At 36.3% G+C, this 72,089-nt stretch overlaps 1 protein-coding gene across 4 annotated transcripts; it reads left to right on the forward strand.

Annotated features, from left to right (window-relative positions):
* The first annotated feature begins 21,931 nt into the window (after positions 1-21,931).
* On the forward strand, positions 21,932-51,438 carry LOC131145191 (uncharacterized). Of its 4 annotated transcripts, XR_009134013.1 has the most exons (8): positions 21,970-22,130; positions 39,403-39,468; positions 39,594-39,643; positions 39,774-39,838; positions 50,267-50,358; positions 50,478-50,549; positions 50,669-50,965; positions 51,127-51,438. XR_009134013.1 is itself a non-coding variant. In XM_058094325.1 (7 exons), the coding sequence occupies exons 1-7, from the start codon at positions 22,128-22,130 to the stop codon at positions 50,705-50,707; spliced, it is 387 nt and encodes a 128-aa protein (XP_057950308.1). In that variant the 5' UTR covers positions 21,932-22,127; the 3' UTR covers positions 50,708-51,050. The 4 variants fall into 4 exon arrangements, 2 of the variants coding, with proteins under 2 accessions (XP_057950308.1, XP_057950307.1); XM_058094325.1 differs by lacking the exon at positions 51,127-51,438 and having other exon boundaries at positions 21,932-22,130; positions 50,669-51,050; XR_009134012.1 differs by lacking the exon at positions 21,970-22,130 and having other exon boundaries at positions 39,382-39,468.
* The last annotated feature ends 20,651 nt before the right edge of the window (positions 51,439-72,089 follow it).

Consider the following 72,089-nt stretch of genomic DNA (forward strand, 5'->3'; position numbering starts at 1 on the left):
TTTGATGAAACATATGCTCCTATTGCTAGGTTAAAAGCCATTCGTATGTTACTTGTCTATGCCGCTTTTAAAAATTTTAAATTATTTCAAATGGATGTTAAAAGCGCTTTTCTAAATGGCTATATTAATGAAGAAGTATATGTAGAACAACCACCCGATTTTGAAAATCATAAATATCCAGATCATGTTTACCGGTTGTCTAAGGCCTTGTATGGATTGAAACAAGCTCCTAAAGCTTGGTATGAGAGGTTTAGTGGTTTTCTACTAGAAAATGGGTTTACCCATGGCAAGATTGACACTAGACTCTTCATCAAATCCAAAAATGATGATATGCTCCTTGTTCGAATTTATGTGGACAATATCATTTTTGGAGCAACTAATGATGAGTTGTGTAATGAGTTTGTCAAATGCATGCAAAGTGAATTTGAAATGAGCATGATGGGTGAACTTAGTTTCTTCTTAGGGCTACAAATCAAACAAGCTAAACATGGAACTTTCATATGCCAATCTAAATATATAAGGGACTTGCTAAAGAATTTAATATGGAAGATTGTAAAATTCTTGGCACACCTATGAATTCTTCCATTAAGCTTGATAAAGATGAGCAAGGAATTCCTGTTGACGTAAAATTGTATCATGGCGTGATTGGAAGTCTCCTATATCTCACTACTAGTAGGCCCGACATAATGTTTAGTGTGTGTATGTGTGCTAGGTTTCAGGCTACCCCTAAGGAATCTCATCTAAAATCTGTTAAACGAATCCTTAGGTATCTAGTTGGGACTATAGAGTTAAGCTTAAGGTATCCTAAGCATACTACTTTTGAGATTATGAGTTATACTGATGCTGACTTTGCCGGTAGTAAGGTTAATAGAAAAAGTACCAGCGGCACTTGTCACTATTTAGGACAATCTCTTGTTTCTTGGTTCTTCAAGAAACAAAACTCAGTTACCTTATCCACAGCCGAAGCAGAATATATTACGGCTAGAAGTTGTTGTGCCCAAACTCTTTATATGAAACAACAACTTGTGAACTTTGGATTGCATTATGATACAATACCGATTAAATATAATAATACTGATGCAATTAACATCTCTAAAAATCTTATCTCACATTCACGAACTAAACACATTGAGATTAGACACCACTTTCTTTGTGATCATGTGCAAAAAGGAGATATGACTCTTGAGTTTGTATACACTAATGAACAGTAGGCGGATATATTCACTAAACCACTTCCCAAAGATAGGTTCATACAAATTAGACGTGAGTTAGGTCTAATGCACAGTAGAAAGGCTTCTTAGATATTTAATAGTTTGCATAAATTTAGGGAGAGCTCGCAAGTTAAATTTAAATTTGAAAGTCTTCAAAACTTATATCGCTGATAATATGTCTTAGTGGATTAGACTTGATGAATTTTGACTATTGCTTGTGTATATGACTCTTATATCTACAGTATGATCATATTGGACTTTATGCATATTGATTATTGCTTATGATACACAACTCTTTTGTCCACCTCATGATGATATCGGAATTTATGCTTGATTGTTCGATCATACTGAATTGTTTGAGTAGTTGTGGATAAACTGCTAGGATATATAAATTCAAACAGGTTACATTTTATACACGATTTGTTTTGGAAAGTTCAATTTACAAATGACACTCTGTCATTTTTCAAAATCTTTCCAAAACTCATAATGTATAAATGTAACACTTACCAAGTGCCTAAAGTATTTAACTCTTATAACCCTTTTTGTTGTTGCCAAAAGGGGGAGATGGAGAGGGGCAAAAATAATTGGGTAAATGTAATTGGTTAAACAAAATTGAATGCATATTGATAGGGGGAGCGTTCTTAGGCTTAAACCCATATTTTTGCTAATTGTATTTGTCATCATCAAAAAGGGAGAGAATGTTGACCTTATAGGTCACACCCGATTTTGATTATGACAAATACTCATTATATCTAATGGGTGTTTGAGATTATGTGTAGGAACCGAGATTGTCAAGATCAAGATGCACATAGAGAAAGTGAAGATTGAAGACCTAAATACTTTACATTGTAATATATTTCATTTATGTAATTGGTCTGTAATAGAAATTAGGGCTTTTACTTGTAATAATCATATACATCACATGCATGGTCTAATAGGTAAGCTTAGACTGAATAATAACTAAAACTAGACCTAGAAAAGACCCTAGGACACTCACCATTGCACTTGTATGTGTTAGGCACCTGAATAGGGTGATTGTGGAATGAAATAGGACCGAAATGCACAAATTGTGCACCTTCGATCGATCGACCTGTGCAGTTCATTCTGCCCCCAGTTGACCAAACACAGTCTGGGTTAATCAATTGACCACTATCCGGTCGACCGAGTTTCTAAAGCTCATTTGACCCCAGTCAACCGAACCTCTCTCAAGTCAATAGTTTGACTTCCTAGTTGACCGAGAGAATTTTGTATTGCACCAACCTGGTCGACCGAGTTCCCCGGAATCTGAAGTTCATTTTTGGCCTAGTCGACCGAGCCTCAAGAACTTCGGTCGACCGAACCCGTACTGGTCAACCAGTACTCTCGGGTTGCCTTGCATTTTTACCGCAGTTAACTATTTTTTTAATAGGGTTAAAATAACTAAATGTCATTAAAACTTTTCTAATAATCTTCATCTTGTCCCTAACGATCATAATTTTAGGGGAATCTATATATACCCCTTCATTTGGGATAATTAGTAACAAGATTTGAAAAACAGATTAAGAAATTCTCTCTCATTCTGAAAAATTTTACTACTCATTTTTATACTCCAATCACTCATACTTACCTTCTACCATTGCTTAAATCCTCTGTAAGTTGATTGAGTGTTTGATTTAATAGGTTTGCTCTCCCATCCTTGTTTGATTGATTCGTTTTTCTTGAGAGCTAAGCCTAAGTGTTCTTGGGGGGACTTTGCTAATAAGTCTATCTTAAGAAGACTTGTATTAAGTTTCTGAGTATTGCATTTGTGTTGCAATATGTTAGGGAGCTTGTATTTTTTTTTAGGTTACAAAAACTTTTTCAAAAACATTCTCAAATATCTTGGGTGAATTATTTTGACATATTCTTGAAAAGATATTTGTTTATGCGATATTAATCTTTGTTGCAATATTTATTTACATATCATTTGCTGAATCCAAAGATTATATATCTTTTGCAAACCAAGCATATATATTATCTAATATTCACGTGACTAAGATATCCTGCTAATTGATATTCATGAGACTTGCTTGATATCTTTGTGTGTACACGTTGATTGAATATCTTGAGATACAAAGATTGCTTGTTGACACTCTCACGCACTCATTACACTAATAGCAAATATATTTGAGAGTTGCAATATTAGACCACACTGAGCTTACATATTAAATCATTTTGTAGTGTATGTGACTAAGCGCATCTGGGTACATATCTTCTTTACACGAAATCACAATCACTGTACCGATATTCTTTTATTGTAAAATCTGAGTGTTTCCAGGCGTGGCCTGAGAGGGCGGTAATCCAGCCGGTAAGGATTGGTTGTAAAGGTTGAGGTGAGCCCTGTGCTAATTGACCTGGTTTGTTTAGGTGCCGCTCCACCCGTTTAAGTGAGCAAGTTATAGTGGTAATCCTTGTTCTCCTTAGCCAAGGCAGGGACGTAGGCAATTGGATAAACCTCGATAACATTTCTGTGTGTCACCCTTACTTACTTTTTTCTGGTGCATGTGTGTTTGATTAAATTGCTTTATTTACTTTCTGGTATACATTTACATTACATGCACTAGATTGACCATAGGGTTGTGAATATACTGGTATTAGAATATTTACCTAGGGATTAAATTTTAAAAATACCAATTCACCCCCTCCCCCCTCTTGGGAACACGGTAAAGCTAACAATTCACAACTCCATTCAACGGAACAATAGAAGAGAGACTATTTTCCATGGAATCATGTTAAGGAAGAAGGCATATGAAGGGAAGAAATAGTTGGGGTGGGTGATAGATTGGTGCTTGTTAGTGTAGTTGCACTTGTGATACTTCTCGATCTTGTGACGATACTAGACATGTAAGAATCCAAATAACAATAATAATAATAATAATAATAATAATAATAATAATAATAATAATAATAAATAAAATAATGTATTATAATATAATATATAATAATATTATATTTATATATATATATATATATATAATGGATATGGATGGATGCGGGAAGAAGGAATTCAATATAATTCAATTTTACTCTGACACGCACACACACCCCTGCATGTCCCTCTTTCCCGCACATCTCTCTTAATCTCTCTCTTATCCTCTTATCCCTTAATTAAATTATGGAGGTAGATAAATTCAATTTCTCTTCCTTCTCCTACGAAATTACAATATTGCCCCCACTCCAACTGTCTATAAATATGCGAGTTTGCAGTTCATTTTTCCCACAAAAAAATTTCAAAGAGGAAGTGAAGGAAAAGTGACTGAAAGAATTAGTGGTAGAAGGAGAATTTTTATACACTTAAAATTTTCACTCCTCAACTCTTTCCAATCTCATTTTAGAGTTAGAAATTTGTCGTGACCGTTTCATAGGGATAAGTTAAGATAAGTGGATTGGATTATGTCAGTTTTTTTATTTAATATACCTAATTTAAATTAAAGCACGATGATTTGATTATATCAGTTTTTATTTAATATACCTGATTTAAATTAAAGTATGGGATTGGATTATATCAGCTTTTATTAAATATACCTGATTTAAATTAAAATACGAGGATTAGATTATATTAGTTTTTATTAAATATACCTACTTTAAATTAAAGTATGGGGATTGGATTATATTAGTTTTTATTAAATATACCTGATTTAAATTAAAGTATGGGAATTGGATTATATTAGCTTTTATTAAATATACCTGAGTTTAATTAAAATACAGGAATTTAATTATATTATATTAGTTTTTATTAAATATACCTGATTTAAATTAAAGTATGGGAATTGGATTATATTAGTTTTTATTAAATATACCTGAGTTTAATTAAAATACGGGAATTTAATTTTTTATTAAATATACCCAAGTTAAATTAAAGTACGTGAATTTAATTATATCGACTTTATTATTAAATATATCTGAATTTATTGTTTAAAACGAAGTATTTTAATCCACTCAGGAAATTTACAGTATTTTAACATTCTATTAAAAATAAATAATTATTAACACGCAAATCGTGTGGCATCAGCTTATTTTAGTACATATTAAATTAACGAGCAAGGATGAGATTTTTATGATGTCATATTTATTATATGTCTTATAATGATGGAATTTTTATAAATGTTATTTTACTACACGTTTTATAATGAAAAATGATGGTATTTTTGTGATACTATTTTATTGCATAAATTTTAATGATATGTTTTAAGAACCCTGTTGGCTCAGAGATTACAAATGTTTGGTACTGTAACTTATATGTTATAGTTTATAGAGTGCACCCATACTATTTATAGAGTGGTTTTACAGAATATTGGATTTCTCTTGAGCGCACATCTGGTTCCGAACTAGAACTTAATAAAGAAAATCTCACTTAATGATGATGTTTGATTTAGTTTGATCGGCCAGCTAGCTAAGTCCAGTTTTCGGACCACATAATCCAGCCATGGGGGCAAACATGACATAAAGTTAACAGGCCAAAAGGAGTTTTTTTATACATATTTATATATTTATGTGAACATGACCATTTAGTAGGCCTAAATGATGATTTGAAGGAAAAACATAAAGGAAAGTGTGTGTATATATATACAATTATTTGGATGAAAATAATTTATAAATGTGTTGCAGTTGTTCAAATGCAGTTTCTAACAGTTACAATATTAAATTTAATTATTAACAAAATTTGATATTGTAAAGCTCATTTTAGCTGCACACTGATAATAATATTTCTTACTTACTAAGCATCGTCTCACCTCGATTATTATTCCACATTACAGATAGCTATGCAGAATATACTAGGAATCAGGCATAGCAAGCACGTGAGCAGGAATAGAGAATGCAATTTAAAATAAATATTTGTATAAATACTAAATGAATGTGTTTTTATATTTTACAGAATGCAAATATTGTTTTATAGATATGCTTGTAATACAGATGTTTAGTACTCGGATATAAAAGGATTCGAGGTTTTATTTGCTTCCGCTAATTATATTTATTATTTATGGAAAATTGCACCTCAGACCCTATCAAGTTTGGGGCGTGACAAGACAATGATCTTTGGAGATGAAATAAGGATGTAATGGTGGTTAATAGCAATAATGACAACTTCCCAATTAATTGTGTGGAGGTTGTCACCATGGATAGAATACCATCTATTTCAACTCATGGCATATGTCAATAAAGGATTTTAGAATGCATTTGGAATAAAAATACATTGGGCCATAAAGGATTTAAATACATGGATTTGAGATTGTTGACATCAAAAGTTGAACTCGATCTTTGCACTCATAATACATGTTGATCATTTGCAACCAAAAGAAAAGTAGCTTTGGAAACTTTGGTGGTCTCCAAGGCCTACTTTGACACTCAAGTTAGCATAAAAAAAGTTTGAAGAAATGGTGAATAGTATAGAGAGCATGTAATTGTGAGATGTCTTACCTCTCTTCTAGAGCCCCTTTTTTATAGTGGTAAAAACACTCCTGACAATAATACTCGACTCCCTTAATAATAAGGGAGTTAAATCAATTACTTTCTTTTTATTCGCCCTCTATTCAAGGTCGTACGTCATTTAGTGGTCTCCTAATTAACTTAAGTCGAACTTTAAGAAATTCTTTGGTCTTCTAAGATATTTTATGCACCATTAGTTCCCCACCCCCCAACGCCCAAAAAAAATATTGAGGCTAATGATTGTGTTTTAGGCTTCAGAGTAATTTGTGGATTTACCATTTTTTCCTTCCTCTTCCGAAGCATGCATCCATCCTTTTGTCGAGTAGGCCCTCACAAAGCAAAGCCACATTTTTTTCCCTTTTTTACTTTAATTTCCGTTTTAACCAAGCAAACCTGCTTGTGTGTGTTTTCCTTTCAAACTAACTAGACATCCCTTATAGCAACCCGAACCTGTAAAATAAATAACAAAAGGGTAAAAAGGAAATTTCAGTAGGGTTCGTCAACGAAGGTAGTATGTTAGTCGATGAAGTCCCTTCAATTCTTCATTGCCGAAATTTAGAGTGTCGTAGACGAAGATATACCGAGCGGACCAAAGAAAATATCTGGATGAGGTTCGTCGATGAAGGTAGGGCTTCGTCCACGAACTGAGTGGCTAGCTCGTCAACGAAGGTGCTGCCTCTTCGACGAATTTGTCTCGGTCAAAGGCTCTATAAATATCATTTTTGGTTGCTTAAGGGTTAAGAAAACCCAAAAGCTCTCTCTCTCTCTCTCTCTCTCTCTCTCTATAACCATTGAGCTCTCTCTCTCTCTCTCTCTATGACTCTTCACTGTTCGTTGTTCATATCGACGATCGGAGGTTCCTGTATAGATCAAAAGGAGAAACTTTACAATTATAGCGGATCAAATCGTCGTTTTGAGGATTTTTGGGATTTTTCCTAAAATCTAGGTGAGGATCTGAATTCATTTTCATTTCAGTAGATCTGTAGTAGATTGAATAATACTGAACTATTGTTTTTCGATTTTTAGGTTTTAAGTATCCTGTGTCGTTGTTTTGGATCAATAAGCTCGTGTTTCGGTTTTTACATCAGTATTTTTAGAAAAAGAAGCCACAAAATATGTAGTTTAGGTTTATATGTACTTATTGACTACTTATTTGCAAAGTTTTATCAGGTATAAATGCCGATTCTCACGATTTTTCATTATTTTACGATTTTGGAAAAAATGGAGTTTTTGGCATATGATCTCCAAATTTCTTAAACTACTTTATTTGTACTAAAACTAAAGTAGGAGATGCTTGAAACTCTTAATAGTAGCAGAAATGATATTATACGAACTAGTTTATATGAAATATATATGTATGATCAAATAAGTGTGACGTATGATATGAATTGAATCTATACTGATTTGAGATGTAGGTATATGAACTATGGGGACTAAGGTTCCAAGTGTTTATCAGAAAATGCAGAAAACGGGTGTCGGTTAGATACCGTGCCAAGTATGAGAAAAGGGTAAAATCGAGAGGTTACGAGCCAGTTTTTACCACAGTATGAATGAAAGTATGCATGAATGAGATTGTGAAAATACTGGAATTGCACAGGTTATTATGTTTTAATGTAAATTGTATATATGATATTGGGACCGCAGCTTGCCTTAATAGTATATGAAGCCTTAAAAAGCTTATATTATGTAGGCTCGGTACCATTGCCACAACAAAGGTACAGTGCAACCACACGTAGTTATTGTTCAGTGTGGGTACCTAGTAGTAGGCTTGGTAAGAAGGCTCACTAGTCAAAAGGGATCAGGGTGGTGATGGCCAAGTTAGACTGCAGTATGATATGATGCATGGCGTTGCCTATACATACATGGCTCGATCAGTGTTTTTGTAGTGCACAACCCTTGCCATGGGGAGTTACTAGCATAGTTATGATAGTTTTGAGCTGGACGGTGTTCTAAATATGCATATACATGATTTAAGCACTTTACTGGGCAAAGTCACAAGTTTGAGTTTCGGGTGGAGGGGTTATTCAGTGTATAGGCCTGTACCCTGCCCTAACCTCAGAAACTCTCACCTGTAATGAAGCTGGGTTATATATTATCAGGAACTTATATATGTACTATATATATATATATATATATATATATATATATATATTACAGTATTGAGAATGTGCAATTTATGTAACTGTTTTCAAACAAGAATATAACTGTATAGTCACACACTGATGTAATATCTTCCTCCTTACTGAGAAGTGTCTCACCCCAATCTCACAACCTTGTTTTCAAGAGTTACAGGAAATCGGTCCTAGTCGTCTAGAGAGGATTTGGAACATAGGGTCCTGTTAGTTAGCATAAGTTTTTTTTTGTGAGTACTAGGTTTTTAGCCTGGTTAGTTTTGGGAATGTAATATAGTTTATGTTTTATGTACGATTGAATATAAGTAAGGAATATTTAGATACTCTAATATGTCTATTAGAATCCATACAAATGTTTATTTTTTTCGCAATATATGTGAGTACAGATCATTATGAAATACTTGTATGTCCCTATTTAGGGCGGGTAGTTATGTATGACAGTAGGATTTGTATAGGATATGTATGTATAGTAGCACTCTGGGGCCATATTAAGGGTCAGGGTGCTACAGTTTGGTATCAGAACCATAGTCAGTCGGAAGCGTGAGGTGAATTGCATTGCCTGGTTATGGATATGCTCAGAGCTTAGGTTGCCAGGTTTTGTAGACTAGACTATACTAGAGTTTAGGATGTGAGTATGATTTTCCAGTTTAGCTTAGTATACCGGGGGATAGAAATCCATTGGCAGACTTTTTTGGATCATTCGAAGGGTTCAGAAAATCACGACAATCTATTGATGGTGTTGTTTCTAGGTGGAAGGGTAGAACTTGAGTAGGAATGAGAATGTGAGTCATTAGAGTACGTCGGTACTAGGAAGGTTCTTATGAGAAATGAGTTTCGTAGTCTCGTGTTAGTAGCTGATAAGTAGGTTGTTAAGTTTCTAATTGATGTTTCTCAATTGTTTTTCAGAATGTAATCCAGGGATGTTACTGCTAACATTGGAGGCAGTATTAGTGAGGGTGCTGGCCATGAGGTTGGCAGTGACTCTACTAGTGTGCTACGAGACTTCGCTCAGTAGCTTATAGCTGAGGCTGTCCAGACGAATAAGGGTCAAGATCGTCCTCTTGCTGAGTTGGGATGCTCCATTGACCAATTCACACGACTAAAACCTCTTGTCCTCATAAGGAGTGCAGATTCGATTCGGGCTGAGAATTGGATCAGGGAGATTGAGAAGATTCTAGACGTCTTGAACTGCACTAAGAAACAGAATGTAGCCTTTGCGACGTTCAAGCTGACGGGCGAAGCAGAGAGGTGGTGGAATTCAGCTAAGATGCTTGAAGAGCATCCACCTACTCCTATGGTTTTGATGTGGGCTCGATTCAAAGATTTATTCTTTGAATGGTATTTTCCAGCCATGCTCAGAAACGCCAAGATGGAAAAATTCATGAGTCTGAAATAGGGGCAGCTGTCAGTTCAACAGTATGCTGCCAGATTTCAGGAGCTATCTCAATTTGCTTCATTCATGATTTCGGACGAGACAAAGAAGGCTTGGAAGTTTTAGAGGGGCTGAAAGAAGGAGATCAGGAAGCAGACTGCGATTTGGCAGATGTAGGACTTTGTCACTCTAGTTGACTAAGCCACTGTAGTGAAGGAAAGTTTGCAAGAGGACCTTAAGGTTCAGGTTCCGAAGAAGAGACCTGCGCCTTCCAATTCTTATGGAGGGGCAAAGCAGGGAAACTGGAAGAAAAACAGCGGTGGTGCTTCTCAGAGTACTACAACCACTCCAGCTTGTTCCAAGTGTGGGAGACCTCACTCAGGGAAGTGTTTGTCGGGTTCTAGAGCTTGTTTTCGTTATGGTTGGATGGAACATCAGAAGAAAGATTGTCACATGCCAATGAACAGTGGAGATCCACAATAGTTATATGAAGGAGGTGTGCAGGCATAGCGGGGTGGTTAACCGGGGGGTTCAGCCCAGGCTAGGGTGTACTCCCTAACTCTTGGTGACGCTGAGAATGTAGGAGATGTTATCACAGGTACCATTTACATGCTTTCCAATAAAGCTGTTATACTATTTGACTTAGGGGCAATGCATTCCTTTATCTCCCGAGGATTTGTTAAACTATGTGGAATTGAGACTCAACAATTAAATTATAAACTAGTACTAGCTACGCCTTCAGGGTCGGTAGTCGTATGTAGTAGGGTAATCCGTGGCTTTTCAGTAGAAATTCAGGAGAGAGTACTACCAGTTAATCTTATTGTGTTTGATATGCATGGCTTCGATATCATTCTGGTATGGACTGGTTATCTGCCAATTATGCCAGTATCGATTGTCATAGGAGAGAAGTGGTGTTTAAACTTTAGACCTCCAAGGAAGCAGGAATTCAAATTCTTAGGGTCGTGTGTGCGCTCCGCGCCACGAATCCTCTCAGCTTTGTAGGTTAGGAAATTACTTTTGGGGGGATGCCAAGGGTATCTGGCATTTGTGAAAGACACGCCGGCAGGGGAACGTGAACTGGAGAAGATTCCTGTTGTGTGCAAGTTTCTAGATGTGTTCCTAGAGGACTTGCTGGGATTACCTCTAGATCGTGAGGTGAAGTTTGGTATAGAGTTAGCTCTAGGTACATCACTGATATCAAAAGCTCCGTATCGTATGGCTCCAGCTGAAATGAGAGAGTTGAAAGAACAGCTTCAGGAGCTGCTAGATAAGGGGTACATTCGATCGAGTGTTTCTCCCTGGAAAGCACCGGTGCTGTTTGTAAAGAAGAAGGACGGGTTGATGAGGATGTGCATCGACTATAGAGAACTTAATAAGGTAATGATAAAGAACAAATACCCGTTACCCAGGATCGATGATCTACTTGACCAGCTTCAGGGCACGCAGATCTTTTCTAAGATCGACTTGCGATCTGGGTATCACCAGCTGAAGGTGAAAGCGGAGGACGTTCTGAAGATAGCATTTTGAACTCGGTACAGCCATTACGAATTTATGGTTATGCCTTTTGATTTAACTAATGCACCTACAATATTTATAGATCTGATGAACAGGGTCTTTCACGAATACTTAGACCAGTTCGTCGTGGTATTTATAGATGATATCCTGGTGTATTCTAGGAGTGCTGCAAAACATAAAGTTCATCTGAGACTAGTACTACAAATTGAAGAAGTGTGAGTTCTGGTTGGAACAGATTGCATTTCTAGGGCACATAATGTCCAAAGAATGAGTATCAGTGGATCCGAGTAAAATAGAGGTTGTAATGGATTGGTGAGACCAAAGAATGTTTAGGAGGTCAGAAGTTTTCTGGATCTTGCAGGTTACTACCGTCGTTTTGTACAAGGGTTCTCCAGTTTAGTAGGTCCATTGACACGACTCACGAGGAAGAATGTGAGGTATGATTGGACTGATGAGTGTGAGCTGAGTTTCTAGGAGCTGAAACGACGATTGGTTACGGCTCCAGCTCTGACCATCCCATCTGGGGATAGTGGATTTGTTATCTACAGTGACACCTCTAAGAAGGGTCTCGGTTGTGTTCTGATGTAGCAGGGCAAGGTGGTTGTATAGGCTTCTCATCAATTCAAAGAGTACGAGAAGAACTACTTGACACATGATATAGAATTGGTAGTTATAGTGTTTGCATTGAAAATCTGGAAGCACTACCTATTTGGTGAAAGGTAAGATATTTTTACTGATCACAAAAGTCTTAAGTACATTTTCACCTAGAAAGAACTAAACGTGGGGCAATGTAGATGGCTTGAGTTGATAAAGGACTACGACTGTACCATTAGATATCACCCAGGAAAAGCAAATGTGGTAGCTGATGATCTGAGTCGGAAGTTAGTTGATGCGTCAGTCTCACTAGTGGGAGTTCAGCATTGGATCTATATAGACTTGGAAAGGTTGGGCTTGGAGGTAGTGAAAGGAAATCATCAGGCTGTTTTTGCTAGCTTGGTGGTACAGCCGACCTTATAGGAGAGAATTTGAATAGCTCAGAAGGAAGATCCAGAGCTAGTTGAGGTTATGGAAGGAGTTCAGAGTGGATCAAAGCCGAATTTCAGTATTTTCGATGATGGGATTTTGAGATTCCATAACAGGGTATGTGTACCAGATGACGCCGGGATTAAACGAGTCATTCTGGAATAGGCACACCATTCGATCTACACCGTACATCCTAGAAGTACGAAGATGTACAGGAATCTGAGGGAATCTTTATGGTGATCGAACAGGAAAAGAAAGTTCACCCAATTCGTAGAGCAATGTCTGACATGTCAGCTGGTCAAGGTAGAGCACTAGAGGCCAACAGAACCACTTCAGCCACTTGACATACCCAAGTGGAAGTGGGAGCACATCTTGATGGATTTCGTGATGGGGTTACCTGCGGCAGTGCATAGGCAGAATGCTATATGGGTTGTAGTTGATTGACTGACTAAGACTGCACATTTCATTCCAATCAGAGTCAGCTATTCTCTGAATCAGATGGCTAAGGTACATGTGTAGAAGATTGTATGTCTCCATTGTGTCCCTATTTCAATTGTTTCATATCGAGATCCACGATTTACGTCTCATTTCTAGAAGAGTCTACATGACTCCTTGGGATCACAACGAACGTTTAGTACGTCTTTTCACTCGTAGACGGATGGGCAGTCTGAAAGGACTATTCAGACGTTAGAGGATATGTTGCGGCCTTGTGTATTGGACTTTGGTGATAGTTGGATACGATATCTACCGCTTTTTGAGTTTACTTATAACAACAGTTACCAGTCTAGCATCAAGATGGCACCTTATGAGGCATTATGTGGTCGCCAGTGTCAATCTTTACTGTACTGGGATCACGTAGGTGAGCAGAAGATACTGGGTCCGGAACTAATTCAACAAGCTTCTGTAGAGGTCGAGTTGATCAGGGAGAGAATTAAGGCAGCTCAGAGTTGGCAGAGGAGTTATGTTGATACTCGTTGACGAGAGCTAGAGTTCGAGGTAGGCAGTATGATATTTTTGAGGATCACTCTGATGAAAAGGGTGATGAGGTTCAAGAAGAAGGGGAAGTTAAGTCCTCGGTATATTGGACCTTTCGAGATCCTGGAAAGGGTAGGTTCGATTGCTTATCGAGTGGCTTTACCCCCAGCACTATCCAGAGTCCATGACGTGTTCCATGTGTCAATGCTAAGGAGGTACGTGTCAGATCTATCACACATGTTGAATTACGAACTTCTAGAGATCAGTGATGTTTTATCATATGAGGAGGTACCGATACAGGTATTAGATCAGAAAGTTCAGTAGTTACAGACTAAAGAGATACCGCTAGTGAAGGTATTATGGCGTAACCATGCAGTGGAGGAAACTTCATGTGAACTAGAGTCAGAGATATGCCAGAAGTACCCGCAGTTATTTTTTGATTGTACGTAAGTATGTATAGTAGTATAGGTGGTCTAAATTAAATATTATGGTCTTCAGGAGAGTTTTGTATCTGTATGTAATTTCCCAAAACATCATGTTGTAACAACAGTATTCCTCTACCATATGTGAGGGTATGTAATAAACTTAGGTCGGAGCTACTATGTGGGTGGCTAACGACTCTTCGATAGAACTGAGCCGTAAGTATAGAATATGCATAGTATCAATTAGCAAATTTCGAGGATGAAATTTTTATAAGGAGATGAGATTGTAGAGACCTGAACCCGTAAAATAAATAAGAAAATGGTAAAAAGGAAATTTTAGCAGGGTTCATCGACGAAAGCAGTATGTTCGTCGATGAAGTCCCTTCAGTTCTTTGTCGTTGAAATTCAGAGCATCATTGACGAAGAAATACCGAGTGGACCAAAAAAATATCCAAATGGGGTTTGTCGACGAAGGTAAGGCTTCGTCCACGAACTGAGTGGCTGGCTTGTCGATGAATTTGACTCGATCAAAGGCTCTATAAATATCATTTTTGGTTGCTTAAGGGTTAAGAAAACCCAAAAACTCTCTCTCTCTTTCTCTCTCTAGAACCAGCGAGCTCTCTCTCTCTCTCTCTCTCTCTCTCTATGATTCTTCATCGTTCATCGTCTATTTCAACGATCGGAGGTTTCTGCGTAGATCAAAAGGAAAAACTCTACAGTTATAGTGGATCAGATCATTGTTTTAAGGATTTTCGAGATTTTCTCTAAAATCGAGGTAAGGATCTGAATTCGTTATCATTTCGGTAGATCTGCAGTAGTTTAAATTATACTGAAGTATTGTTCTTCAATTTTTAGATTTTAAGGATCCCGTGTCGTAGTTTTAGATCAATAAGCTTATGTTTCGATTTTCACGTTAAAAGGTAAGGGGATTTGTTTATATCAGTATTTTTAGAAAAAGAAACCACAAAATATGTAGCTTATGTTTATATGTACTTACTGACTGCTTATTTGCAAAGTTTTACTGGGTATAAATGCCGATTCTTACGGTTTTCCATGATTTTATGATTTTGGCAAAAAATGGGGTTTTTGGCATATGGTCTCCAAATTTCTTAAATTACTTTATTTGCACTAAAACTAAAGTAGGAGGTCCTTGAAACTCTTAATAGCAGTAGAAATGATATTATACGAACTAGTTTATATGAAATGTATATGTATGATCAAATAAGTGTGACGTATGATATGAATTGAATCTATACTGATTTGAGATGTAGGTATATGAACTATAGGGACTAAGGTTCCAAGTGTTTATTAGAAAATGTAGAAAATAGGTGCCGGTTAGATACAATGCCAAGTATGAGAAAAGGGTAAAACCGAAAGGTTACGAGCCGGTTTTTACCAAAGTATGAATGAAAGTATGCATGAATGAGATTGTGAAAATACTGGAATTGCACAGGTTATTATGTTTTAATGTAAATTGTATATATGATATTGGGACCACAACTTGTCTCAATAGTATATGAAGCCTTAAAAAGTTTATATTATGTAGGCGCGGTACCATTTCCAAAACAGAGGTACAGTGCAGCCACACATAGTTATTCTTCAGTGTGGGTACCTATTAGTAGGTTTGGTAAGAAGGGCCACTAGTCAAAAGGGATCAAGGTGGTGATGGCCAAGTTGAACTGCAGTATGATATGATGCATGACGATGCATGTACGTACAGGGCTCGATTAGTGTTTTCTTAGCGCACAACCCTTGCCACGGGGAGTTACTAGCATAGTTATGATAGTTTCGAGCTGGATGGTATTCTAAATATGCATATACATGATTAAACGCTTTATTGGGCAAAGTCATAGGTCTAAGTACCGAGCGGAGGGATCGTACAGTGTATGGGCCTATACCCTACCCTAACCTTGGGAACTCTCACCTGTAATGATGCTAGGTTATACATTATCAGGAACTTATATATGTACTATATATATTACAATATTGAGAATGTACAATTTATGTACCTGTTTTCAAACAAGAATATAATTGTACAGTCACACACTGATGTAATATCTTCCTCCTTACTGAGAAGTGTGTCACCCCAATCTTACAACCTTGTTTTCAAGAGTTATAGGAAATCGGTCCTAGTCATCTAGAAAGGCTGTGGAACGTAAGGTCCTATTAGTTAGCATAAGTTTTTTTTTATGAGTACTGGGTTGTTAGCCTGGTTGGTTTTGGGAATGTAATATAGTTTATGTTTTACGTACGGTTGAATATATGTAAGGAACATTTAGATACTTTGGTATGTCTATTAGAATCCATATGAATGTTTATGTTTTCTACAATATATGTGAGTACAGATCATTATGAAATACCCGTATGTCCCTATTTAGGGCGGGTAGTTATGTATGACAGCAGGATTTGTACATGACATATATGTATAGTAGCACTCTGGGCCGTATTAACGGTCGAGGAGCTAGATCCCCCACCTTTCTACCAAGAAGGTTTACACCAAGCTAAGCACAATTTTTTTATTGTCCTTTTTTTTTAAACTGAGTTGACCAAAAATTGACCAAGCCAACCAAAAATTAATCCAGTTGACTAGGAATCAACACAAACTAACCTTACAGTCGACTCAACAAGAAAATATCAACTTATTATTATTATTATTATTATTATTATTATTATTATTATTATTATTATTATTATTATTATTATTATTATTATTATTATTATTATTATTATTATTTATTTTGCAAAACAATGCAAAGCAATTTATGTGTGTGTGTGTGTGTGTATTCCAAACCCCAACCATCTCTTACTTTTGTACGTCCCAAAATATATTTATATATACTATTCATTATAACCTTGGACAACACATTTGTCATGAATCATGAAGGAAACTCCTACAAAACAATATGAACGTAACTCATCCAAGTGTATGAGCATATTAGTCAATGAATATCAGTAGAGTTCATATGTCAAAGTGTATGCGTAGAGCTCATCTATCAAGGATGTGAGTAGAGCTCATCTATGAGAATATATGAGTTGAGCTCATTTTGTCAAGTACATGAACATAGTTCATTTGTTAAAGTAGCAAAGGCTGTTGAGTTCACCTATCCTTGGCCTTTACAGTAAGTAGGCCTATCTGTCAAAGCCTCTTTAGGCTTTGACTTTAAGTTCCCCCACTTTTCTGACTATTTTTTTTCCCTTATTGCACAAATTGTCACAAGTGAAGATAACTTTTTTTTAATAGATGGTGGCAAACTGTTGATCTTGAAAATTGAATTCAATCTCCGCACCCATAGTACGAGTCAACTACTTGCAACCAAGAAGAAAAAGGAAGTTTAAGAGATCCTCAATGATCTCGGGAAGCCTTTTTGACACTAAAGTTAAGATCGAGGAAATTGAAGAAATGGGGAATAGTGTAGAAAGTGTGTACTTGTGAAATACCTTATCTTTAGGGAATGTAAGTGAGTTAAGCTTATTTGTAAGCTACTCAAGCTCAAATCAATCCAAAAATCAATTCGGATCGACTAGGGTCAAGTTCGACTTGAGCTTGAGCTTGAGTTTTTAGGAACTCAACTTGCAAGCTTAATTGAACTTTTATATATAATATAAAATAATAATATTATATTAGTATATTTTATAATATATTTTTAAATTATAGGTTAAAAGTAAAATTTAAGGGAGGCAAAGGCCCTGTAGAGCTTATGAAACACCCAAATCAAAAAATTAGGGTTCTCTTTCCTTCCAAGTTCTAGCAATCCAATCCATAGGCCCGCCACCTTCCCCACACCCACAATGACCCGCAATAGGATCTAGTATTAGTTTCCTTTGTGGCTCTGCTATTCACCGAAAAAGCACCAACAAACTATGATCATCTTCAACCTTTAAAATCAGACTTTACTTCAAGTGCTTCTACATTCTCCAAAACGTTCAAGTACTTCTTTTAAGTTGAAGGCTTGTTGTTTTGGTTTTGAGTTGCACGAGTTTATAGATGTTGTCATTTGACGATCTTTTATGATATTTTTATGGAGTTTCATGCCAAAGTAGAAGGAAGTTGAACTTCTCATTGGTGTTTTCCTTGCAGATCTAGTGCAGTGGTGCTCTTTCTAGCAAATATAGTGTAGCGGTACTCTCCTCACAAGTCTAATATGTTTGGACTCACCTTTCCCCCTTTGTGCAAGTTCTTGTTGCAGATATGTGCTCTCCTCGTAAATATAGATCCAATCATAATATAATAAGCACCATTTCATTCTTTTTTTCTTTAGTAATGTTTAACGATTTTCTTGGCAATTTAAATTGAATTCTCATGTTGTTGTAGGTGCTAGAGTAATATGCTTTTTTTTTCTTTGTTTTTCCTTATGTCTACCATTATTGTTGTAATAGTAGTTTTTAATGTAATTTAAATTTCACTTTTAATGTTTGAGTGCTCCACTAGTAAGTTTGTTTGGCTTGATACTTGAGTTGTGACAACAATAGGTTGTACTACCAATTAAATAATGTTTGTTGATAATAGGAAATCACATTCTATTTTGTTAGATAAATTGTTAGGCGACAACATATTTGTTGAGACTTTATATGTTTTTGCTATTCCTTGCTAGTATATTAGTATCATATATATATATATATATATATATATATATATATGTATGTATATATGTATATATGTATATATATACACGTGTGTGTGTGTGTGCGCGCGTGCATAGGAATCTAGTATGGCCAAGAAGGAAATTTGTTTGGAGCAACTTGGCATTGCAAGCACCAAAAATGACCTACTCTCGTATTCAATAAAAGGTCATACAAAAAAAATACAATAATTTATTTCTATGCTACATCCAAAGTAACCTCTAAAAACATGACATTTCGTAGCTAACTATGGCTACTACATATTGATTAGCATATGATTTTAATTGAGGGAAACACTTTTATTCTTGCTTATTTATTCCTGTTTGGCTCAAATTACACATGGTATATGTGATTGCATTGTTGCACAATAGAGCCTAGAGGTTCAAATTGTCTAAATGAGTTTGTTTTCAATCTATATGTTTGGAACATATGTTACAATTAATATTTTATATATTAGTTTTATTTCATTTCAAGTAATTGTTATGGTGAAAGGGAAAAATAGGCCAGACTATAGGAGAAAACGATGAAGATCAGAAGGACTTAAAGAAACATATTTCACAATTTTTTTATGTTTAATTAATTATATTAGACTATTTGAACGTAAAACTGGAACTAAACTTTAATTACCTTGTTGCATTGTTGGTACTTGGAAAATTAGCATGCTTATGTTATTGTTATAGATTTTCATTATCATGTTTTGACATTTTAATCATCCATAAATAGTATTTTGTTAAATTATTATAAATTTTAAGTTTGAGAAAAAAAATAGTCGCCTACTATGTAATAATTTAAGAAATGTTTTATATCAAAAACATCGGTTTGAGCTTGAGCACAATTTTTGCTTGAATCAATTGAGTTGAGTCGAGTCAAGCTTGAGTTTAGTTTAGAGATATTCATTCAGTCAAGTTTGAGTTTAGATAATATAGGCTGAGTAGAGTTCAAGCCAAGTTTCGAGTCTAATTTTTCTTTATTGAGCCTGTTAATTTAGGTGTAATCCCAAAAGAGGGGTGAATTGGGTATTTTAAATATATTTTACCACTTAATCCCTATTTCAATATTTAACAAATTAATTGCAAGGGCTTGAAATTAATTCAAATTATTATTTCAATAAATTCTATTTTACCCAATTAATTATCAAGTGCGTATAATATAAATCAACATACAAACATGCAAAAGTTGGTAATGAAATGCAAGAAGAAATTAAAAAGATAAGGGAAGAGAGAAGACAAACACGATTTTATAAGGTTCAGTCAACCCGACCTACGTCCTCGCCTTGAGAAACTCACTCAAGGATTCCACTAAATCCCTGCTCCTTTAACCGGGACGGAGTTTCCCTTACAATCCACTACTTACAAGAGGTACAACTTCCTCCTCAACCGATTTACAACCTGAACCGTGATTACAATATAAAATTTTAAATCTGCAAAAACTCAATGTTGCTTATAACAAAGCTAGTGAGTACAATGGAAAACCTAACATATATTCATATGATAAAACTTGAAGCTCAGTATGTATGTAACGATGATATCGTTATATGAATGATATGCCTTATAAATCAATCCTTTAAATTAATATCTCCCAAATATGATTTTATAAATAAATGCTTTGGAGACACAATAAGGTTCGATTTCGGAATACTTTAAGCAAGATTAGAAAACAAGATCCTTTCAAAAATAATCTTTGATAATGGGTAGATCTATATTCTTGCTATCAATAATCTGTAACATTGAATTTTTGAATAAATACACAACTTTAAATATAGCAAAGATTTAAACACTAAGTTTGAAAAATAATATCCCTCAATAATATGTCTTTAGAGGTTCTTAAGATTTGCAATCAAATACTTCTTACACTAATCAAATAGCAACCCTTTGAATGAAGATATATTTAAAACTTTCTTCAAGATTTTAGTTTTAAACAAAAGTTTTTCTCAAGTAGTGATCTTCCATAAATAAATAAATATATATATATATATGTACATATATATATAGATAATAACTCAAGATCAACTTCTCAAAATGAATATTCAATGATAAGTTTGTGAGATGAAAAACTCTTTGAGAGCAAGCAAACACTTAGTTTGATCACCAAACCTCAATACAGAGACACAGAAGCAGAGGCAGCAGAAGCAGTAGTACAACGCAACTGGACTCCCGAAGGTATCTATTTTGATTTTCCAAAGCGTTGTGGTTATTTAATTTGTTTTGTGTTTTTGCTTTCGCTGTTGCGAAAATGGGTCGCAGTGGTGGTGGGCTTGCGGCGGGCATGGCAGATAGAGCATGGGCGCTGGTCGCAGTGGTGGTACTTTTGATTTTTTTTTCTTAGATTGCTCTGCCCATGTGCAGAATTAAAAGTCGAATGCTGCGGATTGTGAAATTTGAAGAAAATACAAGCAATCCTTCCATTAAATTGAATAGGACAAGGTGTAGTGTATAATTTTCATTAATTACTCATCAACTGAGGTGATAAAGTTTAATTAAATCTTACTTCTAAAGCAAAGTATATGCATGAGGAAGACGATGATGATGATGAATACTAAAAAAATATATATAAAAATAGAACAATCAAAAACAAAAAAGGAGCTAAGTTAGAAAAACAAAAACAATTAGCAAGTTTAGTGGATAACCTCTTGTTTGCAGTTGCAGGTCTTGAACAATATCCATGAAGATGCTAACTTGTTGAGAATTACAACCACATCTATATATATATATATATATATATATATATATATAGAGAGAGAGAGAGAGAGAGAGAGAGAGAGAGAGAGAGAGAGAGAGAGAGAGAGAGAGAGTGCCTTGCCTACTCTTTGGGAGGCTCTTCCTTCCGTCGCGGTCGTCGGTGGATGGTCTCTCTCTCGATTTTGCCCTTTATGATTTTTTTTTTCTTATGTGTCAACTATTTCTAGTTCTCAGAAGGTGTGCTGTGATTTTTGTGGTCGTAAAGTTCAGGAAAATGGTCGATTTTGGAGAGCATCGTCGGGCGTGATTTTCATGCAAACGCCCTGCACTGATTTTGAGGCAAATCTCGTTGGATGGTCCAGCGAGATTTGTTTAAATTGTGTTGATCAAGCGAGTTTAAATCGTGTTGGTCAAGGGAGATGTGTTCTTTGGATCAAGTAATGAGATTAGGTATGAAAAATATTTTCTCAATTATTATTTAATATATTATTTTAAAATAAAATAAAGATAAAATGGGAAAAAAAACTCCTCGAACTAAGGATAAGTGACAAATGAGACTTGCGGGTCCCACCTTCCTTTGGGCTCAAACCGTACACGGTGATTAGGGCTCATATGGTTGGCCTGTGATCCACGCTTGCTGTCCTAGTGCTGTTCTGCTGTTCGCCAATTCATTTAGCTCTCCGTCTCCCGACGAAGATCATTTTCTTCATCGTCATCCAGAAACGCTATAAATAATGGTACGATTTTGTATTCCTTGTTCATCGTTCTTTCGATTCAGTTTTTTTTTGTAATTGTTTAGCAGTTTGAATTCTCACTTGTTCCTTGGATCCTTGGGCTTCATTCGCACAAATTTTGAACATTAACGTTTAGTAGATTCTCTCCCTGAGTTGCATACATGTTATTCTGAACTGGTGTTTTATTTATACAGTCTTGGAGTTTCGTCTCTGTAGTTTGATTCTACAATATTAAAAAAAAAAAAAAAGGTTTTTGTTGGTCATTTCGCTGAGAACTTTTAAAGTTTTTAATGTGAATTGAATTAAAGTTTATGATGCTGGATTTTGAAATGAGTTGATTGTTTTTGACACTGGTTGAATGGTTCGATGTTAAAAAAAAACCTGTTTTCTTGTTTCTCTGTGCTCGGATAAAGTGAATATGGCTGTGATTTGCTTTCAGAGCAATCTAAGCACAGTACAATTGGTTTTAGATTTAAGTGCATTTGGACAGCTCGTAGACTTTGAATGGTCCCGTTGTTGGGAAAGGAAAAGAGGGGAGGCATGGAATTTTTAAAAATTTTTTATTTAAGAATTTTATTTTAGGCCTGGAATGGATCAGAGGGTTCCTCGCTCGCCCTCCAATTCCACCTCTCTAAAACCCCCTCCACCTCGCGTCGGGGCCCAAATAAATTTGATGATTGATTTCTTGTTCCTTCCATATTTTAATAAAACATCTAACCAACGGGGGAGGGTATCCACCCCACCCTTCCCATTCCTTTGCCTCCATTTGAAAACCCCTCCAATCCCTCTTCCTTCAAACTCCCAAACATGGTATAAGAGCAAAAAATACTCCCCTACTTTTGGACAGTATTTATTGAATTATTTCCAATGGTGCATAGGAACACCCATTATACCCCTTTGCCTGGCATGGGGGAGGACTATCACAAGAGTTGGGGAGTTCTATCACAAGCATTACCTTGGCTCTGAAAGCAACCATGATTTGCCAATACTAGTGAAATCATTTTTTATTTTAAGAACTGAAAAGTGAATGACATTTGCACTTCATTTCAGTTTTGGTGATTTGGAGAGAAAAGAAGAGAAATCAATTTCTCTCCCTCAAAGTCATTCTTTTGGTTGCATTTTGTAAAAGAAATAAAGAGAAATTGAGGGATAGTAAAACCCTTTATGATAGACTCCATTTTAAATTTTCTTCTAAATACAATTCTGGGCTTAGAAGAGAGAAGTTTGACCTTGCTACTAGAAGGCCTCTTATAGTCACTAAATGGGTAATTAAAAGGAAAGAAAATAATGGGCCAAGCTTTATCTGAAGGTGTTGGAATTGGCGTATTCCCAAGAGCCGGGGTGAATTGGGTATTTAAAAAATTATTTCCTAGGTTCGACTAAACCAGCAACAGTAATACACAACTTAGGGTCTTTCTAAGCATATACCAATTGCGCAGATAAAATTAATATGCGGAAATTAAATCATACGCAACATTCACAATATATCGAATATAACATACATGTGCAGTAATATAAAGTGTTGGAAATTAAAAGTAAACACACGATATGTTATCGGGGTTCGGCCAATACTGCCTACGTCCTCGCCTCAGCTCGCAAGTCTGAGGATTCCACTAATGCTCATGTAACGGGTGGAGCGGCACCGGTTACAACTGGGTCAAATTATCATGGCTGACCTCAACCTTTATACACTCTCCTTACGGGGCGGAGAAGGCCCTAATAACCGATCCTTGCGGGCTAGATCAACACCCCCTCAGACCACGCCTGGAATACAACAATGAATATAAAATTTGTGTACAATTCAAACGCTTCTACACAAGCAGATATGTACTACAATTCAGTATAGTAAACAATGCACTCACGTATGATAGAGAATTAATGCTTAAGTGAGATTTGTTCCAAACAGTGTATCTACTCACAACAAGATATGTATCAAAGTATATGTGTGAGTGAGTAAGGTCTTTGATTCTAGAATATGTATTCACAATGTAAGCAATCATAGAATCTAAACAACCTTAAGCAAATACCTCAATAATATTTTTCAGCAATAAAATCGGGAAGTAGTCAAGATTAGCTTCTCAAAAATATTTTGCAATAAGCACAAAAACTAGCCTTTGAATCTTGCAACAAAGATGCAAAGATCCTCAAGCTGAAAAGAGTTATCCCAAGATAATATTTATCAATGAAATAATCTGGGATCAACTCAAGCTAACTCTCTAAAAATAATTTCAACAATAATGAACGACAGAGTGTACTAACTTTAAGATAATGTATGAAGCACACAAATATATTCATTCTTCAAATTGCAACAATAAAGCAAATGAAGATAATACAATAAACACTCTCTTATCAAAGATGATCTTTTCAAATAAGAGTTTGAGAGAGTATGAACAATATTTGCTTGAAAAATTATGGAGTATGAGCAAATAGGAATGTATAAATTTGAGAGAACTTTTTGTTAATCTATTTGCTAATCTATTACTAATCAAAGCAAATGAATGAATATTTATAGGTACTTCATAAATTATAGCCGTTGGGGACTTATTTGGTATTTTCAAAATGTTTAATCAAGTTTTAACCCCAATTACCCTTAATTAACTTGAGTTACCGCAGTTAAAAATATGACAACCCGAGAATTTCGGTTGCTCGGACCTCAGGGTCGGTCGCCCGAACACTTACAACTAGAAAGTTGAATTTTCAACTTCGATTGCCCGAGGACAGGTTCAGGTGGCTGAACTAAGGCAATTTTCTAAATGCTCGAGGTTCGGTCGCCTGGTTCATAGTTTGGTCTGCCGAACTTCTCATTTCGGTCGCCCAAGGTAATTTTGAACTTAAGAGTATGGGCGTCCGGGGACGGTAGAAAAAGTAAGCTTTAAGGTTCGGTTGACCGTGGACATTCAGTTCAATTTCAGTTCGGTCACCTGAGCCTTAGTCAACAAGTTGACTTTCTACCTATTCGGTCGACCGAGGCGTTTTTAACGTGCTAGGTTCAGTCGCCCGAAGTCCTTTCCAACTTAAACATAGGTCCTGTTTTTGAGTATAGTTTTCCCCTGTTTGCATAATTATGATTTGTAAGATTGAGGGGATTTATCCAAGTGATGTGCAGGGACCTAGGGTTGATCTATGTTTTAGGTTTTTTAATTAGTCCCAAAAATCCGAAGTCAGGTTTGGTTCCCTACGGTCAGTCTATGACCTTTTGAGTCTTGAGCATTAAGTCCTATCATGTATGTAGATGCATTATTACATACCATATTATAATTACAGACCCAAAAATTAAATGGATTACAATACAACAAAAAATGTCTTCATTTTTTTTGCCTCCTGATAACCCATCATGAAATGTGATCTTTGTGGTCCTTATGGCTTCCTTGTGTCCTTACCATCTGTGCGTGTAAAGAATTAACCCTGTTTATAAGCTTAGTGCATAGATAAGATACTTATGCTTTGTTAGCATCAAAACAGGGATTGGACTTAAAAAGTCAACAGAAGGGGAGTTGGGTTTGCCTTAGAAGATAAGAGATCAAAGGTTAGTACCCAAGTCCCAAAGAATGATTGAAAAACAAGCAAGGGAAATACTGCAATCAGAAATGTGGAAGAAAATACAGAAATTAGCGTGGAGATGAAGGCTTCTAGCAAGCATACTTAGGTTAATTTATCCTTAAGGGATGTGACTGATCTTCCCAAAGACTTGGATATGAAATTAGGGGTGAAGAAGGTTGAAATTGTTGATGAGGAAGTAGAGATTACTGACGATTTAACTAGGCAGCAAGTATGTATAGAGGATTTGGTACAACAATCATTGCAGCAGAAAGAGGTAGGCTCTCTTATGAAACTGACCCAAGTTGCAGTAAAGGGATGCATTCAGTTGTAAATGAAGATACTAAAATTGTAGGATGAGAGGAGTTCAGAAGCAGATGATGACCTAAGCAACTTTTGGATTCTGGGCTTGACCTTCTAGTCGATCGATTAAGAAGGGAGTTAGGTATGGGAGGAGTAGATAATTGGGAAGAACTTGTTGGAGATTTGGGTTTTGATGAAAAAGCGGAAGAGTTATTAATGAGTAAGAAGTAATCTTGTATACCTCAGCTTGCACAAGAAGAGGGTTCTTTATTGTCCTCTGATATAGGGCAAGGATTAGATAGTTCTATTAAGCACAAGTCTGATCAAAAGACAACTTTGATTGACGAGGGGTATTTGTTCTCTGCTCTTGAGCTTATTCCTATTAAGGTGGATGTTGGTGTTAGTCATTCAGGTGTCGGGAGGGGCAGTGATGAGGAGATAGCTACTCTAGTGGGCGATTTGAATTCTTCGGAACCTAGAAAAGGTATTCTTCCTACTCATGTTCGGTCCGCCTTTTTCTATGATTCTTTATGCCACAATGAGGGAATTAATGGGGGGAGTGACTTTGGCCTGGCCGAGGGGTTAGTGAGAGGGACTATAGAGATCGAACAAGTTATTAAATGTTATTGGGTTGAAGTTAGTGAGTCCTATAGGAGTTGAAGTAAAATTGGGGGCGAGTCCAAGAACTTACGAGAGGGAAAAAAAAGAAGGTTGAAAAAGAGTTTAAAAAAATTTGATTTTTGCCATCAATTATGGGGGAGGGAAGGGGATAGGAAAATGGGTAAGCGTGTTATACTATGAAGATTATTAGTTGGAATGTTAGGGGTATAGGGGATATTAGGAAGAGAAGTCTGATTAGGAAGGTTTTGTTAAGGAATTCCCCTAATATTGTCTTAATCCGAGAGATTAAGCTTGAGTTAATAGGCGGGGAGATAGTTAGAGGGATTTGGGAAGAGCAGTGTAAGGATTGAGACTTTGTACCTTCTCGAGGCGCAGCGGGTGGCATTCTAGTGTTGTGGGAGACTAGGTCTATTACTAGAGTGGACAGTTTAGAGGTTTTTTTTTTTTCTCTCTTTCTTGCTTGCTTGATATTAGAAATAGGGGTTAATGGTGAATTTCCTGTGTACAGTCCTTCTGGAGCTGCTTTTGGGGGAAATTTTTGGGATGAGCATTTTTTGTTTTTGGCTTATGCTCGCCTAGGTGGTTAGAGGGAGGTGATTTTAACGCAGTTAAGTTCCCTTAGGGAAAAAAAAAAGGGGGGGGGGGGCAGGGTCAACGCTTCTATGCAGAAGTTTGATTTGGTTATCAGAGAGTGTGGGTTGAGGGAACTTCCTTTGGGCAGTGCTAATTTTACGTGGTCAGTGGGTGGGGCTAGGGAGGTCGCTAGTAGACCCAGTGGGTTCTTGTTTTCCATTGGTTGGGAGGAGAAGTTTCCTAATCTCTCTCAAGTGGTGCTACGTAGACCCAATTCCAATCATTTTCCTATCTTGTTGGAATCTAGGAAAGTGCCTTGGGGTCCCACCCCGTTCAAGTATGAGAATATGTGGTTAAAGCATGGCTCCTTCCAGACCTTGTTTAGGGACTCGTGAAGTGAGGAAGTGGAAATGGGCTGGGAGTGGTTTAGATTTATGAAGAAGTTGAAGAGGTTGAAAGAAAATTTGAAAGTGTGGAATAGGGAGGTGTTTGGAGACATTAGGATTAAAAAATCTATTATTCTAGGAGAGTTGGAAGAGTCAAATAGAAAGGAAGAAGGATTGATCCTTTCTAGGGAGGAAGAGGTTGAAAAAGTTTCTTTCAAGAATGAATTGGAAGAGCTAGTTTTTAAGGATATATGAAGTTGGAGGCAAAAGACAAAAGCTTAAATGGGTTAGAGATGGTGACTGTAATTCCAAATTTTTTTCATAGGATAGACAATGGAAAAATGAGGAAGAATTTGATTAGGGAATTGGAGGTGGATTGTGGGGTAGTGGTCTCGGATCCTAATGTAATTACCTCTAAGATCACTAATTTTTATTATAATTTGTATATTGAAGAGGATGTGAGTAGACCGATGGTGGAAGGATTAGAATGGGATCCTTTGCCTGTTGATAAGATAGCTTGGTTAGAGAGACCTTTCGAGGAAGAGGAAGTTAGGGCTACAATTTTTGGGATGGAGAGGGATAAAACTCCTAGGCCGGATGTTTTTAATTTAACTTTTTATCGAGATTGTTGGGCGGTGCTGAAGAATGACTTGATGAAGGTTTTCAATGAATTCTATTGGAATGGGGTTTTAAGTTAGAGTATTAATTCTACGGTTATAACTTTGGTGCCTAAGAAAAGTAGGTCTATTAATATCTTTGACTATAGACTGATTAGTCTAGTTTTGAGTGCTTATAAAATAATTACCAAAGTGCTAGCTAAGAGGTTAAGTGTGGTGCTTGATAAAACTATTTCTAAGGCCTAGATTGCTTTTGTGGGGGGTAGACAAATTGTGGATGCTATCCTGATTGCGAATGAAACCGTTGAAGATATGAAGAGGAAGAAGAAGGGACTTGTTTTTAAGTTGGACTTTGAAAAAGCTTACGGTAGAGTGAGTTGGAACTTTATGGATAAGGGGTTTGGAGAGAGATGGCATAGATGGATGAAAGGTTGTGTGTCTAACGTGAATTTTGCGGTGATTGTGAATGGTGAGCCTAAATCTTGGTTCAAGGCAACGAGGGGGATTAGACAAGGAGATCCTCTTTCTCCATTCTTGTTTGTGCTAGTGGCTGATGTTTTTAGTAGAATGGTAGAAAGGGCTGTGGATAGAGGTTTAGTGAAAGGCCTTAAAGTGGGTAGGGAGGAGATCACGATGTTGCACCTTCAGTTTGCGGATGATACTACTTTTTTCTAGAGGATCATAAGCCATCTTTCATTAATATTTTGAGGCTCCTTAAAATCTTTGAAAAGGTTTCAAGGATTAAGATTAACTTGGGTAAGAGTGGTATTGTAGCTATTAATGTGATTGCAGAGCGTGTTAGGGATTTAGCCATGGAAGTTGGGTGTGCTAAGCTAGGTTGGCCATTGTTCCATCTAGGTGTTCCTTTGGGAGGTAATCCTGGATCATCTAGTTTTTGGGATCCTGTGGTGGAGAGAGTGTCCAAACATTTAGATGGGTGGAAGGGAGCCTTTTTTCTTTGTGAGGGAGGATTATCTATTTTAGGCTTGTCTTTCTAGTATTCCGTTGTATTTTCTTTCTATTTTTAAAATTTCAATAGGAGTCGCCAATAGGATTGAGAGAATTATGGGAGATTTTCTTTGGCCAGGGGTAGCAGGTTCTAGGGATCAGTTGGTGAGTTGGGAGGTGGAAGAGGGAGGGTGGTTTGAGTCTTGAAAATTTGGTGTCTAGAAACAGGGCTCTTCTAGCTAAGTGGCTCTAGCGGTTCCCATTAGAAGTTTCTTCATTGTGGTGTAGAGTTATCAAAAGTAATTTTGGACTTGATGGGAACGATGGGATACTAATTTGGGTTTTTAGATGCTTTTTGAAAATTCCGTGGAAAGCTATATCTCAGATTTACCCTCTCTTTACTCCCCAAGCCAAATTTGTTTTGGGTAAGGGTTATAATATTCGTTTTTGGAAAGACCTATAGATGGGGAATGTTGTTTTGTCCACCTCTTTCCTCGCCTTTTTTGATTGAGCTCAGGGCAAAATGATCCCATTTCTTCGTTTAGAGTAGATTTGGATGGTCCATTACCCTTTTGGGATTTCCATTTCAGGAGAGCCTTGAATGATAGGGAAACTATTCAGTTATCTTCTTTATTGATTATGTTGAATAATTGTTGGGTATCCTCTAAAAATGATAGCTGATATTGGTTGTTGGATTCTTCAGGAAGGAGTCTATTCTTGTAAATCTTTCTTTGAATTATTGGTTCAGACAAATTCCTATTTTCCTCTTTACAAGATTATATGGAAGGTCAAAATTCCGCCTAAAATCAATGCATTTCCTCGGTTGGTTGTGCTTAATAGGATAAATACTAATGACTTGTTGCAGATGAGGAGACCTTTAAAGGCTCTCCTTCCTGATATTTGTATGCTGTGCTTTAATTGTTCAGAGTCTGTTTCACACCTTTTCCTGCACTGTGATTATGCTTGGAAGGTCTGGAACAAGTTATTCAATTACTTTGAAGAAAGCTGGGTTTGTCCTAGAACAGTGGAGTTCTTGGCAATTTCTTTTGTGGGGTTTGGGAGGAAGAAGGAAGGAATTGCATTATGGAATTGTGCTATATTTGCAGTATTTGGGGGCTTGTGGACGGAACGTAATGCTTGTATATTTGCAGGGAAGAAATTACCATATTGGTTGGTGTGGGAAAAGATTCTGTTTTGGCTTATTTGGTGTATGGGCTATGGAAACTTCAAGGGTATGTGTGTTTCAGAAATTCAGTGCGATTGGAAGTCTCTTCTAAGGGTGTCTTGAGTTTTTATCATTTTTTCTTTTTGGTTTTCCCAAGGATTATAAGATTTTGTTAAGGAGATGTCCTATATCCTGCTTGTAAATTCTATCCTTTATCTAAAGAATTTCTTTTTCTATAAAAAAAAAAAATTTTTTTTAAAACGCCAAAAGTACCACATCAAATTTAAAACAAGAAAAAGGGAGAGAAGAAAATGGAAGGTCAGTGCGGTTCTCTTTGTTCTCTATTATCCTAACAAAATGGTGAGAATGATTTTCTTTTCTCTTCATTATCAGAAACCACTATCATTTCTTTCCTTTTCTCGCCTGGCTATCCATATGTGGTGTTAATCAAAGGTGGTGGACATTAGAAGGTCTTAAACAATGCAGAGACATTGGTTATTAATGGAAGCCATGGTTATTCGCAGTTCCTGCTGACACCCTTTGCAGAATGATAGGGAGTCCTAATGCTGATGAAGTGGGAAGCAGAATTCCCTGGTTAACTTATAAATTCTTGATTTGGCCATACATTTTCCAACAATTGAACGAGAACTTGGGAAAAACCTATGTGAAAGAAGTTTCCTTCATGGATTTAATGTGTATATAATAGTGTTATTTAAACCATTTTTTGATAGGGAGAATTTCATGAATAGATTGAAAATGTACAGCCAGGAGAATAAGACATCTTAGTAAAGTCTAGAAAAATCCAGATAAAGGGTGTCAGCAGGAATCAAAACCAGCACAAACTAACAGTCCAACACATAGTGCTAATTGTGCTGAATATCAGAAAAGCTCACCCCCTTAAAATTCCCCCATCCCACACACCAGAGAGAAGCCAAATAATGTATTTTTCCCAAACCAGGAAATGAGACTTCTTCACTAAAAAATACACGCATTATGCTCCATCCACAACCCGCAAGATACTGCGAAGAAAGCATGTTTCCAGAGCATTGCCCTTTCCTTTTTTTTTTTTTCCTGAAAAACCAACAAAAGAAACTGCTGAAAAGTCCTCCACTGCGTCTGAACTCACCCAACATTCGCCTAAAAACCAAATAACTTATTCCATATTGATGCGGAACCCCAAGAATGAATGTCCAGAGATCCCAAATCATATTTATCAAAACCCCAAACCCAAAATAAGATTCGACATGGTAGTGGATCCTTGACCTATTGCTCGACATGAAGCACAAACCAAGAATATCAAATTAATGGATGAACGCCACAAAGGTAGCACCTTTGATAAGTTCGGTGAAAGTTCAATGAAGAACTTGAAAAGAAATAAACCTCACTTGGAATTGTATTCAGCCAAAAATTTTCCTTTCTAATACAATAGCGAGTTGACTACTTATAGACAAATAAAAGAAACACATGACATCAGTTCGGCCAATAAAAATAGGCTATGACATCAATCTGGCCAATAAAATAGCCCCACATAACCTTAAGCATGCCATGTCATTTCATGAAACATGTGCAAGTCACATGCCATGCTTAATTGACACTATTGGCCCACTATTTAGCCCATAAAAATTCCCCAAACAACCCTTATTGGCTTAAGGTTCCAGCTTCACACGTTTTTGGACAATTTACCATCTTAGGCTCTTCAAGAAAATCCTTTTCTTTAGTGTCCATGGCCCTCATTGACTCTTGCTCAAGCAACTTCTCAATTAGTCCTTGCGAAGCCTCCTTGACCTTCTTGGCTCTAGCTCTTGTGATGGGTCCGCTTGACATGTGCAGATCATCCTGTGCAATCGGAGCTTGTTGGTTCATATCGCATATCCTCCAAGCATAATCCCAATGTATAAAAAATGCGATGCAGGTTTTGAAAAATTAGAACAAAGAACACAGACGTTTCGAGATAGAGCCCTCAAAAGTCTCTTGACTTGCAACAAGTTATTGGTATTAATTCTATCAAGCGCAACCAACCAAATAAAAGCCTTGATTTTAAGGGGACTTTGGACTTCCAAACGGATCTATAGAGAGGACAAGATGAATTACATTTAGTCAAAAAAGCACAAAAGATTTTTAAGCACAACCCCCTGAAGGATCCAAAGACCAAGATTGACTATCATCCTCCAAAGAAAATCTAAGTTATTCAGTAAGACTTGCAAAGAGAATAGCTCTACCAACTCCCTATTGTTCAATGACCTATGAAAATGAAAATCCTAAGAAGGCAAAGGACCACCCGGATCAACAATAAAAGATGAAATGGGACCATCCTGCCCTGGGCTCAAGCAAAAGAGGCAAGGAAAAGAGGTGGACAAAACTACATTCCCCATCCAAGGATCTTTCTAGAAGTGGATATTTCTACCCCTTCCTCTAGGAATTTAATATGGGGAATGATGAGGGGATAACTATGAGAGATAGCTTTCTATTGACTCTTTGAGAAACATCTGAATCTTAAATTAGTATCCCACCCATTCTTGTTTAATACATGCTTACTTCTAACAACTTTCTGCCACACAGAAGAATTCTCCAGGGGAAACCGCCAAAGCCATTTAGCGAAGAGCTGTGTTTTTAGACACCAAGTTTCCAATTCCCAAACCACCCTCCCGTTCGGACCTACCCACCACTTCCCAACTTACCAAATGATTCTTGAAGCCCCCTACCCCCATTTTATTATTCAGTATAACTCAGCTTGTTTTTCTTCATTTTTTAGTTTTTTTTTTTGATAATAGGAGAAGTTATATACCGTATATCAAATTGAGTGAGAAGTTACAAACTAAGGGCACAAGAAGTCCATCTGAAGAAATAAAAACAACAAAACCAAAAAAGAATAAAAAATTAAAACATAAAAAATAAAAAAAGAACAATTAACCAAAGAAACCCCTTTGAATCCCTTTCCATCATAATTCACCAAGCACTTCTGATTTGCTAGCTCCCTCTAACCCTTATTCGCTCTGAACTTACCCCCAACAAAGCGCACTTCAGGTTCTCTAGCATCACTCATTTTCAAATCCGATTTATCCAGTATCTCTTGGGCTTTTAAATCCTTCCTAGAAATTACCTCCTCTGGTGTAGGTAAACTTCCATCATCGCACTGCATTTTATCATCTAACCCATTATTATCAAAGATTCAGAAATAGAAACACCCTCCAATCCTTCCAATGCTACTAGATGAACATATGATAGGTCCCCAAGATCATCATAGAATTCAGGAACACATCCATATTGCTCTCGAGTCTCATCCAACAACAAACCCCCCATCCTGATAAGGCTCACTTATGTCATCATTATCATTATCTGAAAAATCACCCCATTTCTTTTCCTCCTATCCTTTGCTGACTCCATTACTTCTTATATCCTTCATCTTTGCAAGTGCATCTTCCACGATACTCAATTCACCTGCAGAATTTTTTTCTCAAAATCGTTGGCCTTATTTCACTGGATTGCTCTCTCTTTGCTTCACATAATTTCCTCATTTCTGCACTAATCAGAGCAACCTTCGGACGAGTGTACATCTTTGGGCCCTTAAATTTGTCAGAGTTAAAACCTGAAACATCAGATTTTGTACCCAAGCCAACTTTTTTTTTTCTCCCTAGTACTCTTGAATATAATAGCCTCTTAACACTTTTGCAAAACCAAAATAAGAACTGATCTGATGCTTTTGTTAATATCATCATTTTCTTCTTGAACTGTTTTCGAAACCAAGCTAAAGTTGTCCTGATTATGCACTAAATGTTTATCTGCTCTATGTTTTTCTTGTAGAACTGGAGAGAGGATTTGGACTTTGCTAACAACTGGCTGGATGCCCCCCCACTCCCCTTTTTTTAAGCTTTTGTGAATTTTGGCTATGGGAATGGACCTGTTCTTTGGTAGGATCGGACATGGGAGGGGCCTAGTCCCCCATACCCTCACAATGGGCCTTCTTAGATGCAATACCCAACTGAGAAATCCCTAGTTGAGGTGAATCCTCTTTTGAACCCAAAGAAAGGCTCAAATCATTATTATTTAAATGTTGGGCCTGTTCTATTAAATGTCCCAACTTTGTTAAGAAAGAAAACCTTCCTTTCTCATATACCTGGCCCAAATCCAAGACAAGAAACAGCCATCTTGGCCCAGCCTTTGTGCCCTTGTTTTCCCTGATTGCAACCCTAGCCACCTCTGCAGCACTTGTAGTGCCCACTGGGACCCTATGCACTTTCTCCTTATGGATGTTCTCCTCTGAACAAGCTGTGATGTTATTTGAAACCGTAACTTCAGATTTCTTTAATCACAAATCTCCCCCACACCGAGACATAAATTTTCTGATTTCATATGACTTACACCGCCTTCTGCTAATTTCCCTTCCAGCACCACCTTACTCCACAACTTGGTAGTTGAAGAGCTTGTTGTGCCTGCTTCTTCATGATCAAGACAAAACTCCTTTGCGAACTCCCAGAACTGATTCACAAATCTTTGCCATCCATTACGATTTGCACCTCCAGGAATGAACACCGAAAAGGTTTTCCCTTTTTCCCTCAGCCCTAGCTCCAAAAACTTCCTTGCCCTTGTCTAACTAATCACCATCCAAACTAGAAGATTTCCCTTATGAATGTTTCTGGATCCCCTTTCTAGCTGAATGAAGGTTTATAAGCCATTGGCAGCCCAAGAAGCTGCCTCCTTCGAGAGTTTAACCCACCTATTTTGATTTTCGAGAGATGCTGTTCTTGAACATTGCCGATAAAGGGGTCTCCCTATCCTCCTCCAAACTTAGATCGAGGGATTTTCCTTCGTTCTGCACCAAGTGCCTTAACATCTACTGTTCGCACAGCCATGATCAATTTTGTATGAAGATGAGAGTCTGTTCATGAGAGACAGGGACCCATTGTCCAAAAAGTATAATAGGGGAAATAGTCTTAGATGATTGCCGATTCCCATGGTCTACAAAAGAGATATTGGCCAATGAAAAAATAGAAAACATGCTCTGTGTAGATAATGATGGATGAAAAGAATTCATTTAACCAATTTTTAAAAAGTCTAAGATGTAAGGCGAGGCTTTTTAACCCTTAAAAGGCGAGGCGTAAGCCTTAAGGCATTGAGGCGTAAGCCTTTTAAGAATTTATTTTTAAGATTAAAAAAATGTAAATAAATTATGTATATTTTAAAAATTAAGAAAAATTAAGAAAAACACAAATATAATGTAAGAAAGAAAAAATATATATACTTTGCAAACTACTTGTGGGCCATTCAAAAATTGCTAACTTGAATACATGACATAAATCGTGACAAGAGATAGCTATACTATTACAAAGTTCAAACTATTTTCATGATTTAAGATACAACTCTCTGTTATTTTTGGAAAGATTGAGGTTCAAGAGTTCTAGAAATCAACTCATATAATGATATTCCTTTTTTACAAGCATGTAGTTAAAATTTTTTAACCAATTTTTACTTGAGAATCACACACCCAAAATGCGTAAGCCTCAACTAAAAAGGCGCAAGGCGTGCCTTTTGCGAAAATGCGTTAGCCTCAGCATATAATGCGTTTACCTTTTTGGAATTTGGTATTTTAGATTGAGCCTCAAGGCGTTTTAGGCATGTTGTGCCTTGAGGCGAGCCTCGATTGAGCCTTTTAAAACATTGCCTTTAATTGATCTGGTCTATACAAGGGCATTTTAGCTTAATTTGAGCTGAGTTCAATATAGTCAAAACCAAAAGCTATGACAGCTCAACCCTTCATTTATTAGTTATACTGCCTGTATGGTGGGTGAAACCTTAGTATCTGTTAGTCATGGATGCTAGTCGCTAGTTCAAGACACAATGGTCAATGCTTTGCAATATTGCAAAAATGCAAAATAAGAGGTGTAGCGTTCAAGATTTAGAGTAAATTTTAAAGCATACCTGCAAAATTTTTTGTTTAAATCTTTAAACGATCAGTGAAAAGTTGCTTGAGGAGGTATTCTTGCTGATTACAGTGAAGAAGTTGTCAAAAAACAGCATTATAGAGGGATGAAGGATGCTGGACCAAAAATAGTGTCTGCTACAAGTTGTTGCTAGATGGATATTGGGGCCTTGGCAGGAGCAGGAAGGGAGGGGCACTATGGTATGGTGCAGTTTTCTTTTTTTGTGGATCTTTGAATTGAAAGGAATGCAAAACCATCCAAGGGTCATACAATTTCTCCTAGTCTATTATAGGATAGAGCAGTTTTCTTGACCTCTTTCTGGGCTCATTCTTTCAGTGTGTGTGTGTGTGTGTGTTTTTTGTCATTTGTCATTGCTGTATCTTTAAAGGGATTAGAGGACAGCTTTACTGTAATAATTTTTTATCTTTTTTCCTTTTGCACTTTGGAGGACATCTTGTTCTCCTCTCATTGTACCTTGTTTGTAATCTGTGTATTTTTCTTATCGAAAAAAATAGTATCTGTTGCTGAAGAGACATTCCAAGAGAATGTAGCTGTTGTTAGAGAAGATACTGCCAGAAAATGAAGCTCGAGAGTGATGAATTGTTTTGTTGGAGAGTAGAAGACTGGAAAAAGTGGAATTATTGTATGATTGAAAAAATATTACTAAAATTATATTTTAAGTTTTTTAATAGTTAAATTATTATTGTTTTTTTGATAGTGAAAGAAATTCATTAGATAGAATAAGAATGTACAATCAGGCGAAGAGGCATAAAAAATTTAAATTATAATAATTCCTATAATGATTTTTTTTTTTATCACATTCCTCTTTTTTTTTTTTTTTTTCCCTTCAGCCCATTGATGACCACTTCGCAATGGGATGCTAGATGGTAGGGAGATGGGAGAGAATTGAGAAGAGAGAAAAAGAAAGATAAAGGGAGGAAGAGAGGAGGAAAGAGGAAGGAGAGATGCTGTAGATAGAGGATGAAAGAAAGATAGGGCAATTCTGTTTTGATTCAAAATGCTCACTGAAGGTTCCACAGCACAGGAGGAAACTTTGCAGAGAGTACCATTGTCATAAATATACCACTGTTCACAAAAATAAATATTTATTAATCAATCCCTACATAAAAAAAATAAATACAAACAAATACAGCTGTGATTTAACACAAGAATCCTAGTTTCCTAAGCCCATGCCTAGAATATGTGCTGGAGGCAACATGAGTGGTGGCAGCAGTCCTCTATCATGATGATGTGTAATGTTCTAAATTTTCTATATGCAGTCTCATTCTTTAGGTCAAATGTGAAGTTTAGACTAGTAGGGCAATCTGAATGCACCTCAGAAATTTTATTTTTGTTTTATACAGCTTTTAGAAATGTAGAAGTTCATCATTGGTTGGCTGATAGTATAAAAATCTTATTATCTAATGTTCTACTTTGAGAGGATTGAGATGTAGCCTCTGCCAATTGCTTCAGTTAATCTGGAGCAAGAATACAAATTGCAAATTCTTGATCAAATCTTACTTTGAAGCCTGTTTGCCTGGTCTTATTTGCTTCTTTGCAAGCCACCACCTCAATTGCCTGATCTTCTTTGCTATGATGTGCAAATCTCTATTTCTAGTAACAGATCCTGGTAGTGTATGGACCAAATATTTAGCTGGATTAGTTACTTATAAACCAGATGGGCCAAACATTGTTAATATATGGCCTGACTAGTTCCACCAAACCTATTGTCTTTACCATTTTCCATGCTCCACCACTTCTAAATTGATTAGCAAGCCCATTCCTATTTGATTTAAAAAACAATTTATTACCCACATTTGACCAAGAGTACACTCCTCCAGTCTACCATTTCCATTAAAAGTTTCCTCTTCCATCCTGCATCTTCCAATTGGGGTGACTTGCATCAGAAAACCAACATTGTTGATTGGAATCATCATCATCCTCAATAAATCTGCAAATTTATGTCTCTGATTCATGGTTAATCTTTCCAAAATTGACTTATGGCCTTCATCAACTTCCTATTTCCCTCCTCCAATTGTTTTGAATCATAATCCCGAGGCAGACCATGCTCAGTTAGATGTGTCTCCGATTGCAGCTACCATTCACCAGTGATTCTGTCATTTTAAAAAATGTCCACCACCCTATCCCATCAACAACATCTGGGATCCTTGCGGCTTGATTTTAACCAGATCTCATAAATTTCTCGACAAGAAAAAAGTAATTCAGCAAAAGCCTTATTAGCAATAAGAACCCTGAATCCCTAAAGATTTTGATGAGGATGGTTCTCCTTTCTAGACCAGAAAGATTTTAATTGATCCACAATCCACTGATAAGCATTTTCTCCTGACAAAATGGAAGACAATCTTTGTCATGCAAACTTGGCAATGCAAAGTAGAAGTTTTGTATCACCTAAATGTTCGAATTTGAAGATCTTCCCGTCAGACTTGATTGTTTGGGTACTGGATGAACCCCATTAGAATCAAATCTTTATCAAAGAAACAAAAACTTAAGATTGTTGATAATTAGAGAGAAATCATCATAGATAGCTCCCTACTTAAAAGCGGATGATACGTGAAGAGGTAGTAGTCTGGATCACTTTTTTTTTTCTCATTTTTCTCATTGTGGAGTGCCTTCAAAGCCATGAGCTTCAATTTTGTTCTTTTTTTTAGTGATGTTTGTTATTGGTTGCTTCTCAACAGGCTATGGAAATATTTGTTTAGGGCCAGAAATTTTCAGAATAGGAGATTTTGTCTCGTGTATTTTTAGATTATTATCTGGAAGTATTGGGAGGCTTATTGGTAAAGTTGAATTAATTATTGTCAAGTGGAATTTGACTTATTTGTAGCAAGCTTTTTCATGTGGGAACTTTGGGAGCTGTATTTTCTATTTGTTTTACATACACTTTCATGCATGATCTTGTTCGTCTGAATAAATATGATACATTTGTTGAAAATAAGTTATGTTTGTAGTTTCCATTTTCTTTGATGCTCCCTGCCCCATTTTAGGTGATAAAATTTTTGCCTTCAATTGCTATTCAAAAACAGATGAGCCATCTAATGTCCACAAGGCATCCAATCATGCCCTTTGTTGCGAAGACAGTTTTTAACCTTGTTTCCAGTAATATAAGAATTGTGTGTATTGGAATATCTATCTTGGATTCTGAACTTCTTTTCAGAATTATGAAACATGTTTTATCTTCTTGTACAGGCTGATCCTGAGTTGGAAGCTATCAGACAAAGAAGAATGCAGGAGCTAATGACCCAACATGGAATGGTGAGTGGATTCTTCTTTAACTATTATTAAATTCTGCTGCATAAAAAGGAACTTCTAATGTCTTGATATATTGTATTTTCCTTCTTATTCTCTCACTCAGCTGTCTCTTTTTGGGGGTCAAACAGGGAAATCAACAGAACTCTGATCAGAAAGCCCAGGAAGAAGCTAAAAGGAGGTCCTCTTATCTGTCAAATAGCATTAAATCATACAGTTTTGGCACCTCAGAATTTTTATATTTTCACTGTGTGAATGCCCGTGTGTGTACATGTTTTTCTTTATTTGATCTATTCAAGTAATTAATTTAGGGAGGCAGACGAACAAAGGCAAATGATGCTAAGTCAGATTCTGTCATCTGAAGCACGAGAGAGACGTAAGTGTAATTTTTTATTTTCAATTTGAATACTGATAAGAAAGAGTAGACAATATCATTATTTGGTGAGAGGAAGCATTCAGTTTCCTGAGTTGTGTGTGTCTGTATAAACATATTTGTATTCAAAAATGGTATTTATTATTATTACCATTGTACCTCTGTCAGTGGAAGCATATAAATTAAAGTTGGACTATCTATCTTAGCAAAAAAAAAAAGAAAAAAAAAAAGAAAAAGAAAAGGACTGTCTAGAAAATTCTTGGGGCATGGTATACTGTGTGTTACTATGAAAGGCTGAGGAATGCTTTGACATTTTTGAGGGTTCTAATTATTATTATCATTGATAACCAAATAATATTGTATTCAGAAGGGCATCAAGGGGGTGTCGACCTAATTACAAAGAATTATTCACATGAAAAAAATCAATAAATTCTTCTACAAGTTCATCAGTATTGGCACTATACCAATGAATTTCTCACTAGTTAACTATGTATCCTTGAAAATTCTCCTATTTCTTTTCCTCCACACATTCCAGGAAATGGATTGAGGAATATGATTAATTGCCTTTTCCCTTTCTTTGTTAGTCTTTATTCCTGCTAGGCCCAAAGTTCTTTAGAAACAGTCTCAGCTGAAAGCCTGAAACCCACTGTTGCTCCCATCATGCCCAAAACCACCTCCTGCAGAATTCTAGTGCACCTGCATCTATTTTCTGCTGGTTATCTAAAGTAAACACACTAGCCCAGATTCCTTCCTGTTACTGGGGGTACTGTGTTATTAAGCAAGGAAGTGCATTATTGTCCTTTTTGTGCTATGAGGTATACTATTAATAGAGTGGGAGGAGACATAACCAGTCTGTAAGTTCACCAATCTCAAGAAACATTCTTCCTTCAGCAAGTTCTCCAATGACAAAACAAAATTCTTCCTTTTTATTTCTCCTGTTTCTCTATATTATTTAACATGTTATTACAGCATTGATTCTAGAACTTTAAAGCAGTCAGCAGCATTGAACCCTTATTTTAAACCACCTGCTTGATTTCCTCTTGCCATCACGATGCCCTAAGCCTAAACAGCGTAAACCCCAATTCAGTTTCTGCTGCTGTCGTTGGAATGATTGCTGGAAGCCTATCTCTTCTGCCACTTGTTGGGGGTGGGAGGCCTCCTCCAGTCTTGATTTTCATCCTAGTTTGTTATTTTTTGTTTATATCTGCCCATAGAGCATGTTTTCAGGGCAGCTAGCTCTTGGGTTTCCTTGTTTTTGTGTGGAGAATGGATCTCATTGTTCATGTTTATGCAAGATGGTGTTTGGTGAATCCATACGTTGGCATGGGCAGTTCGCCTTTATCAGTGTGTTTTTAGTTCATTGTAATTGGTGGTTAGTGATGTAGAGGACCAGAGGTTTCTGTGTTGCCATCTATGAAATGGTTTTGAAGGAATCCATGAATCTGAAAAGTGTATCCCCTTCACGTTGCCACATATTACAATGGAAAACCTGAATGGGTAATAATTACATGCAGTGGTCTTTGTTGTAGCTGTTGGTGCTTCGCCTTTTAGACTATCTATGGTTGATAATACACCAATTTCAGCTTTTATGTCTTCAGAGTGGTGCTCACTTTCACGGGACTTAGATTTCTTGAGAAGTATTGATGAAAGAGAGGTTAATGAGTTTACTTCCTTGCTGGGTGTGTTGGACTCTTGTTCCTAATATGAGGGGAGATGCCTGCGTTTGGCTAGGGATTCTTCAGGGTCTTTCTCGTCTAAGTATTTATTTATCTTCTAAAACGTTCAACTCCTAGTCTGTTTCCTTTGAATAAAATTGTCTGGAAGGAAAGGTTCCTTTTAAGATTCGGGCATTCATATGGACTCTGGCTCTCAACAGGATTAATATGAGCTTGTTACAGATAAGGAGACCTTGTAAGGCCATCAGCCCAGATATATCTATGTTGTGCTGTGAATCAAATGAGACAAATGTGCACTTTTTTCTTCACTGCTGGGTAGTGAGACATTATTTTGTGAAGCACGGGTGGCCCCTCAAAATGTTTATTTGATGGTGAGATTTTGGAGTTTTGAGAAGAGTGGATGGGGAGGGCATTATGGATTTGTGCAGTTTATGCAATCTTCTGCACTCTATGGCTTGAGAGGAATGTGAGAATTTTTTTGGATTAGAAGACTTTTTGTTTTTTTGCTTTGGAATAGAGTTAATTTTTTTGCTTCTTTAAGGACACTCTTTTGGGATTTTTATTTATTTATTTATGGGGAGGGGGGGGGGTGTTTGTCATCACAGTCCGATCTTCAAAGGGATTGTAAGGTTGTGTTTTTGTAAGCATTTGACTGTTGACAAGCGGAAATGTCTTAGGGATTGTTTAGAACCACTTATATAAAAGTATTTTTCTGGGAAGGTACTTGTCTGGAAAAGTATTGACGAAAAGTACTGATTGTTATAAGTACTATTTGTTTGTTTCCAAAAATAAGTGCTAATTATAAGTACTTATCAATGTTTTAAAAGGTTCAATCAAGGTTTGCCTCGAGGCTCACCTCAAGGCAAGGCAGGCCTAAAACGCATTGAGGCTCAATCCAAAATGCCAAATCCTAAAGAGGCTAACGCATTACATGTTAAGGCTTACCCATTAGTACAAAAGGCACGCCTTTTGTGCCTTTTTAGTTGCGGCTTACACATTTTGGGTGTGTGAATCTCAAGTCAGATTTGGCTAGAAAATTTGAACTTTGTGTATATATAAAGGGAATGTCATAATTTGAGTTGATTTCTAGAACTCTTGAACCTCATTCTTTCCAAAATAATTAAGAGTTGTATCTTAGATCTTGAAAATAATTTGAACTTTATAATGTTATAGCTATCTCTTGTCATGATTTATGCAATGAATTCAAGTTAGAAATTTTTGAATGCCCAACAAGGAGTTTACAAATTATATTTGATATTTTTTTAACATTATAATTGTGATTTTCTTATTTTTACTGTATTTTTTAAAATATATGTAATTTATTTAGATATTTTTATTTAAATATAAAATTCTCCAAAGGCTTATGCTGCAACCCCTTAAGGCTTACACCTCGTCTTTTAAGGGTTAGAACACCTTGCCTTATGTCTTTGCCTTTTAAAACATTGGTACTTATAAAATAAGTAGTGTTTAAATAGTCACTTTTATTATAAATACTGTATGAATTTATTATAATAATACTATTATTTATTTTCAATATTGATTTAATATATTATTTATTATTATTTATGTTAGTTAATATTTTAATTAAATTTTAATATATTTTTATCAACATATTAATTAACATTCTAATTATTATTTTTCATATCAAAAAGAATAATATAGACTATGAGAGGATACATGGAGGCCATGGATATGGAGATAAAAATGAGGCTGGTGATACAATCTTAGATTTTGCCATGTCATATGATTTGGTTATATTGAATAGTTGTTTTAAAAAAAGAGAAGAACGTAATGACTTTCAAGAGCAAAATAAAAGGCAAATAGATTTCTTATTAACTAGGAATGAGGATTGTCTATCTTGTAAGGATTGTAAAGTTATCTAGATGAAAGTTTGACTACATAACATAGGGTCCTATTATTAGATATACATATTAAAAAATGGAAGAAAAAGAGTAACATAAATCAACACAAAAGGATTAGATGGTGGAGTTTGAAGGGAGATAATAATAGTAAAATTCAAAGATAAAATGATTAAAGAGTGTAATTGGACTATAGGGGATAAGTTAGATACGAATACCGTTTGTAATAAAATTGCTAATTCTAGGATAGTAAAAAAGGTTTTAGGTGAGTCCAAAGGAAGAAGCTCAATAGTAAAGAAAGTTGGTGGTGAGATCAAGAAGTCCAAAAAGTCGTTAAGACAAAAAGATTTTGGTATAAAATACGGCAAAATTGTAGAAATATAGAAAATCTTGAAAAATATAAAGAAGCGAGAAAAAATGCAAATAAAAAAAATTATTAGTGAAGAAAAACATAGAGTTTATAATACTTTATATACTAGAGTAGGTACAAAAAAAGGGGGAAAAAGACATTTATACACTTGCTAGAGCTAGAGGAAGAAAATGCAAAGATTTAAGTGATGTAAAATTTATAAATGACGAGAATGATAATGTCTAAACTAGAGAAGAAGACATAAAAGAGAGATGGTGAAGATACTTTGATAAGTTGTTTAATGAAAACCTAAATGAAAGATTGAACTTGGAAGGGACAAATGAGGGGAAGACTGAAAATAGGAGATTTGTTAGCAAAATTAGAGTTCTTGAAGTGAAAATGACATTAAAAAAAATGAAAAAACGGGAAATCTATAGAACCAGATAAAATACCGATTGAAGTTTGGAAATGTTAAGGCATAAATGAAATATTTGGTTAACCAATCTATTCAACATTATTATAAAAACCAAGAAAATGCTAGAAGAATTGAGGAAAAGTACGTTAGTACCTTTAAACAAAAATGAAGGCAATATTCAAAACTGTAATAATTATTGTGGAACTAAGATTATGAGTCATACAATGAAATTATGAGAGGGTTATTGAATGTAGAATAAGACTAAAAACGAGAATTTCAGAAAATCAATTTGTTTTTATGCCTGGGAGATCAACAACAGAAGCTATTTATTCTTTTAGGAAGTTTAATGAAAAAGTTTAGGGGAAAGAAAAGGGACTTGAAAATGATTTTTATTTACCCAGAAAAAACTTATGATAAAGTACCTAAGGAAGTTCTTTAGTGGGTCTTAGAAAAGAAGGTGGTTTGCAATAGATATACTGAGGTCATTAAGGATATGTATGATAAAGTAGTGACTAGCGTTAGGACTGTAGGAGGGGAATCTAGAGATTTTCCAATCGCAATAGGTGTACATCAAGATTCTACTTTAAGTCCTTACCTTTTTTATCTTAGTAATTGATGCACTTACTAGGAATATTCAAAATAAGATCCCTTGGTGTATGTTGTATGTAAATGATATTGTGTTGATTGATGATAGTAAGAGTGGAGTGGAATCTAAGCTAGAACTTTGAAGAGCCACGTTAGAGCCTAAAAGGTTTATGAGAAGTAGGAATAAGACAAATTGTATGAAATGTAATTTCAGTAATGTAAGGAGTAGCAGTGGGGAGAAGATTAAACTTGATAATCAAGAGATTAATAGCACTAATAGATTTAGATATCTTGGATCAATTATGCAAGTGGAAGGGGAAATCGAAGAAAGCGTAGTACATAGAATTGAAATTGGTTGGGTAAAAGGGAGGAGTGCGACGGGTGTGATTGAAAGGAAGGTTTTATAAGACGGCTATGAGGCTTGCTATGCTTTATGGTTTAGAATGTTGGGCAACTGAGAAAACATGTAGAAAAAGTAAAAGTTGTTGAAATGCGAATGTTAAGGTGGATGAGTGGTATAACATTGAAAGATAAAGTAAAAATTGAGCATATACGCAATAATTTAGGCATAGCACCGATCAAAGATAAGATAAGGGATGGGCAGCTTAGTGAGTTAGTTATTGTTTATGATATGAAAAGGGGTAGAGGTATTGAGGTAGGATTATAATAACTTGGAATGAGGTAGTGAGGAAGGATTTAATAGCCCTTAATCTAATAGAGGAACTCTTGATGTAGCCAACCCCACCTAGTGGACTAAAGGCTTATTGTTGTTGTTGTTGTTGTTGAATATTTTGGATAGCTGTATAAATATTTATAATAATACTATTATTACCTTTGAACATATAATTAATATATTATGATACGTAACAAATTATATTTGGTTACTCAGTTAAGTTAATAAACATAATTTTTTAGTAATATTTTTAATTGACATTCTATTATGTTATAATTAATAATTTAATTAATATTAATGCTACTTGACATTTTAATGTTTTTTAATTAGCAAATTTGTTAACCATTTAACTTTGTCTAATTAACACATTAATTAACATTATTAATTAAGCTTTAAAATATTTATTTTTACAATATTAACAAAAGCTGTGGCGCAAGGGGCTTTAATTTATAGATGTCGAAAGCAAAGGCTACAGGTAAAAAGAATGGAAAGTTTATAACCCTGAAGTGGTGATGCCGTGATGGAGAGGATTGGTAAGTGTGATTGATTTGCTGAGTTGGAATTTGTATAATGTGTTTAAGAAATCATTTTGGTTGGGGAAGAGGAGGAGGCTGTGGCAGTAGATTGAGGAAGAGGAGGAGACGGTGGTGGCAGAGGAGGAGGAAGCCGCAATGGATGAGGAAGCAAAGGCTAGGGAGGGTGCCAGTGGAGGAAGAGATGTCGGCTGAGGAGAAGGGTGCACCAGTGGCAAAGGGGGGAGGAGGAAGAAAAGGAGGTGGCAGCAGGGGATGCATAGAAGAGGCATAGAGCAGATCATGAGGGAGAAAGAGTTAAAATGACCATAATGCTCAAAAGTTGCTCAGTATTACAAGCTTGCCTCCGGTACTTATAAGGCCCCCAGAAATAGTCCTAGATTACTTCTTGAGAAGTACCTTCCCACCCAAAAGTGGTTTTGAAATGTACTTTTTTTTATAAGTTCTTATCACCAAACACCTCTTTTTATACAAGTACTTAATTTTAAGTATTTTTCATAATATATTTTTTAATGTTCTAAATGGGGGGGCTTATCCTCCATCTTTTGTACCTTTTGTAGTCTATTAGACTTTTTGCTGTCTAAAAAATTATATGCAGTGGTCTAAATCAGTCAAAATCAGTTTGATCAGCCTAGGTAAGTTTAACATATTATTTGGTCAGGTCCTAGTGATGATAAGGAAGAGATATGGCTTCAGGAAGATGCCCAAATTAGACGAGATAGGCTGGAAAATATTTAACTCATCACAACCTTGCCTATTTCGGAATAGTATTATTCTGTGCTCTTATATTCTTGATGCACATTATAGTAGGATGCTGAAGCTTGATAAATCCTAGTAGTATTGCTTGCACGTGAATATAACTCCTTTAGATGTTCCTGATCCCCAACCTATTTGGCAGGTCATTAATATTACACGGCACCCAGCCGTGGTTCATGCTATTCCTTAACATTGTAACAATTTTAGCATTTGTATCTATTGAACATATTTCTACGATGTCTAAGATAATCATCATGAATGTACTACAATTTCCCCCTTGTTGTGATAGAGACCTCAGCGACACACAATATAGTTTCTCCATTTGGTTTAATGAAGCTTTATGAGACAGTGTATCTACCATAGTACCTCTAGAATTGGTTATACTGCTGGCTGTGGCATCGTTACTAGACGAACCTACTTTCATGCCACACCAACCAAAACAAATCAAAATTAGCCATTAATCACAGCCAATCATCGGCCCAATCCAAGGCTGGCTGGAAAATCATGACCACAGGTTCCAACCCTTTTTGCATGCATAGGGTCTACTGAAAACTAACTTAAGGTGAGCTAGTCTCCACTAGATAAAAAACCATGGAATTAAACACTTCAACTAAGAGCTGAGAATCAAGAGAGCCTTGAATTAAAATGGTGCATTATTCACGGGAAGACGGTGATTTTACAAAAAAGACAATAAATCTGTGAAACAAGCATCAGAACCAACCTCAGAACCACCTAGAACTCTTTATCAAACTCTTCCCGGAAACACTAAATAAAAACAGAAATGGGAGATGAAAATCACCAGCACAAAATGTCATCTTTGCAACATACCTAAGAATAGCGTATATTGCCTTGCCTGCGGGCTTGTAATCCTAAAACAAACTTCACACCCACATTCAGGAACCTGTCCCCTTGGTGCTAAACACTGAATTTCTCCTCTAGCTTTTTCATATCTCACCTATATTCACCCTAATCACTTCCTTGAGCTTTTTGGTTTTCAACTAGTACATCTTAGGTTTTCTAAGCTGCACTGCACCAGGAAAAGAGGCAGTGTACATGGTGATGAGCTCAAGTTTTTGCCATGGGTAGCTTTCTATGTAGTTTTCTTGGGTAGCTCAAGTTATTGGGCATTTTGAAATTTATCTCATTCCATTTCTTACTGATTGAGGTGAAATATACTTGCGATGCTCTCTTCTCTCTTGCTACTGATCCTTGTCATCATGGCTGCCATAGATTATGAAAGGAGGGGATTGCTATCAATCCATTTGGATTGAAGGGAAAACCTTCTGTCTAAGACTGGATAAAGTGGGTAAGGAGATTTTTTGTTTGTTCTCGAGCGTAATCCAAAATGAAATTGATGGGTGAGGCTTTCTGTGGAAGCGGCAAAATGGTTTCCTGATGGTTTGGCTTTGGATTTTTGCAGGCTGGGAAGGGGTTTTCAAAGCACTAGATTTGGTAGTGTGAAGTATTGGTTGGCGATTCAACCAACAAAAACTGGGAAGTTCCTGGAGATTGGGTTGGGATGGAAGTGAAGACAGTTTTCAGTGTTCGTTCCTGGAGGATCAAAAGGGAATGGATGGGGAAAATTCGTGCAAGAATTCTGTGCAACAGTTAAGCTTTGACCAAATGAAAATATTGGTGTTGGCAGAGATTCACAGAGGGCAGTCATTCTTGGAGCCCGGAGAAGAATGGGATCTGTAACAAATGTGCTTGCATGATGCAGACGCAGCAGCAACATGCGATGCAGCAGATGAAGTAACAGGTGAAGCAGCAGATGCAGGCAGAGCAGAAGACTCTGGTCCAGCAGCAGTTAGATCTTCCATTGTCGGCAGGCCATCTCCATATGGGGAGCAGAGGTGGCTAGGGTTTCGTTGTGGGATGGGGATGTGGTGAAGGTGGGTTGGAATGGGCTGGGGTGCCTCACCATCAATCTGGACTTGGACAGATTTTGGGTAATCCATGTTTTGAGGACTTGGGCGGACTGAATAAACAGACCGTAAGTCCAAATGCTTTAAGTGGTGATTTGGCCCAAGTAGTTGATTGAAAACCAGCAGCCTTTTGAAGCTCATAACAGTTTAAATGTTAATGGGCTTTCTGACCAGGCCCAGAAGTCTATTTGTCACGAAGAAGGTAATGAGCCCACTACAGAATTTAGAGATGAACTGTATAAGCCCGGTACAGTCAACTCTGCCCTTCCTGGTCTGCAGAACAGGTTTTTAGTGCTTTTTTGCGAGGAAAGGATTCCAAGCCTTCCATTGCACAATGCGAGGGGATTGGTAGGGTGAGTCAGCAGGGCAGCCTTCATCCAGGGTTAGTGGCAACTCGGTTAGTATTGGGAACTCAACTGATCCTGTTTCAGTTTAAGGGGGTTGCAGCCAGGATGAGGGGTTGATCAAGAAGTTGCCCTCAGCATTAGTTGAGGGAGGGGTTTGCACTAAGGTTCTGGAAGGTGCTTTGGATAACATATAGAGATTGGCTGTTCAGGAGGAAGGATCACTCTTCTGGTAAGGAAAGGAATTTTGAGAAGCTTTATGTTCACCCGGTGGATGAAGAGACCTTGGATTTGGACTTTTGTGGATTGGAACCAAATATAATACAAAATTATATTGGATTTTGTCCAAATCCAAGGCTTGGAATCCTTGTTCCCAAATGCAGCGCAAGTGTTTAGTGTTTAAATATTATGCTTCTTTGAGATTTGGCTCCTTGGCGAATACCAAGAACCTGCTGTTGAGGTATCCTTACTTTGCTTGTCAATGTATATAAAACAGAAAGAAAAATAAAAGTAGGCTTTAAGTGTTTGCTTTACCTTTTGAATTGGGATTCCTATCTTTTCTTTCCAGAAAGTAAAAGGAGAAAAGAGATCTTGTCTCTCTTTTAAGATGTCAATTTAATTTTGTAAGATTGATTAGCATGCTGATTTGGGTGGGGAAAGATTGATTGTTGAAATGGAAAGAATGCAATAATAGTGTTTTTTAGCTTTATGGCATGTTATGATGTAGAATATAGAACAGACATTGAAGATCAAGAAGGGGAGCCTTGGCGCAATAGTATTGTCACTGTGTGACTTGGAGGTCACGGGTTTGAGGCGTAGAAACAGCGAAAAATGTAAGGTAAGGCTGCCTACTATAGACCCATCATGGTCTGTCACGTCCTCGGACCTCACATACGTTTCTGGAATGCCTTTTCTGCATTGAAGAACAAATATTTTTTCTTAGCTAATCTTATCTTGATATGCCAGAAAGGCTGATGAGGTATGGGTCAAGGTAAGAAAATATTTTTGAACTGCACTTGGGTAAACCAGCAAATAGCGTATAAATTATTCAGCTGCCACCATTAGTTCTACTATTGTTAAAATTACACTATGTGAGTTTAAACAAGAATTTAATGAAATGATCATCTGAAAGTTATTATTACTTGTGTTTGCTAGCTGTAGGACAGATCACAGATTATTTGTACTTTTCTTCTTCATAAGCAAAGATCGAAGGTTATTTATATTCCATTTTCTTTTTCACTGTTTGTGTCATGTTTTTTCTTGGCTGTCTCATGGTTTATTTTGGGCCTGCATCTTTGTGTATTGTTCCTGTGTAGTTGCTCGAATTGCTCTAGTGAAGCCTGAGAAGGCAAGAGGAGTTGAAGATGTTCTGTTGAGAGCTGCTCAAGTGGGTCAGATAGTTGAGAAGGTGTGGTGTACCTTGGTGCATGTTCTTTGCCTTTCGGTTGCCTATTGACTTTGTGGAGGACCCATAGAGAGAATAGTTAGAAGAACTTTTAACATGCTTTGTTGACATTTAATATGTAGGTTTCTGAAGAGAGGCTCATATCCTTGCTTGAACAAATTAACACTCAGACGACAAAACAAACTAAAGTCACGGTACATTTTATGATGATTTATTCTTGCCCTGAAATTTATTCTCAGTCTTCCATTTGCTTGCGTGTTACCCTTAGACCCTGATCTTTTTCACATTTTTTGTCACCTGTTCTGCTAACCAGATTCAGAGGCGACGGAGCGTTCTTGAAGATGATGACTAACTCTAGTTTGGAACATTTTCTTCCAGTTTATAGTGATATTTCACATAATGTGTGTGCTTGTGCTTTTGATGGATAGAGCCTTCATTGCAACCTCTCGATTTCTGATTGTATTCCCTTCGTTATAGTTATTGTAATTCCTCTGTCAAAGAGCCTCTGGTTAAGTATTGAGTGGGTCATAGTCCTGAGCTATGTGTGATACTGCCAACTTGAAGGACAGTTTGATTGTTGGGCCTTCAACTGCAGATTCTTAACTTGAAGGTGAATTTCAGAAAAAAGTGTGTTTATATATGCATACTGTGCAGGAGTAATAGAATTGGGTTTCTTGTTGAGAAACTTTATTTTACACTGATTCCAGTTTTGGCTTTGGCAATCATGGGTTAATATTACTATTAACTTAATAATCCACTTTAATCTTGTAGAATCTTTTCAACAAAGTCTGGCCGAAGAAGGGAAGGATGTTAGCATTGCCTCTAAAATTTTCTCTGTTGTGACCGTTCTTTTTAGTTTATTCTTAAAGTTCCCATTTTGAACTTCAAAATGTTTATGAATTTTAACATGTTTCATTCTAGTTTGGTTGAGCTGAGATACATATTAGTCCAACGGTTTTGATTGTTTCACTTTGATTTAATAAACAGTTTGGATCGGTTCAATTATTAGTTTAGTTGGGCCCCGAAAAAAAATGTTGGGCATACAAGTTAAATGAATTGCTTTATGACTTCGTCACGTTCCAATGTGGTGTCATGTCAAGTTTGACTTTGCATGTTAGGAAATAGATAAACAAATGAGTTTAATAAGTTATAGATTTTAAGAAGATAGATGTTATTATTAGCTTGAATATGGATAAATAGCAAATTTATTGTCCAAATTTTATGGAAAATAAACTATTATTCAAACATAATAATTTAGGTGTAGATATGAAGCCAATATGTTCGAGTCTTGTGTTAAACCCAGTTTTGTGAGCATATTTTATAATAAGTTCAATTCTTATATGGAGGAGACTTATCCGATATTTGGATGAACTTTGATTTTGGATTTGTTGGATTAGATGTAATGTAAAATTATATTAAAATTTGTCCAAATTTATTCAAATACAAATTTAAGATTTGAAATCCGTGCTTAAGGGTTCTGTTGTAACTCTAGCATCCCATCAAAAGAGAGAAATTTTCACTGAGTTTTAAAACTCAAGTTTGTCTAATATCATTTTTATTTTTTATTTTTTGTTTTCATTTCTTTATAGTGAACAAACAAATTAAGAAAATGTAATTGTTTATGTTGCTAGTTTGATGTTGGTTTTCAACCGTTTCCAAGAAAGTTCGAAACAACATTTTATGGTTCTCACTTGTTTTGCCATGTTGTTTACCACACCAATAATCATTCGGGTGTGATATTGATCGTTGTTTTCAATAATCAACCCTCAGACACCAATTGTCGGCGCCAAGTGTGCGCAGTTGAAGAACTCACATAAACTCTCACGAAACAATCATTAGAGCAAGCAAGCACTTGATGATGAACTATACGAACCTATCAATCACTCAACAATGAGAATCAATGAAAGCAACAATCAAAACATAAGAAATTTACGTGGTTCGGCAATTTGTTTACGTCCATGGGAGCAACGGTTGTTTTAACTATGAATAATACAGCTTACAAGCTCAACCTCATTTAGGATTATATAATAATCATTATATAACAATCTAATACGTACAAAATGCCTATGATCTAAAACACTTCTGTAGCAATTCTTCGGAGGAAATCCTTCTGATTAGCCTAATATATTAATCTCAGATTCAAAAATCTGTAACTTGCACTGATTGAAATCGTTGATGGTTTGACCACAAAAAGAAATACCTCACAGCTACTACCTGAAACTGTCGATGGTTACACCCTAAAACGTCGATGGTTTGCCCTCCATGGTTACACCCTGCATCTCTCTTTTGGTCTCTCGCTTCACGGTGCTTTTCCCTGTACATGTGTTCCACTCAGAATATGAGCCACATCCTTAACAATATCCACCTTGACAAATATTCACCACTTAGGAGAAATCTGAAAGCATAATCCTCCCATTGCTTAACCCGAGCAAGTAGATTAGGACCTACCTCCCCTCTAACACTTGGAGACGTAAACCAAGTCCAAGTCATGCTTGAAGTTGACCGTGGTAATAGAAACTCTGCCTAACTGAACACCTAACTCCTTGAACGATCCTTGAAACCACAATGCTACCTTGGCAGCCTTGGCCTCTGCCAAGAAATCCGATCCAGTTCTAATTAGTGTACCCTAAGATTGTACCCTGGACTTCCAAAAGTTAGGCCTTCCCACAACATACCCTGTTGCAAGTCTCCTATCATCCAAGTCCCCTTTGTAATCTTAATCTGCGAACCTCAATACTGACGGAACCCTCTGTTGCCCGTTGAAGTACCTGACTACACTGGCATAGGAAACCTTTGACATGACCTGAACATCACTGTTCGTCCTCGAGTACTGAGCGATAGATTGTTTACTTAGATTCGCCAATAGTGTACTAGTGACCAGTTTAACACTAACCATGCTAAAACTCTCCAACACCTGATCCCTAATACTATCCTGAGATAACCACAATCTCCAAGTAGTTTTGTCCACACAGCCGCTCTGATATAACCCCAATCTCCCCGCAGCTATGACTATAAAGTCACCCCAAGATGATCCCAATCTCCATGTAACTTTAACCTTGCGAATCTCCAAACCAAGAACACTCTAGGCAGCACCCAACACCTTTATGTCAACTTCTTTTCTCAATAGAGTCCCCGAGTGATTTACCTAAGTCAGAACCTTCTCAGCAATCGGCATGTCACTCACATAAAACAACAGAATACTCGTCCACTTGCAACCTATCTCCCTCTCTCCCTCTGGAAGCACCACCAACCCCCATGTCTCATTCTTAGACAGTACCTCCATCTCCTCCATGACACCTATCCACCTACCCTTCTCCTGGCCATGCACTGCCTCCTAAAAGGTAGTAGGATCCTTTTTGGTAGTAATGGTTGCATAAGACATCAGATCATACCTAGGTGGTGGCCTAATAGTGCCTCTGAGCCTATTGTGATCCTGCTGGTATCCCAAGTTTGCTCCCTGCATTATGACCAATGTCATCTCTGACCTGAGTTTGAAACTCCACCTGCATCACAATCTCCTTTTTGCTCCAATTTATCCTATGATACTGCAAGTCTCCTGAGTTAGAACTCCCTGCACTCCTGCCGTGAGTCTCCAACTTCACTTGCACAACATGCTTATTGCTGCTATTGCAGCTTTCTGGCACCCGTTTCTCTTCATCTACTTGAGTACATTGTCCTATGATTTTAACACCTAAAACCATGTCTCCACCAATCGCCACCCTATTTGCCATTAGATCACCCAGCTTGAACCCATCTTTCTTATATACCAGAATGATGCATCATTTAGACATCACACCAAGCCTAGATCCCACCTCACTAGAAACGTGCATAGCTAGACCTCCAAAGTCTATCGCATCTAGTGATACCTTTAGCAGTCGATTAACCGAGAAATACCCCATACTTGTTGACTTCACCATAAAGTCCCTTGCAAGCCCTGCATACATAAAATTTTCAATAAAGCCAATACATTTTAGCACATACCACAATGAATTACGACAAAGATCTAAGCCTTAAAAGTTGGTGAGCACAACAAGATGACAATTTAATTTTAGATGCTCCCCCTATGAAATTAAGTAAATGCTTAGATGCATTGAAGTGCTTATACTTATCAAATGATAGTTTCACTAAGATTTTCAAGTAGTATAAGCAATAATCTAAATTTCTTAAAATAAATATATTGGTAAGGATTGATTTATTCTTTTATGCAACTAGTATAATTATCCTAATATTTCACATATGCATCATAAAAGAAATATTAAGGCATGAAATAATGCTCATAAACCAGAGAACGATCCATATCCATAGATAAATCTTTAAGATCTGGATATGATGTTCAAGGTTATAAGAAGAGCCTCAATATTCAAAGAGCGAAGTGGTGCATGTGAGACCTTTATGCTCTTTTCCAAGGGATGAAACTTAGTTTCTCTACACATTAGATGATTATGCTAGAATGAAGTTTAATATTAATTTAGTTTACACTCATCCTTTCAAAAGTATTTTAATGTTTATCTTTAACATAATCATCTTTTCACATGGTTTAATTTTAGGAAATTTCTACTGAAATTTCGGCAGCATGTCGTCTGTAAATAGAACAGTTTTTCATAAAACTTGTACCTGATAAATGGTTGTTTTCAACAAAATATACATATGAATCATGCAACAACCTAAAAACCACGACCAGTACGCAATTCACATCACTGCATCTGCCATGTAGGAGACATTCTAAACTAAACATGCAATCAGGTAGCAATCAACAATTCATAAAAAAATAAACCATCCATCAACTAATATACACAGCAAAAAGCAGAGGATAGTTATGAGTTCAGTGCAGTGCTTATATACAGATTCAAGCACAAATAATAGTTAAGAGCATTTTAATTTTTAAAGACATGAAAGTGTAATGCTTCCCCTGAGTTATGCACTTATCCATTTATGCCTTTTGCATTTTCAGTTCTTTAACCAAGAGTTATAAGATTTTTAATGATTCAAATTTGGCTTTACGTTCTTTGGCTTAGAGGACCAAAAAGTCACAAACAAAATTTCTCAGGATCATAAGTCGGGTTGTGTCTCTTTTCTTATGAATCTCAATACGTGTGAGAGGCCCAAGTTCAAATGGCTTTCGATTTAAACTGCATGTGCATAGGTTTCTTTGAAATTTATACTTCGTATATATTTAAACCTAGGCAATCATCTTTGCCATTTAACTTGTTCTAATGAGATGAAGCTCTAAATAATTTGATGTAAACGTTTGAGATCTTATGAAGTTAGTAGGGATAAATACTTTTAAGGATTAAATTTCTATTATGTTCAGAAGAGTATTTGATGAAGCAGGACATTATGCATGATGAGCACGCCAAACAAAATGTCCTAACTAATTTTAGCAAAGAGCAGTATGAAGTGTATAGATTCTCTTTGGCAATTTCAGATCAACCATGGCTGAAGGGTATCCATTGAAATATAATTACAATTTAAGGTACGTATATGATCCCATGGATGGATAATACTTTACCAGATATGATCATGGAGTGGTAAAGATTTCCTGTGGAGGAGGAAGGCTTTTGCATGAACTAAAATTAGAGAAATTTGCATTTAAGGTTCAAAGGCAATATTTTGATTCAATAAAACTTGAATTCCTTAGTGAATGCCTCTAATTTTGATTACAAGAGGAATGTCTATTGATAAGCACTAGATGAATTAAGGAATTATGATCAACAGTACTTAAGCCAAGAGAGATGACTAAAATTTTATTAGGCTTTTAAGGCTCCAAGATGAGTTTAGGATTAGACGATGCTTAATATATGATTCATTTCCTAAAGCTCAGTCTTATACAATGGATAGAGTATGCTTAACATTAGATTTTCATATTTAAGTGTGAGTTAAGCATGAAGAATTATATACCAGGCATAGATGCCCTCTCCATTTGGAAGTGGATTTATGAAGTCAATCATGCTATAGCCAATATAAATTATCCAATCATAATGATATATATAATTTGAATTCCTAAGTGAATGCCTTTAATTTTGATTACAAGAGGGATGCCTATTGATAAGCACCAGATGAATTAAGGAGTTATGATCAACACTACTTAAGCCTAGAGAGATGACTAAACTTTTATTAGGCTTTTAAGGCTCCAAGATGAGTTTAGGATTAGATGATGCTTAATATATGATTCATTTCCTAAAGCTCAGTCTTATACAATGGACAGAGTATGCTTAACATTAGATTTTCATATTTAAGTGTGAGTTAAACATGAAGAATTATATACCAGACATAGATGCTGAAATTAGGATAGCTTCCCAAGAGGGGGGTGAATTGGGAATTTAAAAACTTTCTCTTTAATTCCTTTTAAGAATACTTCACTTCTTTTATTGTCTAACTAATTCTTTTACTTGTTTATTTAATTTGTCAAACACACAATAACTTGGTTTCTTTTATACCATCAACAACACAAGCACTTAAACAACTAAATCACCAATCAACCACACTATCCAAACTAATCAAACACAATTTAAAAGCAAACAACCAAACCAAAATTAAGATATACAACAGTAAGAAATTAGGATGGTTGTTTGTTTATGTATGCCTTATAAATATAAATCAAGCCCTGTAGTTGAATGATATGCTTGTTAAAATAAATTTGCTTCTTTTATATGATTTACAACCACACATCCACACTCTTCCCAAAATTCAGAATTCAAGTAAACTCTTAGTTAATTTTCTTTGGGTGTTTTAACCAAGTAACGTACTCCTGTATGGTTTCCGCAATGTATGATTTAACCAACATACTCCCTTTTGGTTTCCACAACCCAAATCAAAATTAAACTTTAAGTTTGTTTGATTTCCAAATATACATAGTGTATATGATTTCAAATTTAAACCATCCACGTAATATAAATATGTTGAAAATAAAGAGTAAGGAAAAGAGAGAGTGAGACACAGAATTTTACGAGGTTCGACTTCAACACAACCTACGTTCTCGCCTTTGGCAAAACCACCAAAGGATTTACTAAACTTATTCCTTTACTGGGCAGGACAATACCTTTACACACTCCTTCAGAAGGCTAGAGCAGCACCTCTCTAAGCGATAATCCCTCATCTAGCCAACGATCCAGCAAACCTGGAATCGTCACAATCTACAAGAATATAATATAAATTCTGCGTACAAAAAATACTCTCAAAATTTAGAGCAGGCTGTATAAATTAAGATGTAAATTGTACTTCAAAAAACCAAAGCAAAATAGAATATATGAAGCTCTAAAGTTTTAGAAGTCACCAATGGTTTGTTTAAAAGGGAAATGAAATTGCAACCCGGAACCAAGCTTTGATATTTTCAATCTACCAAAATTGTAGAATTCCTTTCCAGCAAAAGAAGTGAGCAAAGAAGAACTTTAGAAGAATTTCAGTACAAGATGTATTTCAAATTTTGTCTGATTTCTCTCTTTTCTTGTGTTTTCTTTATTTTGTTTTTTCATTACCCAAAGAGGTATTTATAAGCAATTTAAAAGATTAACGTTCACATCAAATTAGGTAAACTTTGAAAAAACATTAAATTGTTGACTAAATTTTGGAATTCAAAATTTTAAAAGATCAACATCCATATCAAATTAGGTAAAATTTAAAAAAAACATTAAATTGTTGACTAAATTTTGAAAGATCAACATCCACATCAAATTAGGTAAACTTTGAAAAAACATTAAATTGTTGAATAAATTTTGAAATTCAAAATTTTAAAAGATCAACATTCATATCAAATTAGGTAAACTTTGAATAAACATTAAATTGTTGACTAAATTCTGAAATTCAAAATTTTGAAAGATCAACATCCACATCAAATTAGGTAAACTTTGAAAAAAACATTGAATTGTTGACTAAAATTTGAAATTCAAAATTTTAAAAGAAGCTTCCTGTTGAGATTTGAAATCTGCTCTACGTGGCAGTCGTCTGTCATAGTTAAAATTTAAACCTAGAATATTGGCAGTCGTCTGCTAGAACATAGGCAGTCGTCTGTCATAGTTAAAATTTTAAACTCAGAACACTTTGATTAAACCTTTTAACTTGCCAGTCGTCTGTCCATTGATAGACATTCGTCTGTCAAGTGCATGGCTTATCAGAAACTCTCTTTTTATTTTGAAAAACTTTCCTTCCTTTAAGACCTTTGTTACTTTGATTTCAAAAACATGTTTTAAGCTCTTTAAAACAAAGTGTTTCTTAGTTTCTTTTGTTTTTATAAGAGTTTCACATATCTAAATGACATTTGGTTTTGAAGTACTTACAACAGTTCTTCTAATTATGGTCTTCTTAAATCCTTCAGCCTCCTTCAGCCTTTTGAGGTTTACTTTTGACTTTGGGTTTGCTTGCCCTTAAACTTCTTCATTTGTCGTTCATTGCCTTCAATATTCTGAGAAGCTTTCACTAGATTAACATTGAGCTTCAACCTATCAACCTTGAGAGTTCTTTTACCTAAAACACATCACTTAACACCATATGTTAAAGCATCCTTCATTTTGTTATCATCAAAATGGGATTGAAAAGCCTAGTTAGGTCAACAGATGCCCTCTCCATTTGGAAGTGGATTTATGAAGTCAATCATGCTATAGCCAATATAAATTATCCAATCATAATGATATATATATATATATATATATATATATATATATATATATATAGTTCAACGAAAAGATTGGATATTTTGACTAAAATTTTGTATTAACTTGCTTTTCAAAATGGCTCTTAGTAGCATAATAGTGTATAGTGAAGGTGCGAACTAAGATTTTAAAATTTTTAAGCATACACCACTTGATGAGCCAGCAACCATCACTACTATTGGAAGAATTATGTGATTATGTAACTCCTATTGGAATTCGTCCCCCTCCTCCCCCCCCCCCCCCCCCCCCTGTAATCCTACATAGTTTGCTTCCTTGACAACCCAAGTCATTTTTCTATCTTTGAGTCTTGATAGGTTAGGACCAGGTGGTACTTTGACTCTTCATACCTATTTGGGTTTCACACCTTTCTTTTTACATAGGCAATCAATTTTTATGTGCCCCTTCCTTTTACACAAGATGCAGGTGGTGTGAGTATACAAACTGGAGGAGGTACTAGCATAATGTTTTGATACTCTTACAAAGTACCCCATGTACAGGTTCTTTCTTTTCCTATTTTCAATCCCATTATAACCTATACCTTCTCTATCTAAGGTCATTTTTTGTCCTAGAAGCTTGTCTAAGTTTTCCTTGCCCCTAGTAAATGTATGAATGATTTTGACTTGGTCCTCAATTTTTCTTTCAAGGCCTTATGTTTTTGAATCTTTTAAGCCCTTGTAAACACTTTGTAGTTTTATGAATTCTTTGGAAATTGTGTTTGCTTTGCACTCAAGTTCTGAAATGATAAGATCCTTTTTGTTATCACTAAAGATTTGGGATCTTAAGACATTCAGTTTTTTTTCTAATTTTTCATTATTGTTTATCAAATTTTTGATTTTCAAATCATTTTCCTTTTCAACAATAATTTTTTATTCAAGTTCTTTCAATGATGCCTCACTCTTTTTTTTCAAACAAGTATAGTGTTTAAGTGCTTTAACAAGAGACTCATGAGTTTTAATATATTCCTGTTTGGGTTCCTTATAAGTGGGCATGCTTTCACTACTAGAATTATCACATGATTCAATATCAGATGTATCGGAAGATTTATCACATGAATCATTGAAGGAGATAGAAGGAGGCGAATTTACCTCTTCATCGGTTAAGGCTATAAAGCACTGATTTTCTCCTCCATGATCTTTTGAGCTTGATTTGCTTGAAGTGATAACCTTTTCTTGCTTAGTTTTTCCATAACTCTTTTCGAGTTGCTCCCAATTTTCTTTAGCATTCTGACGTGCCATAACTTCATGAAGGATTGTTGACTCTATGAGTCTGATCCCATTTTGATTATGACAAAACCAATGTTTCTCATCTGTGTACTGAGTTTCTTGAATTGGTTTATCCTTAGCATACACTGTTGATAGGAACTCAAGCAAGCCATACATACTATGAAGATCAAGCTTCATTTATGGTGTTTGAAGAATCGAAAAAATGAAGACCTATTTTCTATTATATTTGCATTCGTTTTTATATTGGTCTATAATAATTTATATCAGTCTGTAATAATCTCCACATGTCATGCATGTAGGTAATTGTAAGCTCAACAAGACTGTAGCTTGATCATAGGGAGACAAAGGACCTTAGGGGTCGACCAATGCCAGATTTTTGGGACTATCTCAAAATGGCCTTAGAAAAGACCTTAGGTCCCTACACATATGCACAAATAGTCCCTATAATAACTTGCTCAATCAGGGGATCAAATTGAAAATGAATTGGACCATATAGGCAAAATAAGAGAGGTCGGACGACCGAACCCTAGGAGTTCAAAACACCTCGGGCACCCGAACTGCTAGAAAGTTAGCAGTTTGACCAGGCTTTGGGCGACCAAACCTAAAATGACCCTATCACCCTCAAGCGACCGTACCCTTAGAAGGTTATTTTTCACGAACTCGGGCTGTCGAACTTTTCAGTTCAAAATAGGCCTTAGGCAACCAAATCCCTCAGTTTGATTAACCGAACATATTCTCGGGCACCTGAACCATGCACCAAAACTTTCTGACTTTTGTTCAGCCAATCAAGTTTAATTTCGAGCACCAGATGCATTTAAAAAGCCTTTTTCAATTAAGTTTATTCGGGCTATCAAACTGAAGTCTAGCCATCCGAATCTTCTTGAGTTACTTAATTATTTACCGAGGTTAAAAGGGTTAAACTAGGTTAAAAAATCTAATGTTTTTTCAAACTTTCCTAAAAATACCTACATGTCCTAAACGATCATAATTAGGCCTTGGTCTACATATATGCGTTCAATTGTGTGGATTAAGAAGAAGATTAAGAAAATCATTAGCAAAAATCTTCTTTATTTCCAAAAGCTCATATTGCCCATTTTACTTCAAAACACTCTCAAATCTTCATTCCTTTAATACATATTAGCTTTGTGAGAGTGTCATATTGTGTTATTGATTAGTAGAGGTAGCTAATACTCCCATTGTTTTGGTTGATTATTGATATTGATTCTAAAAGAGTTTAGTTAAGTTTATCCCACAGATTTGAAAATAATAAATCTTGTGTTGGGATAAACTCATAAGCTTAAAGATCTTTGCATTGTCATTGCAAGATTCCTATAACTTTGATTTTGTTGTGCAAAATATTTTTCTGCAAGCTATAATATTTTCAAACTACTCTTGTGCTTATTTCATTGAAGGAAAATATTTTGAGTTAGTTTGAATATTTGATTAGCATCTTTGAAACCCTGATTTTCTATTGAAATTCGATATAATTTGTTTCAAAGATATAGTTTGATTAGAACACTCTTGAGCATCCTTATTATCATATCTTGTTGTGTGTTGCTTGTACAAAAATTCATATCACTGAGCTTACATTTACCTATATAGTTTATGTGCATTTGATTGATTACATTTGGTACATATCTACTTGACTGAGAAGTATAATCACTGTATCGGTTATATTGTGAAAATACTATTGTATTCCAGGTGTGGCCTGAGGGGGCAGTAATTCAGCCCAGTAAGGATTGTTTGTGAAGGTTGAGGTTAGCCCCGTGTTAATTGACCTGATTGTAAAGGTTGAGGTGAACCCTATGCTAATTGACGTGGTTATTTAGGTGCCACTCCACCCGTTAAATGAGCTTATAGTAGTAATCCTTGTGCTTGTTAGCCAAGGCGGGGACGTAGGCAGTTTGCCGAACCTTGATAACATTTTTGGGTGTCATCTCTATTTATTGCTTTATTGTTCATGCCAACCTTTTGGGCAAATGTCTACAGAAAATTCGGCAGCATGCCGGCTGTAAACAGGTTATTTCCCAAAATTAACCTGCACAAAAGAGATCCTCAAAAAGCAGTATATCGAGAGTTTAAGGTATGCGTGAACCTAAATCTACCAGCAGGCAATTCTCAATCACTGCATACGCCATGCAGGAGGCTTTTAATGCAAGCATGCTTTCAATAGTACAATCATGTAAGTATATAAAAAAAATCATGCAAGCCTAGATACCATCAGATATATATATTTGAATATACGCAAAAACCAAAATCACCACAGGATAGTATCTGCGTGCGTGTGTGGTGAGTGTGCTTGGCAAGAAAAATATAAAAGTTGTTTTAAGGTTATTACAAACTAGATGTAAGTGTATGTAAATAAAGCATAAGACATATAAGATAAAAGGTGGAATATGAAGCAACTGATCCTCACGGTGCACCTCTAGGTCTTCCCGTCATTGTGATCATCATCCTCCTCACCACTCGTCTCCATCTGATCCTTCCCAATATCCTCATCATTCATCTCTCATAACCACTCACCGAGGATATAAAAGTTAGCCTGCACATCGAACTGGAACTCGAAGAACTCGCTATAAAGAGAGTCAAGTCTAGCATGAGAGGAGGATGCCTACTCTACCATGGAGGTCCTGAACTCCTAAAATGATGTAGTGAGATCGATGATGGCCACCATGATCTCGACATTGGACGGCACATGGGGCAGCTCTTGCAGGATCTCCTGAGCTCCTGGGCCTCTTTCAAGAACAGTGGGCAACCACATGTTGCCAGTGAGCTCGTATCCCATTAATTTCAGGGTGGTGGAGTTAAAGATGTCAGAGGGCCTAACTTTCTTGATAGTAGCAAATGTAGTCCTAGTAACCCTCTCCCTAACAAATAGTCTAGACAGGACACCACCGTAGGGCAATATGATCCTCTTTCCAACGGTCTTAAGAAACATCCATCGTAGGATCAGCCTGGGGAGATCTAACTTCTTTCTCGTGAATAGGCACCACATCACAAAGCAATCTAAATAAGATATGTGATCCCTAGATCCTGACTTCAGCAATATATTAAATGAAATCAGCTAAATTTTAAGCACTATTTTGCAAAACCAAGTGATGGCCGCCCAAACTTAAAATAAACTGCATCGATCAGGCGCCCGAAATCCTCATTCGATTACCCAAAAATAAATTTGATTACCCGACCAGATCCAGCAGCCTGAATGATTTTGAACAGAGAGGTTCAGTCACCGAAGAGTGGTCAACGCCCTGGTCAAACTTCCAAGTTCGGTCACCCGAAGTGCAAAGGCACTGTATGGTTCAGTCGCCTAAGCTTGGTTAACTTCTTCTGTTTTGACCAGTTTTCCCAAGCTAAAACCCCTATGATTTATCAATGAGACTTGGGACTTTATGAGGACTCCTAACCAGTTCTATGGATACAAGGGAGCACCTACAGGTCAAGAAGAAATGGGATCGGATTTGACTCTCCAAATTTGTCTCACTTTAACTCTCTTTCTCTTAAGCGCACAATCAAACTTGGTATGACCCTTCTTTTTACACAAAGCACAATAGATGTTGGTGTATGTACCGAAAGAGGTACTAACATGATCTTTGGACTTTCTTACAAAGTACCCCATGCATAGACTTTTCTTCTTCCTATTTCTTACTCCATTGTAGCCTAGACCTTCCCTATCTAAGGCCATTTTTTGTGATCCTAACAACTTATTAAAGTTGTACTCACCTCTAGTGAATGTGTCAATGATCCTAGACTGGTCCTCTATTTTCTTTTCAAGCTCTTTCATTTTCAAATTTTTAAGACCCTTGCAAACATCTCGAAGTTTAATGAATTCTCTGGTCATATTGTTTGCCTTTTGTTCAAGTTCTACAATCAAGTGGTCCTTTTTATTATCATTAGAAACTTTAGATTTCAAAATAGTCATTTCCTTTTCTAATGATTCATTCTTGCTTTCCAATCTTTTAATTTTCAAATTATTTTCTCTTTCAGCAGGAACTTTTGATTCACATTCTTTAATGCATGCATCATACTTGTTCTTCAAAGCAGTATATCTTTTGTTAGCTTTAACAAGTAACTTATGAATTCTAACATATTCAATTTGCAGTTCTTCATAAGTAGGCATGCTCTCACTATCACTACTATCATATGATTCACAATCAGATTTATCTTTCAATTTAGCATATGAATCATTTTTAGATTTGTCTACTAAGCAGAAGGAATAGAGATAACCTCATCATCAGTTAAAGTAAAAAAACACTGATTACCTCCCTCAACATCAGTGGAGCTTGAGTCGCTTGGAGAGATGACTTCCTTTTGCATGGACGCTCCATATCTCCTCTCAAGTTCATCCCAGATCTACTTAGCGTTACTACACGCCATAACCTCACATAAAACATTAGAATCTAAAGCATGCAGTAAGGTATTCATGGCATCAAAATTTACCTGCACTAAGTTCCTAGCATGATCATTCAATTTACACTCAGATTTAGGAACATCAGTACACCTAGTAGATTTCAAAGTCACACAATCACCCTGATTAATGACTTTCCAAAATTTCCAATTTAAGGCTTTCACATACACAGTCATTCTAAATTTCCATACAGCATAGTTATCACCACAAAATACTGGTGGGTGTGTGACAAATCTTCCCTCATATGAAGGGGGCGCACTAACACGAGCCATCATGATCTTTTACTAAATGACATCTAAGTCTATGTTACGAGGCTCTAATACCAATTGTTAGTTTTGGTGCAATCCCAAGAGGGGGGTGAATTGGGAATTTAAAAATTTATCCCCTAGGTCTACTGGTTTTAAGAACAGTATAACACAGCCTAGGGTCAGTCTATGCAATCAATAAATAAACATACACGTGCAGTAAAAGTAAAGTGCAAAAAATAAACAATACACGCAATATGTTATCGAGGTTCGGCCAAATTGCCTACTTCCCCACCTTGGCTACACCAGCACAAGGATTCCACTAAAACTCACTTAATAGGTGGAGCGGCACCGGTTATAACTAGCTCAATTCAAGGAGCTGACCTCAACCAACACGCCTTACCAAGATGGCACACCTAGCTTTCCTAAGCGGGTCTAAGCCGGTCTGGGACTATTTAATAGGGCTAATCTTCCTCTTCAGACCCGTGCCTGGAATACAACCAATGTGTATAAAATTTGTACACGAAAATATGCTTGTTACACAAGTAGGTATGTGCACCAATACAACTCAAACAATAATGCAAGCACGTATGATATGTAAATATGCTCAGTACTCTAATGTGTGCGACACACTCAATCAAGTATAGATTATCAGTCCAAATCTAAAGTATATATCAAAGCAAGATTTGAAACACAATATGTGAATAACACAAGATCATATCAGGGTTTCAAATATGCTAAGCAAGTTGATTCAAACAAATTCAACAAATATTTCAATATACAAAGCGCAATGGAGTGTTTGAAAACTAGCTTTTGAAAAGGATTTTGCACACAAAAATATAGGCTTGGGTATCTTGCAATGACAATGCAAGAACCTCAACCCTCAAAGTCTTTCCACACACGATTTATCAAATGAAATCGGTGGAAGAACTTTAATGCTAAACTCTTAAAGAAAATCAAACAAGTAATAATGCAAGTGAGAGTTCTAACTAGTAAGATTAAGCACAATAGCCTTAGAGATACTCACAACACTTAAAAAGATCAAGAGAGTGGAGTATGTGAGTGTTTGGAAGTAATATTGGCTAATATAGGGTTTTGGATGTTGAGAGAATTTTGTCTTAATCAAGTTTGCTAATCCTTACTAATTATGACAAATGAACAGGTATTTAAAGGCAAGGAGAAATTTTTGACCGTTAAGGACCCAATGGGAATAATCAAATTTGTTTTAAAAGTCATTAAGAAAATTAACCCAGCTTACCCCATTTAAAAATCAATAAAAAATATTTTAACTCACAAGGTTCGGGTGCCTGGCCTGAGGTTCAGGTTCCCGGCCTGAGGTTCAGGTGCCTAAATAGACTCACTCAAAAAATTGATTTTTAATGGTTCAGGTGCCCAAAGAAACGGTCGGTCAGTTGAACAAAAGTCAGTAGCATTTTGTTCATAAATTTGGGTGGCCGGTTCCAAGTTTGGTTAACCGAACCCACCAATTCGGTCGCCCGAGCCCATTTTGAATGTGATTGTTCGGCCACCCAAGTAGTTGAAAAGTGTTTTGACACAAGCTCGGGTGCTCGATGGAGATACGCTCAAAACAGGTTTGGGTGCTCAAACACAAAGTCAACAATTTGACTCGTTCAGTCGCCCAAGCCATTTTACATGGCTTGACCGAACCCTCTCAACATTTTCAATTAAGTTCTTTTTTAGAAAATTTTAATTCTCCTGATATGAAAAGTAATGTTGGAGACTTTGTGTACTAAAAGTAGGTACCTAAGGTCCAACTAAGGTCTGTATGAGCATAACTACCTACCATGCATGATGCAAATTATTATAAGCCATAGGGTGTACGGTCCATAATAAATATTATATTCCAGAATGAAGAAATGAAAATGATAAATACAAATACAACACAAAATTCTTCATTCTTTGGCACGAACACCGCACGCCATCATGGTATGTCTTTCAGTTCGAATACACGTGCATAGTGAACCTGCATGTAAGCCTTAGTACAACCATCAGTACCAGGAGTATTTGTCATGATCAAAACTGGACATAACCTATCAGGTCAACAATATATGCCTTAAACTCATTAAAGGAAGCTGGGAGACTCGTGATGGTAGCCATGATTTTTGCATTAAATGGCATGTGAGGCTGATCCTAAGGAACTTCTTGTCGGTCTCCTCCTCTCTCTAGTATAGTTGACAACCACATGTTGCCTGTCGGCTTATATCCCATCAGCTTCAATATCGTAGAGGAAAAAAAATTTGTGTTCTTTTTCTTTTTTAGCACAGCATAAGGGGTCTTGGTGACTCTTTCCCTCACAAAGATCCTATTTAGGATGCCCCCGTATGGTAGAATGATTCTTTTGCCAACAGTATTTACAAAGATCCATTTCAAGATCAATCTTGACAAATCTAGCCTCTTCATCGTAAAGAGGCACCACATCATGAAACAATCTAGGTAGGATACATGATCCATGGACTCATACTTCAACAGAATATTATACGAAATCAGGTGGTGCACGACCTTTGTCCCAAGTGTCAAAGACATGTAGCTAGGGGTATGAATCAGATCAACTACAGGGTTAGTCATAACAAGATTAACAAATGTACCCTTAGTGAACTCCTGCTCGTTAATCCAAGTAGAAACAGAATCTGGGCAATCAAATTCTCGTCTCTGAATATCAAAGGTCTTAGCTAGATATTCGTCATCAAAACGAATATCAGTCTCAAAGATACGGGAATAATATCTTTGGTTATCCTATCCAAGACTTGCGTAAAATAGTCTAATAGGAATGGGATACATCCCTTTGGACTGATAACTGATAAATTCACACCACCCCTGATACTTGAACATCTCTAACACATTATTGAAATGATTTTGCATGAATTCGATATCAAGTACCTTACCCAAGATAGGTTCTTTAAGCCTGAAGACCTTTTTGTACTTGATCCTTCTCTCCGCTAAGATGAACCATTGCTCGAGAGAAATACCGAATTCAGCTCATCTCTGTTCCCTAGACATGTTTAGGAAAGTGTTTTCTGAGGTAAACAAGGGCTTAGAGTGAGAATAGGGGACAGTAGGAAGAGAGGAATTCTTGGGTACTCTAAAGGAAGATGAAAAAATGAAACTCTTTCTCGTGGCCAGAATATATATAGATCGCGGTTCAGTCACCCAATCAAGTGTTTGATCGCCCGAACCATATTTAATGTGCCAGAAGCTAAGTCTGTTCGGTTGGGTGAATAAGTGTTTGGTTGGCTGAATCTTTGATGACCTTTCAAACTCTGACCCTCGTAGCTCGAATGAAATAGGGTACTTTGATTTTAGTTGACTGAACCTCTCTAATGAATCAAAACCCTAAGCTTCAGTCGCCCGAAGTTCAGCTCAGTCTACTGAACCACAAGTTCGGTAGCCTGAACTACTTTTTAATAGGAATGATCAGGCATCAAATAGGTCAACGTTCTGGTCAACTTTCTTGTTTGGTCGACCAAATGATTTAGGCTAAAATGGGTTTAGTTGACCGAACCTAGTCAACCTTTCTTCTTTTGACTTTTTCTCAAAGGACACGACTCCTATGATTTAGATGCATGACCTAAGGATTATTGAGTGCATCAATTTTAACCTTTTGACACTTAGTTCATTTTAGGGTCAAGGAGAGATGGATTCGGGGTTTTCTTTGACTCTTCACACTCGCTTGATTTTCACACCTTTTCATTTGAATAGGCAATCAAACTTTGTGTGCCCCTTCCTTTTACATAAGATGCATGTGGTGTGAGAATAAGGATTTTCGGAGCTACTTGCATACTATTTGGACTCTCTCACGAAGTACCCCATGTAAAGATTCTTTCTCTTTCTATTTCTAGCTCCTTTAAATCCTATACCCTCCTTATTCAAGGACATCTTTTGTGAACCTAGAAACTTATTAAAGTTGTCTTTACCTCTAGTGAAAGTGTAGATGATCTTGGCTTGGTCTTCTATTTTCTTTTCCAAATCTTGAATTTTTAAATTCTCTAGCCCTTTGCAAACATCCTGTAATTTCACAAATTCTTTAGTCATAATGTTTATTTTACATTAAAGTTCTGAAATGAGAAGATCTTTCTTATTATCACTTGAAGTTTGAGATCTTAATACATTCAACTCTTTTTCCAACTTTTCATTCTTGTTTACTAACTTTTTTATTTGAAATCATTTACCCTTTCAACAAGAACTTTTGACTCAAGTTCTTTCAAATGTGCCTCATATTTGTTTTTCAATGCAGTATATCTTCTGTTAGTTCTAATAAGAGACTTATGAATTCTAACATACTCAACTTGCAATTCCTCATAAGTAGGCATGCTTTTACTACCAGAACTATCACATGATTCAGTATCAGATGCATCACTAGAATTATCACATGAATTATTTGATAAAGTAGAAGGAGACGAATTTACCTCTTCATCGTGTAAAGCTATAAAGCATTTATTATATCCTTCAAGATCTTTTGAGCTTGAGTCAAAAGGAGTGATAGCCTTTTCTCGCTCAGTTACTCCATAACTCTTTTCGAGTTCCTCCCATATCTCTTTAGCACTATTACATGCCATAATTTCATAAAGAATGTTAGAATCTAAAGCATGCAGCAAGGTGTTCATGGCATCAAAATTTATCTGCATTATGTTCATGTCATTGTCATTCAACTCATTTTCAGATTTGGGAATTTCAATACAATCAATGATTTTCACTGGTACATTATTTCCCTGGGCAATAACTTTCCACAACCTCCAACTCAAAGCTTTAACAAATATGGTCATTCTAAATTTCTATTTGGCGAAATTTTCACCGCAAAACATCGGAGGGTTCGCATACAACCTTCCCTCATAATATGGGGATGCACCAACACAAGCCATCATGATCTTTTTACAAAATAACGTTTAAGTCTAGGTAACAAGGCTCTAATACCAATTGTTGACTTTGGTGCAATCCCAAGAGGGGGGTGAATAGGAGATTTAAAAATTTCTTCCCAGGTTCAACTAAGCTAGCAACAATATTCCACAACCTAGGGCAGTCTAATTACATATGACATTGCAGATATGATAAATTAATCAATTTTTAGTACAAGCAACATGATTCCAATATTTCCCAACCAAATTCAATAGTGTGTCAATCAAATATGCAGTATATTCAACAAGAAAATTAAATCAAGCACAAAGCATAATCTAATGTAGGAAAAGTAAAAGTGACACCGACTATGTTATCGGGGTTTGAGAAACATGCCTATGTCCCTGCCTTGGCTTGCAAGTTCGAGGATTCCACTACGACTCACTTAACGGGTGGAGCGGCACCGTTTACAACTAGGTCAAATTAAAGTAGGGCTAATCACAACCTTTACACACTCTCCTTGCGGGGTGGAGAAGGCCATAACAACTTATCCTTCTAGGCTAGATCAAACCCCATCAGGCCATGCCTAGAATACAGTCAATGAATATGAAATTTTGCATACAAATTAAGCGCTTCTACATAAGCATATATGTACTACAATACAGTCCATATAAATATGCACACACAGATGATAGAATTTATGCTCAGGTGAGATTTTGAAGAACTTAGTTCAAGATAGTGTATTCAACAAGTGAATATCTAAGAATACCACAAAACCCTAATCAAGTATCAAACAGATAATTCATCAATTACAATCACAACAGATACTTTAGGGTTTAAGCTTGCTACAAATTTATCAAATGGTGTATGCAAGCTTTCAAGTCTTGCAATATGAATGCCAAGACTAGCAAGCTTAAATCAGGATCTTCCCAATCAAATATTTATCTATTAAATACTATGGGAAAGATCAAAAAAGCAAGAAATCTCAAAAAGGTTTTTCAAAATGTGTGTGTATAAGAAAGTATTTTCCAAAGGAATGATTTGTAAAAATGTATACAATAACTACAGTCAATTCCCTTCTATCTTTCAATTGATTTGCAAGAGATGGGAACAAATAAAATCAACACTCAATCTCAAAATATGTTTACAAGAGAGTATGAATGAGTGTTTTCATAAATATGAGCTTGGAATGAAAATAGTGTAGCAAAAGAGTATGAAAAATTTGAGAGGAAAAAATTATAATCACTTTTGCTAATCAGGTTACTAATTAAGTCAAATGAATATATATATATATATATATATATATATATATATATATATATAGGTGGGACTTAAAATGTAACCGTTGGGACACAATTGGGAATATTAAAAATGTTTAATTTGAGTTTTAACCCCAATTACCCTTAATTACCATAGTAAAAAATAAGACAACCCGGGAGTTTCGGTCACCCGAGCCAAAGTTTTGTTGCTCGAACACTCACAGAATGAAATAAGCATTTTATGCAGTTGGGTGCCTGAGGAGCAATTCAGGTGGCCGAGGTCAGGGCGATTTTCCAAACTATCCTAGGTTCAGTCACCTGAAACGAAGTTCAGTCAGCCGAATCACTTAGTTCAGTCGCCCTAGGTGAAAATGAACATGAAGTTCGGGCGCTTGAGGACGTTAGAAAAAGTTAGAATATGAGTCTGGTCGACTGTGAACACTCAATTCATTCTGGTTCGGTCGCCTGAAGTAGGGTCAACTATTTGACTTTCCTACATTCGGTCGATCAAGGCATTTTACCTTGCCTGGTTCGGTCGCCCAAAACCCTTACAATTTTAAGCTTAAGGTCAGATTTTAATTTAAATTCACCCATAATGACATGTGAGTTTAGAGGGGTTCTATGGAATTAATGTGTAGGAACCTATGGGTCGATCTAAGGGCACTTGAACATATAGGCCTATCATGCATGATGCAGTTATTACAGACCATATTATATTACAGTCCAGAATGAAGAATATATAAAAATTACAATTACAAATGAACACAATATTCTTCATTCGTCCATACGCCATCATGAGATAGGATTCTTTTCAATTTCATGCGTAGAGTGAACCTGCATACAAGCTCAGAGCAAACATCAATACCAAGGTATTTGTCATTATCAAAATGGGATATGACTAATTAAGTCAACAGTTTTCTTTGCAATCCTGATTATAAAGAAAACCCGCGAGCTTCATTTTTATTAAACAAAATTTCTTCTCTCTCACTCAAACCCTTCGGCCATACCACTTTCCCCCCTTCAATTCTCGCTCTGTTAAGCCCCGTTTTGACGATCAGGAACCACCACGAGGTTCATGGGAAGGTTCTCTACAACTTCAATGGAGCAGA

This window comes from Malania oleifera, chromosome 12 (genome assembly GCF_029873635.1).
Source record: "Malania oleifera isolate guangnan ecotype guangnan chromosome 12, ASM2987363v1, whole genome shotgun sequence".
In the NCBI taxonomy this organism is placed as follows: Eukaryota; Viridiplantae; Streptophyta; class Magnoliopsida; order Santalales; family Ximeniaceae; genus Malania; species Malania oleifera.

Excerpts from the sequence above, each read along its gene's own strand:
- LOC131145191 (XM_058094324.1), top strand. The coding sequence starts at position 39,382 with ATGTTTTATCTTCTTGTACAGGCTGATCCTGAGTTGGAAGCTATCAGA. Across the intron at positions 39,839-50,266 it reads ATCTGAAGCACGAGAGAGAC|TTGCTCGAATTGCTCTAGTG; the intron begins GTAAGTGTAATT and ends GTTCCTGTGTAG. Across the intron at positions 50,550-50,668 it reads CAAAACAAACTAAAGTCACG|ATTCAGAGGCGACGGAGCGT; the intron begins GTACATTTTATG and ends TCTGCTAACCAG.